The sequence below is a fragment of the Cyprinus carpio genome, chromosome B13 (genome assembly GCF_018340385.1).
Source record: "Cyprinus carpio isolate SPL01 chromosome B13, ASM1834038v1, whole genome shotgun sequence".
Classification (NCBI taxonomy): Eukaryota; Metazoa; Chordata; class Actinopteri; order Cypriniformes; family Cyprinidae; genus Cyprinus; species Cyprinus carpio.
The window spans coordinates 27,184,086-27,256,174 of record NC_056609.1 but is presented as its reverse complement, the minus strand read 5'-3'; the positions used below and the strand labels follow the sequence as shown (position 1 = coordinate 27,256,174).

General features: G+C 34.8%; 2 protein-coding genes across 4 annotated transcripts; one reads left to right on the top strand and one right to left on the bottom strand.

The window, feature by feature from the left end:
• The first annotated feature begins 17,266 nt into the window (after window positions 1-17,266).
• LOC109065468 (fibronectin type III domain-containing protein 5-like) lies at window positions 17,267-24,316 on the top strand. Of its 3 annotated transcripts, none has more exons than XM_042737514.1 (6): window positions 17,267-17,580; window positions 21,777-21,892; window positions 22,085-22,250; window positions 22,319-22,408; window positions 22,545-22,716; window positions 23,753-24,316. In XM_042737514.1, exons 1-5 carry the CDS (start codon window positions 17,511-17,513, stop codon window positions 22,682-22,684), a joined length of 582 nt encoding a protein of 193 aa, XP_042593448.1. In that variant the 5' UTR covers window positions 17,267-17,510; the 3' UTR covers window positions 22,685-22,716; window positions 23,753-24,316. The 3 variants fall into 3 exon arrangements, with proteins under 3 accessions (XP_042593448.1, XP_042593446.1, XP_042593447.1); XM_042737512.1 differs by having other exon boundaries at window positions 22,052-22,250; XM_042737513.1 differs by having other exon boundaries at window positions 22,052-22,250; window positions 22,545-22,720.
• Window positions 24,317-27,847: 3,531 nt separating this feature from the next.
• LOC109065467 (collagen alpha-3(VI) chain-like) lies at window positions 27,848-66,904 on the bottom strand. The gene is made up of 42 exons (XM_042737510.1): window positions 66,541-66,904; window positions 66,271-66,363; window positions 65,571-66,179; window positions 63,811-64,383; window positions 63,060-63,626; window positions 61,285-61,902; window positions 60,611-61,183; window positions 59,834-60,385; window positions 57,537-58,112; window positions 56,236-56,829; window positions 55,175-55,503; window positions 54,605-54,683; window positions 53,318-53,454; window positions 51,212-51,304; window positions 50,869-50,922; window positions 50,198-50,269; window positions 47,428-47,454; window positions 45,786-45,830; window positions 45,154-45,207; window positions 44,948-45,010; window positions 44,768-44,833; window positions 44,246-44,299; window positions 40,042-40,077; window positions 39,618-39,683; window positions 38,810-38,872; window positions 38,622-38,684; window positions 38,074-38,136; window positions 37,790-37,840; window positions 36,495-36,530; window positions 36,296-36,358; window positions 36,053-36,115; window positions 35,386-35,421; window positions 35,249-35,285; window positions 35,053-35,064; window positions 34,455-34,951; window positions 33,612-33,687; window positions 31,884-32,525; window positions 30,628-30,712; window positions 29,964-30,136; window positions 29,593-29,763; window positions 28,887-28,925; window positions 27,848-28,592 (listed from the first exon to the last, which is right to left on the bottom strand). The coding sequence occupies exons 2-42, from the start codon at window positions 66,344-66,346 to the stop codon at window positions 28,402-28,404; spliced, it is 8,274 nt and encodes a 2,757-aa protein (XP_042593444.1). The 5' UTR covers window positions 66,347-66,363; window positions 66,541-66,904; the 3' UTR covers window positions 27,848-28,401.
• Window positions 66,905-72,089: the final 5,185 nt, after the last annotated feature.

The following is a 72,089-nucleotide window of genomic DNA, read 5'->3' as shown; positions in this document are numbered from 1 at the left end:
TTCATGATATTGCTAATTTTTTGAGATAGGAATTTTGGCCTTTCATGAGCTGTATGCCAAATCATCAGTATTACAACAATAAAAGACCTGAAATATTTCATTTGGTGTGCAATGATGATCTAAAAATATGAAAGTTTAATTTTTTATCATTACATTATGGAAAATAATGGACTTTTATCACAATATGCTAATTTTTTGAGAAGGACCTGTATGTTTACATGAATTTACAGCAAATGTTAACTTATAATGTAGATAACTTGAAATATCATTATACCGACTTATGTAGCCAAATACAATACATTGTTCTAGTGACAAACCAAGACACCACAAACCATCATATGATTCAGCAAGTCAACTGCTAATGCTCACTAAAGTTTTGTATCTTGTTTTCCCTCCAATAAGATGTCACTTCCTGGAGGATGGCATCATTGTGTAAGTTTTTGGAATAACAAGTTTAGTGATATAGAATGGGAAGATTTCTGGCTTCTCTCCTACAACAATCATATTTCAAATAAAATAAATAAATTAAATTATCAAAATAAAATCATAAATAACCACCAAACAAAAAATAAAGTGTTTCTTGCTAAATTTTATAATAGTATTTCCCCCAAGTGGCTGAAACAAGCCAAATTGTGTTTTTGGTGACCTGAAATTAGACCCTTCTCAAGTTTATAATTTATTCATTATTATTTCTTTTCAACTTTATGCCTTATTTATTGGGGCGCATATGTGATGGGGACATTGTACAGTATTAGAAATGACCCATATATTATAAAAAGTGATACACAAACAAATTGAGACATACAGAGCCTTTAGAATTACAGGAAGTCAGAAGGACAGGAGGAGACTCTTCAGAATCACACAGCGATGCCTGCATGTATTATTGAAGCATGTGCAACACTCAGAGACACAGTTACATAAGAGCCGTGGCCAGCAGACTCAGCGCTGTTTCCAGGGATCTTCTGAAGCTGCACTTTGGTATTTAGATGACAAAGAAATAATGAAGTGGAAAGAGCCACGCAGTTCTCGCTCCTCACGCTCTCCTGCAGTTTGATTATTAAATATCCTATCATTAATCTCGCTGGATGTTTGTCTGCATGTATTTGTGTAGCATTATGTAAATCCATTGACTTAATCCATTGCTTCTGTTGCTGTAATTAATATTTTCTCTTTTCCACAATTTCCATAGCTTATTAATATGAATATCCTTCTTTCTATGCCCTATGCAATAAAAACAAAATACACATTATATTAATTATAACAACTTAATCAACAAATTTAAAAACTTTAAACAAATTAAATAAATAATTTAACCAACATAACAATCAAAATAATTTAATTTAATTTTATTTTGTTATGAATATTTTATTTTATTTTGTTATGAATGAATATTCCTTTATTTATTTATTTACTCTATTTGCATTATTTTATTTTTATTTTACTATTTGCACTTCATTGGCAAATGATAGTATATTTCATGCACAGTATATTGAAAATATACACAGTCCCTCATTAAGATATTTAAATAAATGCAAATCTTAATTATGGGTTTTCTAATATTATTTTTCATTATGAACTGTGCCTGACCTTAGAACCTTGATATATAATCAATCCTCATTCATCCAAAATTCAAAAATCATAAAACATAAAACAAAAATCTAAACATCATATACTAATTAATTATTCATCCTGCTGCCTGGACAATCCTAGAGATAAAAAAAAAAAGTAGATAAAGAGAGAGAGAGAGTTGATAAGAAGTTGCTAGAGAATTCTGGATGGTTGCTAGGTTGCTTGTGGTCTCCAGATATGGCTTGGGTTCCTCTATGACTCTGTGATGAAGTTAAAATTATAGTGATGCTCGCCTTCACAAACAGCACTGCTAAACAGAATAACAGTCAGGAAACTCTTCAAAGCTCCGGAACACAAAACATCTGAATCTTCAGCACATTTCTGTATGGACTCTTTTCATGCTGAAGACTGATCAGAGTGAAAACATGAAATCGGTCTTAAAAACAAAACTGTCCAGGCTTGTTTGAAGGAGGGAAGTCGTCAAAAGCTCCTGTAAGGGCAAACAAGACACATCAAAACTGTTTACTGACAGATGAAGATCATTATTTCACAGATGCTGTTATGACTGTACAGTATGAACGATGATCAAACCAGGAGATCAAAGTCTGTTTGTCATCAAACAACAGAAGGAGGCCATAAGAAGGAAAAAGCAAAAAAGCTGAAAGTGGAGAAGTTGAGAATTCCTAGAAAATTAGTGGCCTTTTCTATATCGGAGCACAACAAATAACACAACAGCATAAAATATGAAATAGAGGCAAGTTGGCATATATATATTTTTATTATCGGGGTGGGGGGTGGACTTAAAAGCTGTTGAACATTTCCACCATTGTTCCCAGAAAAAAAAAAAAAAAAAAAAAGATACAGTCAATTTAACACAGGTTGACCTGTGGGGCAAGTTGTCACAAACTGTTTAATGATTCTCATTTAAGAAGAATATTTTTGTTTGTTTGTTTGTTTGTTTGTTTTGTAAATAACAATTTTTATGGTTATGCTTCTGTAATACTGTTATTAATGTTTTCTCATCTCCTGTATGAGAAAGCATTATGGTCATTATTATTGTCTTATGCCGCATGTTTACTTTACATTTATATTCAATACCTTCTTTAAATAATGCAATTAATTTTATTATTTTTTATAATTTGTTTTTTAATAATTCATTTATTTTTAAAATTTCATCATTTATTATTGTAAACACGGTTTATTTGCATTATTTTACTTTTATTTTACTTTTGCGCTTTGTTGGCAATAAAAATTTACAGTTTATTTCATGCCAAAAATGCACAGAACACTGAAAACATAAGTAGGCCCTCATTAAAAGCTCAAATATTGAAATTAAATGCAATTATAATGACTTCATTATAAACTCTAAAGACTCCACCATCATACCCAAGGAAATAAAGATACAGTCGCAGGTCGACTCATGGGGCAAGTTGTCACAGTGAGAACCTGCTGTTTAACGATACTGATTTAAGAATAGATAGAATAATATCTCTTTGTTTATTTGTTTGTTTTAAATACTATTTAAAGTGCAGGGTTATCTATTTTTAAAATGCAATAGAGACCATTAATGACTTTTAAGATGAATGTAATCAGTAAAAACAATTATGAGAAACACAACAGTTCAGGAAACACATTATATAGAAATGGCAATATTGAAAAACATCAAATGCTTTAAAACCTTAGTGAGGTTAGTGAGATATAGCCATTGTGACAACTTGCCCCGGTCTCCCCTGCTTTGTCATGCATAAGTGTTTAATTTTGAATTCCTCTTTAATTATTAAATATATATGGGAAAGATCTGAGGCAGCGATCGATCCTCTTCCCAGAGTATGAAGGGAGTAAGTCAGCAGGGACTCTGTGCTGAAGAACTATGATTTATCACAGTCAGACGGCCCGCAGGGTCTCCGTGGAGACGGTTGCCGGTTATTGTACAAGACTGCGGGTGGCCCGGGCTCCCAGGGGATGCACGGATGTTCAGGAAAACACTGTAACTCATTATGATTCACCTACTAACAGAAACTAGGACACACAGAATAAAAAGCACACCTGGAAACAGCACATGCTCCTTTACAGAACTACCAAACCGATGCACTATATTTAAACATTACTTTTTGTGTTCAAAGCCTTGGACCTTAAAGTGCATGTATTACTAAATTAGTCTTCAGTTTGATCCTTCAGAAATCATTCTAATATACGGATTTGCTGCTCAAGAAATGTTTGCAAAAATCATTCTAATATACGGATTTGCTGCTCAAGAAATGTTTGTTATTATTATCAGTGCTGAAAACTGCTTAATATTTTTGTGGAAACCATTATAAAGTTTTTTTCAGGATTCTTTAATCAACAGAAAGTTAAAAAGAGCAGCATTTAATTGAAATTGATTTTTTTTTTAAATAACATTTTAAATGTATTTACTGTCACTTTTGATCAATTTAATGCACCCTTGCAGATTTTTAACAAAGGACCCCAAACTTTTTAGCAACAGATGTATCACAAACACTACAAAATATTACTTTTCTTTAGCCAAACACATGGTTTGAAATGGTGTAGGGTTGTATTTTTGTACTCCTTTTTCTACTGTTTTTTTATTTAGCTTAGCTAGATATATATATATATATATATATATATATATATATATTGCATTAGTGTGTTTAAATAGTCAAATGGTAACTGTGCTTCCTACAGTAAATGACAGATTTAATTCACTCTTTGATTATTTGTTTAATCAGATCAACCTGCATGACTGTCAAATACAGAGTCCTCATAATGACCTGTGAAACAGCTCGATGAAAGTCAGGACATTAGGAACACTGTGGTCAAGTGCTTTTTTTTTGTGAAACTAATTATACTAATGTTTCTTATACTATTCTTTCAGTACAGACAATTGCACTACAAACATAAGGAACTTATGGAAAATGCAATGCAACATTGCCTGAAATATGCATTAAATTTACCCTCTTTATGTTTTTTCGTTATTTAAATATAAGTCTTAACATTACATTGTTTAAGCAGCAATGCTAATGTGTAAAATAGAGGCAGTTGAACACCAAACATCAATGAGCTCAAATCTTTTCAATACAGACAACCAAATGCAATATTAATATGGAGCAAAACAGCAAAATTATTTGGAGCATTATACATTTATAAAGCACAATTCATATTCCAGAAGTAAAAAACCTGATTTAATAAAGTTTTGTTAGATAATGAGTTCACTCTGCAATGTTCTTCTGATGCTTATAAGTGCACATCAGTTTGTATTCTGTTTGTGGAAAGCGTCTCTAGCTTTTTCTCTCTGTTTCTTTATGCATGTCTTTCTTTTTCATTGTCTCTTTCACACTCTTTCTATCTGTCTCTCACACAGCCCTCCCGGGATGCAAAAAATGCTAATAAGTGTCAGATAAACAAACAATGAGAAATGGTCTTCCCATGGCCTCTCTGTCCCTCAGCTTTGATCTCGGTGTGCTGTATTGTTCACTTAGGCCTGTTGTTCTCCTGAAAGCCTCTATGAAGCCTCAGCCACAGGCTTTTCACATCCAGTTTGTCGTGTATCAAAAGCATGACAATCAACTACAGGAACAGACAATGGAGAGGGGGCAGCTGTGGCCTAATGGTTAGAGAGTTGGACTTGTAACCCGAAGGTCGCTGGTTTGAGTCTCGGTGCTGGCAGGAGTTGTAGGTGGGAGGGAGTGAATGAACAGTGCTCTCCTTCCACACTCAATACCCCGGCTGAAGTGCCCTTGAGCAAGGCACTAAACCCCCAGTTGCTCCCCGGGCACTGGATATAGCTGCCCACTGCTCCGGGTGTGTGTTCACGGTGTGTTCACTTCTCACTGCTGTGTGTGTGCACTTGGATGGGTTAAATGCAGAGCACCAATTCCGAGTATGGGTTACCACACTTGGCAAATGTCACGACTTTCACTTTCAGATGGATTCACGATCAGCAGTGTAAACATGTTTCTTCAACCCCAGTTAGTTATTTTATATTTGATTTAATAATTATTTAATTTATACGATAATAATTAAATTGTTATCCCATGTAAATTTATTTAATAATTAATATAATAAGTAATTAAATTATACAATAATAATTTAGTTCTCATCCCTGGTAGATTATTTAATATTTTATATAATAATTAACTTTACAATAATATTTCATTATTTTATATATTTTGTTTTATTTATTTATAAAATAATCATTTAAAATGTCAACCCTGGGCCATTTTTTAAAATATTTTATATAACAACTATTCAATTTTACAATAATGATTTAATTTTTTATAATAATAATAATAATAATAATAATAATAATATAGAATAATAATTTAATTGTCAACCCTGGGCAATTTATATATATATAATTCTTCAATTAAGACAATAATGATGTAATTGTTGGCTCAGCTAAAATATATATATATATATATATATATATATTATATAAATATATATATATATATATATATATATATATATATATATTATATAATTATTTAATTTACAATAATGATTTAATATTTTGTATATGAATTAATTAAATCAATAATCATTTAATTGTTGGCTAATTTAACATTATTTCATTACTTTTTATTTTAAAGTTATTTAATTTATATAATAATTATATAGATTTTAAAAAAAAAAATCTATATATTTTAAATTGCCCCACATAATCTGATCACTAACAGAATTTTTTCAGTGACAGTGACCATGTCTAACAGTTAAAAAATAATTAAAAAATCCACTTTTATTCTTCTAAACCTCCTTGTAGTGAAAAAACAGCTGCTCTATCAACAAAGAAAAAAATCTATAACACTGTGTTTATGATAATTCACTCAATTAATTTTAATTGCACTAGCTTTGGATGCTTTTGGTAACCATGACATCCCAACAAGGAGAGAAAAAAAAAGTTTATGCAAATTTCAAATGTATCTTAATGGTTTACCTACATTTAAATGGTTAGTTTCAATGGCATTGTACAGAGCTGTAAAGAGCAACAGACAGACACAAACTTTCTCCATCTATACAACCTCCGAAACAACAAAACAACTACAGTACATCAGCAGCTTTTGCTGTTGACCCCGAGAGCTAATGAGATGGTCCAATCCATCTAAACCTGCTTCTCCTACAAAACATACCAAGTGTAAAGAAGCTGCTTCAGTCCTGCTACATTAATTAGCTCCAGCCTGAAAGCAGCCCCTTCTTTGAACATTCATTCTTCAGACGTCTCCTGAATCACCCACACAAGCTTTTAGGCCATCTGTAAATAAATGCAGCCTTTCTACACAAGATTAATCTGCAACATTCCCTCCTTCACAAAAGTAAAACAAGATCACTAAGCAAAATGTGGAACTAAACAAGTCTCACTCGCTGTGTCTTCCTGCCCATTTGTGTCTCAAATCACATTTCAGCTGAGTAGGTTTTTGTTTTGTTTTTTTAACTATATATAAAAATGTGCAATGATACAGTCTTGTTTTAGTGCAAAATTCATAATGCATTGAAACTGATTTGCGTTTTCAATACAAATGCAATCATATAATCAGATCAGTAAACACTGGATCCAATTTATACCTGTTATTAGTTTCATCAAATCACCCAAGAGAAATTTAGCAAAATCTACTTTTCTAGAAAATTGGAAAAAAAAAAAAAAAAAAACACATTAACAAACTCAAAAATGCACAAGGAGAAGGCAACAAACACACAACAGGCAACAAAACACATATGCTGAACAAAACACTACTACTGAAAATTGGAAGATTACTAAAACAACAAAAAAAAAAAAAAAAACAACAAAAAAAAAAAAAAACATGAAATTTGCTGAAAATGTACTCACAATCATCCAAGATGTAGATGAGTTTGCTTCTTCATCTGAACAGATTTGGAGAAATGTAGCATTCCATCACTTGCTCACCAGTGGATCCTCTGCAGTGAATGGGTGCCGTCAGAATGAGAGTCCAAACAGCCGATAACACCATCACAGTAATCCACAAGTAATCCACACCACTCCACCCGGGCTAAGATCTAAGGTCTTCTATCCATAATACTGCTTTCTCCAATGAAAAAGTGGTCTCGTCTGAATCCAGAGGGAAATGCACAGATCAAGCACTGTTAAGCAAAAACAGTCACAAACAGTACTAAACCAATATGTTGGTGGATTTTAATGTGAGACAACAACAGGGAATGGACTTTATCACTGTGACTGTAACTTTATCATTGTGAACTCAGATTTTGGCAAGAAGTTTTAAATTTTTGAAAAAAAGGGGTGGGGGGGTGTTTTGTTTTGTTTTGTTTTGTTTTTTAACATGCAGCATTTCACTTCACAAGACTAACTGATGGACTGGAGTGGTGTGGATTATTGTGATGTTTTTATCAGCTGTTTGGACTCTCATTCTGACGGCACCCATTCACTGCAGAGGATCCATTGCTGAGCAGGTGATGTAATGATACATTTCTTTAAATCTGTTTTGATGACAAAACAAACTCTTCTACATTTTGTATGGCCTGAGGGTTAGTAAATTGTTAGTAATAGTAACACTGAAATCTCCTTGTCTCCCTTCAATAAGACCAATTTAAATATTATATTTCAGTTATCTTTCACAAAAGTAATACACTTAGATTTAAGAGTGTGGGTTCATATTTCTACTTTGACCCATTGCCAAACAAAACAAGTGTCGGGCAAAATTACTTCTTCATGGTGGTACATTGCACAAAAGCCCTGTGCAAGTGAAAAGAGAAGCATTCCAGAAAAGCAAAGCAATTTTTCTCTTCTCATTGTAAAATCTCTCCTTGGTATCTATTTATTTTTATTTTTTTTACCTTTTATAGCAATTCACTGCAGATAACTCTCATGCAACTTTCTGCTGAACAACATGATTATTTTACATTTATGAATTGCAAATACTTTTATCTAAAACAATTTACATTGCTATGTATTCAAAACATACATATAATTCATTCATGGACACCACGGAAATCAATCCCATGATTTTGGTGCTGCAGATTTTTATGTTCAGTTTTAACACTGTCTTAGAGATGGTGCAGACGGTGCAAGGTTAAACTAGACTGCAGGTAATAAGGCACTGGTTTTTGGTGCAGTATTTGTGTATTTCAGCCGTCTGACTGCTGGAGGATGAATTCATTTGCAACAGTAATATGCCACAATGAAGGTAAAATCTAAAGTACCTATTAAATTTGAGGTGTTTTGCATGTCTTCAACACAGTAACTGTCTTAAAATGTTGCTATTTATATGTGTTCTGTTTTTCTTTCTTTCCTCTTCTTGCTAGTTTCAGTCTAAAGAACAAAAGGTTTAAGGCAAATTTGCATAATTAGTTCCTGGGCACCAAACCAGAGGTCTGCCAGCATCATGGGGGATTGTAATTTTGCTAATATTTTAAGGCCATGTTAACAGTTTGGGGGTGGTGGGGGAAAGTACATGGTAGGATATTTGAATAATATGAAAAATTTAAGGGTCTGACAGAACCTATTCATATTCAAAATTTCTAGTACTTTTTCTTAAAAGTCTCAAACATTTAAAAATAAACACTGAAAAAAAAAAATTATGTAAAAACAACTTTCAGTAAATTTGACAAAGAATCAATAAATTTTTGAACCTGAACTTCTAAAGTAGAAAAACTGTAAAATTGAAAAACATACTTTTTCATTTTTACTGTGTGCAAACAAGAACCTAAAATCTCCACAAAGATCCACAACAGTATATTGAGACAGTATATTTAGTATCATTGAGATAATATTATATTTTTTGTTAATATTTAGAATTAGATTTTATTTGTATATTTTCTGTTTTTATTTTACATTTTAAAGTTTTAGTAATTTTGTTGTGTGTGTTTTTTTGTTTTTGTTTTTGGTGGGGAGGCATTTTTTTTAAAATATGTTATATAGTTTTATTAAGTATTTAGTTTTAGTTTGTTTAGTTTAAGTTATTGTAATACTTTAAATGAAAATGAGAACAATGGCAACCAGCTGAAATAAAATGTTAACTTTTTTGTATCTAATTTTACATAAAGTTTATTTCAAGTAATGAAAACAACATATTTTTATTGTTTTGGTTTTAGTTAACAACAGTAATAACCCTTATCCACAAAAAAACAAAAAAGAAGATAAAAAAAAAAAAAAAGAATATTATCATCATAATAAAAAAAAATCATTATACACGATCCAAATATAGAAACAGCAACTGTATCCACCTGACATTAAATGATTAATATGCTGAATGATTAATAAGGTCAGTTCTGCATCACAGGTACAGTGTTGAGCAGAAACTCTCCTCTTACTGTTCACGACTGTTTGGCACATGATGACACTTTTAATGTTTCCTCCCACTGCAAGAGTTTAGCAGAAGCTTATGTAATTGTTTCTGTAAGATTTGAGAGCAGGATGGGAACCCCTGTGGGCTGAACATTCCCCATCCAACTTCACCAGATCTTTGCATCTCTTTCATCTCTTTTTAATAGCAGCAGGAGAGCCGGGATGAACGCTAACAGGACACACGGGTCTGGAGTGTTCGCACTGCGGGATAAGAAGTTGAGAAAGTAAAAATGAGTTGAGAAAGAGCCGAGCCATGGCTTGAGACATAAACTGGGTGTATAAACATTAATGGAACTAAAAGCATTACAGTCTAATGATAAATAATGCTTTGATAGTTGTAAATAAACAAAAAGCAAATTCCTTAAATCAAAATCAACCCCAAAACCATAATTGTTTTATTTTACATACATCTCCACAGGGATTTCTGTGGTATAGACTTACAAACCAAACGAACCAGCTCAGAGATAAATCCCATAACAAACTTTGTTGTGAAGCAAAATATATTTGAACATTATTTGGAGGAAACAACTAAGGAACTGAGCTGTTGATATATTTTACATAAGGAATAATTGACGACGGGCCATTGAATTATTAGAAAAATAATGCACACCCGAGGTCAATTATTCCGCTTATACTACAGTTACCACACCTCAAGAAATCGATCAGATGATAGATTTAAAGGCATTCGTCCGGTTTTTGTACTTAAATCGCTATTGTGAGTAGGATTATTTCTTCCGCATCTCATCCAACGCCTCTTTTGCTGGTTCCAAAATGTCATTTTAAAGCTGGTAATGGAGGCTTGAGCCATTGATAGCACTCTAATGCAGTTATTAATGAAGTTATTAGAAAGAGAGAGAGAGAGACAGAGACACACAGAGAAAGAGAAAGAAAGAGAGAGAGGCTACCTCTGTGCGTCCCTCAACAGTGTTCTGCAGCAGTGTCTCTTAACAGCACTGTTATTACCTCGCTAGTGAGAAATGTCATGTGTACTTACTTTCAGAAAATCGTCTGTTGTGTTGTGTGTTTTTGTTAGTTCTGTAATTTCCGTTATTACAGTTATTACAGTTAACTATGCGCCGGTGATATGGAACTGTAATGCAATCAAGAGAGCTGCCTGGAACTACATTCGCCGTGCGTTTCCCAGAAAATAATTGCACACCTCAGAACGTCCGTCAGCCAATCAGATTCAACCATTCAACGGCCCCGTAATATAAAAGCCAATAAACTACAGTATGCATCCAATAAATCCATAAAGTATTGGAAATTACATTTAAAATGCTAGTAATAAAAAAGGTACAAAACAAACCTACTGACTTCTAGAAATGTAATGTATGTCTTAAATATAATACAGTTTATTGCAAAATATAAATGTTCATGCTTAATTACCAGTAACATGTATTTGGCCCATTATAAACTTACTGGTTTGATATTTATTATATGTTCAAAATACAATACATTCTGGTGAAATAAAAATATGAATGTTAATTATATATTAACATGAATTAAAAAAATATATTAGTGTGGTAGTGAGGACAAACTATTTCTTAAAAAATTATTTCAAATGTTCTCCGATATTTCATAAAAAATACAAAAAGAGCTACTAGTATAGGAAATAGCTACTATTATGCCATCAAAATAAATATATTCTATATATAATTTATTTAAAATAGTACATTTATATTAGTAAATGTTTACTAATTTTCTTTTTTCATAAATATTTTATTTTATTTTTAACAAATATTTCCATATAGACAATCTTTGGATTTAATTAATGTATATCCACTTTGCATAAAACTGACATCACTATTACAAACATGGAACTCAAGAAAAACAAATACTTTTTTTCCTGAGGTTTTGAAACAGATAGTCAGTGTATACATTGTATATTTTTTATAAATGATGTCTAATCGCTGATGGCTTGTGGTTGTTAAACATAATGGCCACCAAAATATCTACCGGAATGTAGAACCTCATGAAAGGGAAAGAGAACCAGAGCTATAAAGTAAAAACGTGACATGAATGCACCATAATGATGATCCATTACAGACTCACTGACAGAAGATGAATAGAGGACACTTGACCCTTCAGAAACCAGCAGGATCCAAGTGTATCAGTACGCAAATGGACCATCACAGTGGAGAGAAACAGAGCAAAAGAAGTACTTTAGTTTCTGTATTGCTTGCCTCAATTGGCTAGAAACTTCATGGTGATTTATTACAAAAACAGTGCTTTGTTTTCAATGCAACTTTAACTTTTTCATTCTGTTCCTCACTTGGTTCATTAACAGTGTGCTATAATGAAGCAGCCCATGAGAACCGCTGAGTGGCAGTGACCTTCTCGTAGAACGTTCTGGAATGCTCCAGCAATCACATTAAGCTCTTTTTTAATAGGCCTGTCTACATGCAATCCCTGATTCATTTAGAGAGGTGGACCAGATGTTGAACGTTTCAAATGAGTACAGGAGGGACTCTGAAGGTGACTTAAGTGCAAACACTTGAGCAATTATAAAGTATTTTCTTGGTTTGTCAGCAAATTCTTTTCCCTGAACATGATTATGCTGCACAATAAAGTACCTTGTTTTGGCAGCATTGCATGTATCCTTCATGGTAAAGAAATTAATGCACTGAAACAAGCTCTGAGTTTTTTTCACAGCTTGTTGCAATACATAAACGTCAAGCAAAATTGCAGATGAAGCAAGAAAAATGTTGATTTATAAATATAATTTATTCTATACCTATTTTATCCAATAAAAAGTCAAATAAAGTATCAACAAAATGTGTAAAAATTTGTAGAACTACAGTATATATATATATATATATATATATATATATATATATATATATATATATATATAGATATATAATATATATATATATATATATATATATACTTACCCAAAAATGAAAAATTGCTCAGCCTCAGCTCATCCAAGATGTAGATAAGTTTGCTTCTTCAGCAGAAAAGATTTGGAGAAATATAGCATTCCATCACTTGATCACCAATGGATCCTCTGCAGTGAATGGGTGCCGTCAGAATTTGTAAGAAACAAATCCATCAAGACATTTTTCACTTAAAACTGTTGCTTTCGGCTTAAACAAACATCCAATCATCTTGTCTGAATCAGGAAAGAAATCTACACGGATCAATCACTGTTTACAAATGAAAACTGTCCAAAACATTTCTAAACAAATATGTCTGTGTGATTTTGTGAGATTACAACAGGGAATGGGCTTTTTCAAGTGTTATTATGGACTCGTATTTTGGCCAGAAGCAACAGTTTGAAATTAAAATACCTTGATGATGGACTTGTTTTTTTACAAACACGCAGCTTTTCAATGCACATGATTTTAACTGATGGACTGGAGTGGTTTACTTGAGGATTATTGTGATGTTTTTATCAGCTGTTTGGACTCTCATTCTGACGGCACCCATTCACAGCAGAGCATCCATTGTTGAGCAAGTAATGTAATGCTTAATTTCTCCAAATCTGTTCTGATGAAGAAACAAGCTCTTCTACATATTGGATGGCCTGTGGGTCAGTAAATGTCATTTTTAGATAAACTATTCCTTTAAGGGGATCTACCTCAAGCAGTCAGTGTAAAAGTGTAGAAATGACTCTCACACTGCTGCCAGGCAGCTTCTTTTCTGTGAAACTGATTATTCTGTGATGCTCTGTTTGATTTTCACAGATTTTTGAGGTCTAATGGGTTTTGAAGTCTCATGTGTGCTGTGTTTGGGTTGCATAATAAAATGACACAAACTCACACTCATTCTTTTATATCTCTCAGTGACCTGAATTTAGCCTCAGCACACATTTGCATCTTTCTGCTCATCAGAATATTTCAATTCCAAATCATGAAAAACCAGCGATATGCAACATGAATGAATAAATAAATAAAAACAAGGAATAAATAAAATAGTACAAACTACGCTAAAATTACACTACCGTTCAAACGTTTGGGATCAGTAAGATTTTTTATAGTTTTTTACCAAAGTTTCTTGTGCTCATCAAGGCTGTATTTATTTGCTCAGTTATTTTGTGAAATATTATAGCAATTTAAAATAACAGTTTCTATTTTAATATACTTTAAATTATTATTTATTTCTGTGATGCAAAGCTGAATTTTCAGCATCATTACTCCAGTCTTCAGTGTCACATGATTCTTCAGAAATCATTCTAATATGCTGATTTATTATCAGTGTTGGAAACAGTTGTGCTGCTTCATGTTTTTTGGAAACTGTGATACTTTTTTCAGGATTCTTTTATGAATATATTAAAAAAAACAGCATTTATTCAAAATGGAAATCTTGTGTTACAATATACACAACCATTCAAAAGTTTGGAGTCAGTAATTTGTTTTCTTTCTTTTTTTGAAAGTAATGAATACTTTTTTTCAGCAAGGATGTGTTAAATGGATAAAAAGTGATTGTAAAGACTCATATTGTTAGAAAAAAAATAATTTTTAATAAATGCTGTTCTTTTTAACCTTTTATTCAAAGAAAAGGAATCCAGAAAAAACTATCACAGTTTTCAAAAAAACAAAAATAAAAAAAATAAAAAGTATGAAGCACCACAACTGTTTCCAGCACTGGTAATATCGGCATCATATCTGATAATATCTAATATCAGCATATTAGAATGAGGTTCATGTGACACTGAAGACTGGAGTAATGATGCTAAAAATTCAGCTTTGATCACAGAATTAAATTATATTTTAAAATATATTAAAACACAAAACCAATATTAGAAATTGAAATAATATCTCACAATATTTTTTTTTCTGTATTTTTGATCAAATAAATACAGCCTTGATGAGCACAAGAGGCTCGTTTAAAAAAAACATTAAAAATCTTACTGATCCCAAACTTTTGAATGGCAGTGTACAGTATATGCACACTCACTTACGCCAATACATAAAACTTTGCATCACATAAATCAATAAGCTATTGGACTCCCTTATTCCAGAATCTCATTTGGATTCATTTACATAAGAAATGCATGAGGAATACATATGAGATATTGATAGCAGGGAGCAGTTATGCCAAGAAAAAATATAAGTGGCACAAACATAGGCACGTCCAAGGAGTTCACTGTTATTGAAACAGTAAAAATCTTTAAACATTTCATGTAAGGATCACATTAAAACTGTCTTACCACAAAATATTTAACATCCCTTTGTTTATTTTCGATACTTTTTTCAAATATATTTTATGCATTTGTTTTATTCTTGATCCTGACTTTCAGTAATAAACTATGAACATCTATGAAAAAATTATAACAGTAAATACACACATGACAAGCAGTGATGCCAGTTCATAAATATTAAAAAGATAAAGGAAGTTTGATGTCAGCACTTCTGTGGACTTCCTGTTACCTCTGCACAGCAAAGTGTGACACTTCAACTCTGGCTCAAGCATCCTGCCCTCACAGATACACGGACGACGCTCACACTAGTCTGTTCATGCAAACACACACACACTCGCACATACACAGACACACACTGTTTTTGAAGCATGGAATAAGAGACTTACTGTTCCTGCTGTTGTGAGCGATGAAGTCATGAGTTCAGGTGCCCAGAATCACACTAGGGACAGTTATAGAAAACCTAATCAAACATAATCAAAATACAACAACACAAAAAACTGATATAATGGAGATTGATAATAATGCAAAAAATCCTTCTTTGTTTCTGAATCCTGCAGAAGCCAGAAAAAAATCTTGTTAAACTTTATTCAATTAATTTGACCTGAACTTGATGCATTTGCAATGTGTTTATTGAATAGTACAAATAAATATTATAATGTATAAAAAGTGGTTTAAATAATCTGAATATGTTGCGTGACAAATTATTCTGAGGTTTGACAAATCAATGTTTAAAAAGTAACATAAAACATTAAATATTACTTTAAATGTGTTTTTTTTCCATTTGTATTATATAAAACTTCTTTTATTTTGAAGTGTTAGTAATTTTGTTGTCCACATTTGTGATTTTTTTCCCTTCTTTTTTTAATATCATACTTTTTTGATGTTATATTTTATTTCAATTATTATATTTCAAGTACCTAATTTTTATAGTTTTAATATAATAACCCTGATAAGAGCAGAATACAAAATAATAATTATGTATAAATGAATTAGTAAAATTTGGTGTACAATATTTCATGCCATCTACTACAAAAGGATCTCATTTAATAAATAAAAACAAAATAATGTGATACTGAATATTTAGAATGTTCAGTAAAGGTAAGCAAGCTGTGAAGAAAAGCTGCCCACTTGTGCAGTCTATCACTGGGAGGCAAATCCAGACTGATTTAAGTTCTCGAGCTCTTGTGTAAGACACTGGAAGAATCTCTCACAGGCTGACATTTCCATAGAGAAAATGTCCAAGTCTCTCATCTGTATGTGTGTTTCTACGTGTATCTATACTGGTGCTGGAGTGTCAGAGCCAACACCAGTGAATGAATTCAGTAATGAGATTATACTGCACTTGTCAATCATCATCATCAGGCCTCATGCTGAAGAATAGCTAGACTGGATATTGTCTGTGAAATAATCAGTACTTATTACTTTTGGATGGACTGAAATCACTGCAAAAGACTGCTGTTGCACCATTATTTAAATTAATTGGTTTCCATGAAAGTCAATTATCATGCTATCAGCTATTTCAGATAATCCAGCTCCAAATGTATAAAATGAGAGCTGGGCGCTTTACATGTCTGTCAGTTAGTCTCATCCCATTTAAGTGGATGATACTTGGCCAGATTAAGTGGCAACATGAAGCAGACAAAAGTCAAAATGAGTACTTAAATGCTAAGCATCAACATGAAGATAAACTGCATCAGAAAAAAGTTAGAAATCATTTCTCCTTCTGCAGAAATGCTGAAGGGCAAGTAGACACAAAAAGCACTCATTTAAACAGAGAGGAGACAATCATAAGAAAATAAAAATTTTCTGGAGTTATTTCACACCGAAGAAAAATAAATAATGCTAGATCTATTAAAGAAGGAATACAAACAATCAAACTTGAATTAATAAAAATAAAAATACATTAAATATTAAATTAAATTTAGATACAAAATAAAATAAATTGAAATTTAAAAATTAAAATTACACATATATGTGTAAAATGAAGAATAATACAATATAATAATATAATATAATCACATATCACCAGAAAAAAATGATTACCAAAAACACCTAAATCGAAAATAAAAAAAATACAAAAGAAACAGATAAAGAGCAAGAGATAATATGAAATAGACTTAGATAGAAAAAGAGAGAGAGAAAGAAAAAATATACATAGAAATTAGCTAACAGAGATGCCACAGGCTCACCGCACACTCCTTCAGTCAGGTTTTTTTTTTTTTTTTTTTTTTTTTTTCTCTGAGCTTCCTCAGTCTTGCAGGTATGAAGTCTGCCGTATAAAGAACCGCAAATACAAAAGATTCTTCGCTACATTGTCTCCATCTCAACATCCGCTGTGCAGAACGATGCAGGCGTCGCGCGGGGCTGATGTGGAGCTGTCCGCGGTGCTGAAATCGAGCGCTTCGGTCCCACAGCGACATTCATCGACGTGAATGCAAGACCAGCGGAGGACATTCGCATCTAGACTGCGAGGAAAGCATGAGGAGGGGTTTGATGCCCACACCGCTGCTCATATTGAGCTGTTTCGGAGCGTCGTGGGTCTTGGCTGGTAAGTTTACAAGATTGCATTCCATCAATGCTAATGGAGCATTTATGGGACTGTTGCACATCCTTTTAATTATGACATCCGATGAGGCATTTCGAGATAGTTGTGGTCACATGTGGCATTTGTAATGATGTAAAGCCTGAACCTTTGCGGAGAGCCTGGTAAAATATAAAGCATGAAATTCATTTGGTCAGAGCCAAAAGCCATGCTTAAAGTAAAGCAACTGAACCGAAATATTATGGCAATAATACACACCTGTTGCATCATAACAGACACACACACAGTCACTCGAATGCATTGCATCATAAATCTCTACTAGATTGTGTGAATTCAATTACATTATCAACTGCAAAACAGCAGACAATGAATATAGTTTCATAATATTTAATATTATCTATGCTATACATATTTTTACACATTTTTGATAGTTTAAATCAGATTATTTGGCACAAAAATGAAAAATGAAAATATATAATTCAACTTAACAATAAATAAATGCAAATAAAATAAAAACTTATTTAAATTAAATATTAAATTAATTCTTAAATAAACTTAAAAAATAAAATAAAACTAAATCTGGCATAAAAATATTCTCAAAATACTATTACAGAAAGACAGCTGATTCTTTAGTGACTCTGTCCTGCATAAACCTGTCACCTAATTTAAGCACAACATAAAAAAAAGAAAAAAAAAGAAGCTTCTTCTAATGCAGATTATGCCTGCGAAATAATAAATCCCAACTGCAGCCAACACATTAATGTATGGAGCTATAAATTTTACATCTTAATGCACCATATTCAAGCCCTAGTAAAGACGGAAAAGCCATGAATCAGGATTTAAACAGGCTTCTGGCAGCTGCGACCATCAGATCCTTGATGCTTTTAGAGGCTCCAGTTACAAGAGAAACTCAAAGGTTGAATTGTTAGTAGAAAAATGCAATTTATGTCTTTATTTATTCATGCCTTTTTTTTTCTTTTTTTTTTTGTAACACAAAAGGAGAATTTGTGGTGAACCTTTTCTGTGCAATAAAGAGTTCATGGCTGTCAAGCTCCATAAAAGGGAACAAAAACCACTAAAGCTATGGTCTATAAGGCTTGTGCAATATATTCTGAAGTCATATGACAGCTTTGGGTGAGATATACCGTTCTCTGAGTCAACGAGTCATTACTTATATACTTTATCTTTATATGGTGTTTTGTTTACTCAGTGTAAATCTGTCATAAATGTGGACCAGGACACTTTCATTTCAAACACATTCCCACTCACTTCCTCTTTGTTTCCATAGCAACCAACACAAGCCTATGGAGCTTTTCAGTTGTGTATTTTGTTAAGAAGCAAATACTATATCTACCTTTTTATCTTTACAAACACACACACACAACTAAAATAAATAATTTATAGAAATAGACTAAAAAATAAAAAAAATACTAAATAAAAAAAAAAATAAATATTAAATGAAATACATAAAAAAAGGCTGAAATAACATAAAAACACATACACTGCATGCATCCATTAACATGGTCTGTTTGCCCGGGCATGAAAAACAAACTAAATGTATTGTGTAAATGGTTTAGATATGTTTTTGTTTCATTAACGTATAGGTAACTAAAGTGTTGAACATTAAACATTTTTCAACAGTAAAAATTACAAACTGTGAAATAAAGGAGGTCTCAACATACCATTTTTAAATAACAACCAAAAAAACATAACTAAAAAAGTAAAATAACAACTAAAAACCAAACAAATCCAATATCAATTCTAATATCATATCAACTAACCAATAAAAATAACTAACTAAAAAAAAAAAAAGGAAAATTTATATACTTACTATTAAAAATAGTTAACTAAAAAAAAAAAAAAAAATGTTCATGTTGAAATGGAGTTTCCTGGCAGGTTTGTTTCATCAATAAAATACACATAGACCGCTTTAAAAGTAACCTTAATCTGTTGATAAACAAAAGAGAACTTAAAAAAAGAAATAGAAAATAAAAAAAAATAAAGATAAAATAAAAAAAAATAAAAAGACATACCAAAAGTGAAATAAAAATAAACTGAACTTAAATATTAAATGTAAAAAAGAGAGAGAAAATAACTAAAAATTAAACTGAAATTAAAATGATAACTAAGAATATAAAAACTGAAAGCTAATTCAAACTACTAATAAAAACTATAAGGCTAACAAAAACAAAAAATACAAAAAAAAAAACACAAAAAAAAACACTGAAACAAAAATAACAAAGACCAAACTAAAAAACTTGATCAAAAAAATCTAAGTACACATTAAAGTAATAGTCTAAAGCTAATGAAATTTTCCCCATTGCCTGGCAACTGTAAATAGTCTAAAGCTAATGAACTGTATTGTTTTGTGTCATTCATGTAGCGGCTTCATGTGGCTAATTGCTTTGTGTTAAGGCGAGATTATAGTTAAAATCTCCAGAGGAACATTCAGTCAAAGCCTTCCTTCATTTTGTTTTGTCTTTAGTACAATCATCTTAACCTGTTTTTCTTGACTGAGTCATTCTTTATTTTCAGCCTCAACTGATTTTGTCTGAGATTAAATTAAACAACCTAGAATTGATCTGAGTAAAGTATATACAGTGTATGGCCTAGCTGATCGTTCGTGCTACATCAAATCAAAGTGCTAAAAATAATGTTTTGTAATGAATTAAATATAGATATTTGAACAACAGTGTGAATGGAGTTATGTGTACAGTACGTGATTATCTGCAGTTTTTGTGCCCGTCTTCTACATCTATGTGGGATGCTTTATTTATAATTCAATAGCATGGGAATGTTATTGCTCCCAGAATGCATTTCTACAGCCTATAGAGAAGTCTGTTTACTGCCAGAATCAAGCAGGGGTTACGGTAAATGTCTACACGACTGAAACATACAGTACTCTACAGATGCTTTGCAAGCCTGATTTTATGCATCATCTACATGTGCCAGAGCACAATCCAGAAGACAAATCCATGTACTGTATGCATTCTGCAGTGGGCACTATAGCACATGCATTAGTACATTCATAGTCATTTGCCCAGCCATTTTTCATAGTTTGAAGAGAATCATGATACAAGAGAAAGTGGCACAACCGTTTAGGGAATTCTTTCTGAATGTGTCTTGAATGTTAATTTAAGTCTAAGAGCCTTAAATACACACATTAACATAAGTAACACTTCTACACAGCTTGCTGTTGCTTGAGACTGATTTGTGAGTCTTTCGTTCATAAGTCGGACTACACTGATCACGCTGTTTTATGTTATTGTGCTCAGTATAGTGAGGACTAAATAGGCATGATTTTCCACATCTAAAAATTACAAAATATCTTCAATTGTTCTCAGTTATTTTCTAAAAGGATTTTAAAAATTGTGTCTTTTTTAATTGCTTACTTCTGCCAACACTTCAGTATTAATAAATGTGTAAATGTCAAACACTTCATTTTGTGTTTTCAGAGACCCCCCCACATGAAATATGATTGAAATAAATGTTCACATACTAAGACTATCTGCTCTCACTGTAGCAATACTACAACCTGTTTGTTCATCACATGACATAAAGGCAAGGAGAAGCTTATATGCATGAAAATTTTATCTGGGGCACCTTAATTTGTACCAGACTCACTGCAGGTGGGCAAGTTTCTCACACGTCATCCCTCTACATGGCTTCATGACCACGTCCTCTTACATCTAGAAACACAGTTTACATGTAATGTTTGTGAAATAGTGAAAAACAATTCTAAACAGTAGAGAAGAGAAATAGCAGCACTCTCTGAAGCACACAGCACTCATTCAGCAAACCTTTACTGCTTACCAAGACACCAACAGTAAACACAGTAAAAACAATTAAATATTATTCTAATTTAAATAACTGTTTTCTATTTGAATATATTTTAAAATGCAATTTATTCCTGTGATGCAAAGCTGAATTTTCAGCATCATTACTCCATCACATGTTATTGTTTCTATGGGACTTTCATCTTCATGCAGCTCTTTTTCATTGATGAATCACACAATAAGACCAGGAATGCGCATAAGAAAGTAAATAAATAAAATGTTTAAATTTCAAAGATTTTCAGAGTATAAAAGTCTTGCAAAAAAAAAAAAAAAATCCCACTTTACATATTAAATCCCAAAATCTCCAGCCAAAAAAGAAAGAGATTATCTGCATAAACCAACTGGATTCCTCTTTGTTTTTCCCAGACAGTTTGGCTGCTCCAGTGAATGTGTCCATCAGAGATCTAAAGGGCAGCTCTGCTGTGGTCACATGGGACATCCCAGATGGGGAGCCAGTCATCGGCTTTGCCATCACACAGCAGGTAACCAGAACATAGAGAGAGAGAGGGAGAGAAAAGTCACATACTCAGAACTCTCTATATAGCATGCATATATTTGTATGTTCATTCGAAATCATCTGTTTATAGTGAAAAGTGAAGAGAAGGCATTTGGTTAAATACTGTTGTATCTATCCATAACAGAAAAAAGATGTCCGCATGTTGCGCTTTATCCAGGAAGTGAACACTACCACGCGGAGCTGTGCATTGTGGGATCTGGACGCAGATACGGCCTATATAGTGCATGTTCAGTCCATCAGTATAAGCGGGCAGAGTCCCCTCAGTGAACCTCTGCAGTTCAAAACCCCCAAAGAAGCTGAAAAACAGGCATCTAAGAGCAAAGGTACTAATGAATCTTCTTTCATTTTTCAGTATGAATTAAATAAGTAATAATCAATGTATTTTTCACAGACGAAGTGACCATGGAAGAAGTGGGTCAGAACGCTCAGCTCCGGGCAGGAGAGCTCCTCATCATCGTGGTGGTTCTGATCATGTGGGCAGGTGAGTGAGGAGCACAAAGCCTGCTGCTGTCCACATTCAGAATGTTCAGATTAACTGCAGATATCACTTTATTAGATAGTTCATTGAACAGCATATTGCGCATCTGCAGTGTTCATGTAATTTTTGTCTCTTTCAGGTGTGATCGCGCTCTTCTGCCGTCAGTACGACATTATCAAAGACAACGAGCCCAACAATAACAAGGATAAAGCCAAGAACTCGTCTGAGTGCAGCACCCCTGAGCATCCGTCAGGAGGTCTGCTTCGCAGTAAGGTATAACCGCTGCCCTGCGAGAGGCTTGACCACACTAGGCAGGTACAATCGTCCCAAACTCCACTGACATTTCAGTTCATGTCACAAGACAGTCATCATGTGATCACTGGTAATACATAAATTAAGTCTTGATTTTCTTGGACTATAAACATTTACCTCCAATAATGCATGTGACATTTGATATCAACTGATATAGTGTCATTGAGGTACTATTTTAGATTAGTTTATTTAGTTGTAGTAATTATGTTTTTGTTGTTGTTTTTCTTAAAAAAATTGTCTATTGTTTTTACTCGGTTATAGCTATAGTTATTTTAACTAAATACACTTTAAGTAAAATATGAAATAACTTAAAAATAAGTAAAATATACAATAATTTATTAACATTAGTTAATTGTACAAGTTAATATGATTTTTTTCACTAATTCACTAACATTATTAAAACCAAAAGCTATATCTAGTAATATTAACTAGTAACTTCCATTATTAATAAAAATGTTGTTTAGGTTACCAGTAATTTAGGTTACTATAATTTTAGTTAACTATAACAACCCTAATGCAATGATATTCTAGTAAACATAAAAGCGCAGAAAAATTGCAGGTAATAAGATAATAAGATGGTATAATACAATATAATATAATATAATATAATATAATATAATATAATATAATATAATATAATATAATATAATATAATATAATATAATATAATATAATATAATATAATATAAATACACTGAACTACTGTATATTTTGTATGTACTGAATATTTTTGTATGTTGAATATATATATATTTATTAACACTGTTAGATTTATTAATTAATTATACTTTTTTTATTAACTGTCAGGGCTTTACTATACATTATGGGATTACATTCTCTGGGAGCAATACATGTGATGCTGCTCAAAACAGTAAACAAAGAAGCTGGTTTAATTATGTTGGCTACCTTTTGAAACAGCCTTCGCATTCTTCATTTTTCATTACTCCACTTATTGCACCATGTTCTCCACTGATCACTCCAGGCCACCCTCCAATCCTCTCACTAACATTAGACGTCTGCTTCCACTCTCCGCAGTTCCCCAAGAACAACAACAATAACCGAACGCCATCTGTGAACATTACCAGAGTGTGACAGAATGGTTTCTGCCTCACTGGATTCTGTTTTTACCACACGGATACAACGGCCGTATGTGCTCATCCTCCAAACAGGAAGCAGTAATATTGGAAGTTTCCTGAAAACAGCTGGAATAATCCATAGCGAGCATCTGAAAGAGAAGCCAGAAGGGTGAACTTTCATACAGACCCGCTCTGGCTCCAGCAGTCTGGAGATAAGACCAAATCTGTGGCTGACAGGAGAAAGAAAGAAATGCAGGGAAAAAGACCCTTCTAACTGTTCTTTCTCACTTTACAAACAACTGGTGTCAGCAAGAAGATCTGCGCCCATTTAAAATCCTCTCTTTTAAACCAGAAAACTCTTGAGCTCTGCTCCTTTATCTGGTTTTCTCTTTTACCCTTTTCAAACGGCATGATCCACATTCCTCTCAATGGTGGTGAAGGTTTTTATAATAAATCTTTAGTAAGCCACTAAAGGACATACATTTCTAGCTGTAAAAAATGCTCTAGGAAAAAAAACTTTTTTTTTTTTTTTGGGGGGGGGGGGGGGGGGGGGGGGGGGTGTATGCAAGCATTAAGGGAACATTCCATTTTAGAATTTTGCAAACATGGATACATTAACATTATCAGGAATAAAACACTCTTTTCTCTTGGGTAACATTAAAAAAAAAAACAAAAAAAAAAAAAAAGAAATTGTTAGATGAATGTTCCACTAAAACTATTTTTAGAAGAATATTTAAGACCACTATGTTCGAATTACCAAAAACAAACATTCTAATAATCTTCCAGCATTCTTACAACACTGACAGTTGAAGTCAAAAGTTTACACACACCTTGCAGAATCTGCAAAATTTAATTATTTTACCAAAATAAGAGGGATCATAAAAAAAAAATACATGTTATTTAGTACCGACCCGAATAAGACATTTCACATAAACGATGTTTACATATAGTCCACAAGAGAAAATAATAGTTGAATTTATAAAAATGACCTCGTTTAAAAGTTTACATACACTTGATTCTTAATACTGTGTTGCTGTGACAACTTTAGCACAGAATGAAGATGTGCACATTTTTCCATTTTAGTACTGCCCTTCAGAAGCTACAGAAGATACTTACATGTTTCCAAGAAGACAAAATAAGTTAAATTTACCCTGATGAAAAGTTTTCACTTTTGACTTCAACTGTATAATTAAAATTGGAATTGCAATTGCTCTTTGGAACTCGAAATTGAAAACAAACAAATTAAAAAAAAATTAAGTGGTTTTAAACTTTTTGGACCCCACTGTATAATATGGGATTTTGCAGTGGTTAGAAAACTGACTAATAAACCTGAATATGGATATTTGACATCACCAGGATCTTCCAAGACTTCATCAAGCTTTCCCTTTCATAAACTCTAAAGCATTCAAATGGCTTGTTCCCTCTCAGGGAGAGAAGCATTCATCCAGAGAATACAGTAGGTGGCTTATTTTAGACTGGTTGAAATGATTTGATAGAGAGATGAAAGAATGTTGTGGAATGATTTTACTGACAGCTCTCGTTCCAGCATAAAGAGAAGACTTTTATTTCTATTTCTGATTGTGGTGTTGTTGTTTACACCTGCAGAGATACTTGACAAAAAAAAAAAAAGTATTAAAATGGTATAATAAACCAGCAGTGCTGGGGGAGAAACTCCTAATTTAAAATAGGCAGAATTTAGAAAAATACAGTTACACTTTTTAATTAAAAGTGTAATCAGGTCTGTACTTGTTCCGGCAAAAAAAAAAAAAAACAATTAGGAATTTGAATAACTAAAAGAATGCTCTCAATCAGAGCGACTGGATTAAATATAAACAGATGAATTTACATTAAATATGTCAACAAACCAGAATACACTAATTTGTATAACCAAGCAACATTTAACAAAATATTTCGCTGTTTGGAAAAAGCACTTAAAATGCCATACATGGGCTCAAACCAGTCAATATTTTTATTATTATTATTAATTTTTTTTCTAATCTTTACTAATTTACTCAAATAAATCAGACGCTGTAATGTTAGGAGAGCATGTTTTCTTATTACTGTATCTCAGTGGGTGATAATGTGAAAAAAACAACAATGTTGGGTTTTTCATACTGCCTTGCTACTACTAAAGTACCTTGTTTTTGGATAAGCTATTAAAGCCAGCTCAGCTACACACAGAAAAAAAAAAAAAAAAAAAAATGTTTTAAATGTTTTTGAATTGCATAGAAAATTTCTGTTCATTTGGATTACATAGTTTTCACATCAACAAACTAATAAACTTGCATATTGGTCAGTCATACATAAATGAAACAGGTCAGTTTCCTTTAATAGTACTAACAGACTGACTGCATTTTAAATACACAATAACCAGATTATGTATCATCAATAAATCCAATTTAAGTCATGAATTTTGCAACTACTATAACTGCCTGTTCCACAGCTAGACATATTTTAATGATATTTATATATTTTTTTCTAATTATATTTTCACAATGAAATAATTTAAGCTGATTCTAAGCAAACTGAATAAATATGTTTTGAAAATGAGTATTTGAATAAAAAAATCGATGCAAATAGTTAACAATAAATGATTTTTTGAGTGCAGAAATTGTACCTGTTTCATTTATGTATGACTGACAAATATTAAGTTTGTTTATGTTAAAACTTTGTAATCCAAATAGATGGCAATTATATTCAATTCAAAAACATAAATATGAAATTCGGGCCTTTTTGTCAATGGATAAAAAGCATCTATAACCCCCCAACACTGTTAGATACTACAATACTATTGTACTTACTGTATGAGTGGTTGTGTATATTGCATTATTTAGTAAATAGTGCTTATTCTTTAACAAATGGAATTGTAGTAGAACGAAGTAATTTAAACATTCTAATAGTGCTTCTGTTAGTTCTACATGTTCTCATTATGATGTCAAGCCTGGTTTCAGTTATTTTAAATGGTGTGAGAGAATTTTGTGGTTGTCTATAAGACAAGATGAATGATGAAGGACATTTTCAGTATTCACTGGACTGCCGATCAGGACATTCCCCTGTGCTTTCTCAATATCATCTCTGAGGAAGACTATCCTCCTCTCCAAACAAGGGCTGAACATGCTTCACATCAGCAATAATAACCACGGGGGATTCTGACCGGCCTCCAGGATTGCACTTAAACCGGCAGGACCGTCAACGGTGGTCGATAACAATATAGGAATTGCAGGACTGAAGTCACTGTAATGTAATGTTCTCAATTTTACTGTGTGCTTTTACCACACTATCCTGAATGCATTAACTGTCATTAAATCTGATGAATGGAATTGAAAAATATTTTGTGCAGTTACTGCCACACTTCCTAAAGCTGAATACAGAATAGCTAAACTAATAAATTAATATTCCCATCCTAAACTCACACTAATGGGTTAATCAACCTTTTAATGTTTTGCTTATAGTGGAAAAATTACTGACCCTCAGGACATCAGATGCAGACTTAATTTTAAAATTAGCATTGCATTACTTGCTCACCAATGGATCCTCTGCAGTGAATGGGATCCATTGGTGAGCAAGTGATTTAGTGCTACATTTCTCCTATATACTTCAATGGACTGAGGGCAAGTACATTTTAAGTACATTTTTACTTTTTGGGTGAACTATTTCTTTAAACTGAGGATGAGAGAATGCATTTTGAATGTTGAAAAAACACATTTTAGCACACTTTATGACACAGCGCCCTCTTCTGGCATGCATCCTAACCATCAGACTATCAAATGTGCATAATTTTTCAGGATACCTTACCTACAGTATGTTTTATATATATATATATATATATATATATATATATATATATATATTTATTTATATATATATATTTTTTTTTTTTTTTTTTTTTTTAATCAATAAATGTTTAGTGGTTTAAAAAAGGCTAACATCCCCTAAAAATGTTAACAGTAGACTGTTTTTTTTATTTTACTGTATATCCAGGGGCTTTCCAGAAACACTTATTTAAAAAAAAGTGAGGCTCCTTAAATAGAATTCTTATTTTCATAGTGTTTTTATTCCTCTTAACAGTCGTTTTGATAACAATGTGCATTAAAAAAAAAATAATAATAATAAAACCTTGGACAATTCACTCAAGGAATTCAGTGAAAATTAGTTTTTATAAAGGTGATTAAAACAAACATCTAAAATTAAATTTTATTTTAAAGGTGAAGAATGTTTTTCTGCACTACTAATGGCACCAAACAGAACTGTAATATGTGCGTTTAAGATGTCAAAAACATTGTCTAAACCAATGGCGTGAGTTTCAGGTGGGTCTACTCATTTAATAAAGCAATGGCTGAAATTATTGAAACTGAACCATTATTTTTGTAGTTCTTTCTGGTGCTGCCAAAGATGCATCATTATAAACTTCATCTTTAAACAAATTCTGCTCTTGTAATCAAATCTTTCCTACACTCAAATTTAGCAAAATATACATTTACATTTAGCTAAAACCGCTTCTATCTCTGCCGTTTGACAGTCGTGATGAGAATGTGATCATGTAAGCAGAAGCTGCCAAAAGTACCTAAATGGATGATAAATTCTTTGTAAATTCATTAGGTACACAGTTTAGATGTTTGGAGATACTTTTCTGGTCCTGAAACAGCGAATCTCACAGTCCCTCTGAGTGTTGAATCTGTTGTTGTTCCCGTCACAGCCTCCGTACCAGAACCGGACACATTGGCCAGTGCTGACGTTGTAGTGCCATTTCACTGAAAAGTTTGAGCAAGCTCCTGCATCGACTTTGAGCTGGCAAATGTCTATGAGCAGAAAAAAAAAAAAAAAAAGATATAAAGGGTGTAAGTTACACAGAGTGACGATGAGGCTGATCAGTTTGAGGCCATTTAAAAAGGTCACACTTTTAATGTAAAAACCATGCATATTGAGTTCAGCAATAATGTTATACTTGATTTGCATGATTGTTTTAGTGAATCAGGGATGCTCTTCATATGTATCCGCATTTTGGTTTAGGTTATAGAAAACATAATTGGCTTTATATATAAACAGTAGTAGTCTATGACACATCATTTCTGTCAAGTAAATGTATCTTTTACCCTTGAAAATGGAATCATCCTCTGGAAGATTTTCAGATTCTGTGGGAGAAATTTGAACAATATCAAACCTCTGTACATGTAGGTAAATAGTCTACATAAAGCAACCAATATATACATTAAAAATATATGGTATGTATTAAGTAAATTACTATAAATGGTTGAATTCCTATATTATAATGCATTATATATTTTATAAGATGATTACCACACGATGGATGGCTGGATAATAATAATAATAATAATAATTATTATTATTATTATTATTATTATTATTATTATTATTATTATTATAAATTAACCCTCTTGTTATCAAATATTGGAATAATACTTTCTACTAACTTTATTTTAATTAGCACAGGTTATGTGAAAAATGACCCATAATGTTTTGTTTTTGTTTTTCATTCAGAAATTGAGGTGCATAAGCTCAGATCAATGAGGCCTATGACAAAACTGGTGCTAATTTAAAAAAAAAAAAAAAAAAAAAAAAAAAAAGTTGACCAAAAAACTGAACCCAAGATCTTTTAGCATAATAAGAGATTTACAACCAATTTTTTAAAGGCTGTTCATTTTTGACTGCATAGGAACACCAAATTAGATAAAGGATTTTCTGCACAGCACAGGGATTAAATAAAAAAGAATTGATCACGGGAAAAAAGTAAGGATTAGGAACAGCCTAAATAATGCTAAGCAAGTTTGGTAAATTTACCTGTAGACACACATTCCATAAAGCACTCGTCCTCTGTCAAGAATCGGTTTTCATTTCCGCCACAACCACCGTACCAGAAGCGCATGCATTTCTTAGTCTGCTGGCTGTAGTACCATCTGGACATATACGATCCACACACATGGCCAGAATCTTTCTCAAGGAAGCATCGTGCTGTTGGAAACGAACAGTACACTCCAGTAATTCCCTACAGCACTGAATACTGAACTCTGTCAGAGAAACAGCATAAAAACAGCTTGTGCATTTTTAATGTGAGTGAGGATACAGTGCTGCGTCAGAGATATGTGCAACTTCCAAAAAGGTAGAGGAGGTAAATCAAGGGTAAATTGGCCAGTAAAATCTGGATTCACCACCTTTAGTCTTCGGGGGCTCGGTTTTGTCTTCTTTGTTCTCTTCCGTAAATCGTTCAGTGCCATCAAGTTGACTGGTTTCAGTGACTTGTTCTGTGTGTTGCTCATCATAAACATCTTCATATTCCTCCAGAGGTTCCTCTGTTGCGATATTCCCTTCAATGGGCAGAATATATCTGAAACACAGTTAGACTGATTCAGATCACTGTCTAACTAAAAATCACAGAATGTGTCCTGTAAAGCTAATTAGTGTTCTATTGACCACCAGTCTGTGTGTCAATGTGCCAATAAAAACAAAATAAGGCTCATGAAGCCCAGTGTAGCGAAGGTTTATTGAATAGACAACACTTTTTATTTTTTGTTTAATCAATTTTGCAAGAAACAACAGTAAATACAGACGCAAGTGGCCATAGATGGGGCCAAGAATGACTTACACTTTTGGGACAGTGCAAAGAATCAGAAGTCAATAAGGTAAAGTTTTTAGACCCTAAAACCTTTGAATTATTAAGCCCACAGCTTAATCAACTGTCACACAACCAACAGCATACACAGAAAAACATGCAAAGAAAATGCTTCTGCTGCTACAGCCAGATGGTTTGGAAAATACACAACCCATGCGCTAACCTTGATTTTATGTCTAACAATTGTGGATGGTAAATTACTTTACCTCTCTATGGTCTGTAGTCCAGATACAAGCCTTGGCACAAAACTATGATCATGAGGTTGTACTGATGACCAAGGTAAGATTCCTCCTGTAAAACAACAGCAGACCTGAAACTAAAACTGGAATAAAAATTAATAAAACTATGTGGACTTTAAAAAAAAATACACAACAAAATTACAAAAACTCAATTTGAATGAAGTAGTGACATAAGTATAACTAATACTTATTAGATTTATTTAAAATACATGACAAAAAAGACATTAAAATGACAAAAACAGAACAAAATTACTTATCTGAATCGTAAACGATTAAAGACAATGTTCGCATCTGTTAATTTTCAGAAGAAGAGGAAAGCAGATGATATACTGTAGAGCTTTTGGGCTATTGTTCACAGAAAACGTTAAAAATGACAAAAAAAAAACACAAAATGACTAAAACTTTAAAGCAAATTGAAAATAAAACTAAAAACTACAATAAAAAAAATAATAAGATAGTTGCTTAAATACTACTTAAATAGTGACAAAATACTACAGCATGTTTTTTGAGATATTAAAATGTAGTAAGGACATCGATAAAATAGTCCATGAGACATCATTGGTTCAACTGTAATTTAACAAAGTTATGAGAATACTTTATCTGTGCAAAGAAAACAAAAACAACTTTATTTGACAATTCTTCTCCTCCAAATCACATATTCCGCCATTATGAAGAGTACCTCTGCATGTAAACAGCATGCACGACTGCGCGTCATGCTGCTGACATAGAACATGCATGCGCTGAGCCTTGTTTACATGCAGAGGAATGCAATGCGCATACATCATCGTACTCTCCATAATGGTGATTTGGAGGAGGATGAATTGTTGTTGTTTTTTTCTTTGCACACAAAAAGTATTCTTGTAGCTTTGTAAAATTACGGTTGAACCAATGATGTCACATGGACTATTTTATGGATGTCCTTACTATGTTTCTGAGCCTGGGAACATTTCAGTTACATTGCTCTCTATGGGGGATTTAATCAAAAATATCTTAATTTGTGTTCTGAAGATAAATGAAGGTCTTACGGGTTTGAAACAACATGAGGGTGAGTAATTAATGACAGAATTTTCCTTTTTGGGTTAGCTATCCCTTTAACAAACATTTCTGTTGCAAATAATGAAAGAGGATGTTAACATCTGTTAATTTTCAGAGGAAAAAGTCTGCAAGTTTATACAATTCTATCGCAGCGGTCTTATGCAAACACAATCATGAATATTTCTTACTGTGGAGCATATGCAGGAAGGCGTAAGCGAAGCGTGTGCTGTAATCTCTGTTATCCAGGAATACCAGGTGCTGCTCCAGACGAGAGCTGGTGAGCTCCTCCATCCGGGTCCAGTTGAATCTCTGTCCCGCCATGAGGATAAACAAAACAACATTCTGGCACTTACACAATCCAGATAAATAATCAAGATGAGCTTTGCTGCCCTCAGAGTCTTCACCAAAAACAGCCATGACCAGTCGTTTGCTTCGTGGCCTTTCTGCTTTAAGGATAACGTTAGTAATCAGCCACTCTAAAGCAAACTCAGGATGGGATGTCCCACCCACTTGCTTCACTGTATTAGTAATATGCCTCTTCATGATATTTCGATCTTTAAATTTAGTGAAGCTGAACTCCTCGTTGATGTAAGAGGAGCCGTAAATAGAGCTCTGCTGGTAGACAGACACTCTGGTTTTCCCATCGGCTCTGCTCGGCTCGCTGCTCACATCGATCCGGTCCAACAGAGACAGCAGAAGCTCCTTCGCATTTACATACTGTTGAGTCTTCAGGTTATCAGACCCATCCAGCAGCACAGACAGGTCCAAATCCATCTGCAGGGGTGGAGGCCGCAGAATTACACCACACACTGGGTCTGGGTTACAACGATCTGGGAAGAGAGAATAAAAACGCAATTTGTAATTAAAGACACCCATGATCCAAAACCTGCCTACATTAGGCCACACCCTAACAGAAATGAAACCTCATAAATGACTGGTTTGGGACACTCTAGATAGACAGCAACCCTGTGTGTCATACAAAAAGAGCTCCTCACTGGGACTTCACTAAGATAACTAGGGTTGCAAAAAGGTGGAAAATTATTATTTTATTTTTTTTCTCATAAGGATTTTTGGAAAATTTCCGGAAACTTCCCCGAACTTTTCCACCCCTTTGTAACCCTAAAAATATCACTAATTAAAATATAATATTAATGCACACAAACATTGGTCAAGACATGCTTTTTTTTTACAATCCAGATAGAAGTTAAGATTCTGTAACTTCACCACTATAAATGAAATTTTATTGAGCTTGCTGCAATGCATAATTTACTTTTCATTAGGAAGTTGGCATGCTGAGTTGCTAATATAATGACATGAACTGTAAGAAGTATAAATAAAAATAATACACATGAATACTGGTCAAAACATGCTTTTTCGAGGATTTAGAATCAACATTTCTGTAACTTCATCCACCATCATATATGGACTTAATGAGCTTGTTGCTGTGCATTATGGGATTGACTTTTCATTGGGAAGTTGGTTTGCTGAATAATACTCTAATAAGCATAAAATTAATAATGCACACAAATATTGGTCAAAATAGGCCTTTTATTTAGGTTTTACAATAAAGATATCTAAGTTTGTCCATTATAGATGGATTTTTACTGCCTTGTTGGGAAGTTGGCATGCTGCACTCTAACAAGGAAAACAATAAGTAGTGCACACAAATATATGTTACAACATGCATTTTTTTTATTTTTATTTTTTTTTATAATCAACATTTCTCTAACTTTGTCCACGATCAAAGATTACAGAACTTGTTGTTGGAATGCATTATAGCTGGGATTTACTTGCTGCCTTAAGGGCCATTCACTTAGAAAGCATTTCTCACAGAGCCTTCACTACTTCAGTAATAAATGAATTGATGCTCATAGAGGTGAAAAGGATCAAATGTGAATGTCTGCACTGGAGCTTACCAAAACAAATGATGCACCGTTTAATGCGATTTACTCCTCTGCCATCAACAATGATGTAGCTTCCTGTGTCATCAACCTGAGACAGACATTTGAGACAGACATTCAAAGCTAAGAGTGTAAGCAAATTATCAAAAAACAGTTTGTAAATGGATGTGTAGAACTTGATGGCGTTCCAGTTCTATGGAAATCTGAGGGCACAGAAATCTGCAGAAAGTTCCATAGACAAACAAATTTTACCTAAAAGAGGATCGTTCTCATTCTGTCATCACAAATCACTAATGATGATTCAAATTGTTTCAAATTGTTTCATAATTGATGAACTGATCTAAAGTGAACTGAATCAACACTGAACTGACTGGAGCTGAAAAAAGAGACTACTGACTTTTTTAGAGCTTCTATATAGCTGGATTAAGCTTGTTTTATAATTGATGAAATCTGCATGATTACTGAGCTGAACTGAATCATCAAATGAACTGACATGAGCTGAATAATGATACTATTATCCACTATAGAGCTTGGGTGTGTTTCCCAAAACCATAGTTGCTAACCTGTTTTTGGGAAACACACCCCTGCTTTGTGGTTGAACTGAGTTTTTCTTAACTGATAAACTTTGCAGCACTGACACTGTTATTAAACCTAACTAAATCCACATTAAACCAAACTGAGCTGAATAATGACACTAATGTCTGTTTTGTGCTTCTTTACAGCTGGAATTGTATTTTAAGAACTTTGTAAAATTAACGCTGTTATTTTCCTGCCTGTTTATTACTGTGGAGTAATCTAAATAAATATACAGGTAGGTGCATTTTTTGCATATGCAAATCTGATTGTTTTCTTAACTACCTGCATTGCTCGGCTCACATCATCAGCAGGATTTAAGGCGATCACTCCGAGGCCAATGTCTGCAGCCTTGAACTCCAGCATGGCTGTTGCAAGGCTTGATTCATCCCTCGATGGCCCGTTTGTGAAGAACACGGCCACTTTCCTCATAAGCCTGCCCTTTCGGACACGTTTGAAGATGTTCCGGGCCACAAAGCTCATGGCTTGTCCGATGTCTCTGGTTTTTGTGGTTCTTTCTAGAGGGACTGCTTTTACAGCTTCCAGAAGAGTCTTCTTCTTAAGGTGGTCTGTGAAACGGATTAGGTTCCTGGTCTTGCTGTTGTAGGAGATCACAGACACTCGTGCTCCCCATGGACAATTTGTTTCAGCAAAGGAGATGTCTTCCAGTAAGGACAGAGCAGCAGAATGCATTCGCTCGAACACCTGAGGACTCACACCCGCAGACATGTCCAATGCTATCATCAGGTCTGTGGGGTAAACTGGACACCGGCTACCATTATCTAAAAGCATTAAAAAAAAATAATAATAATAAAATTTACTATTCGCAAAAAGTGACTAATAAATGAAGCACTGCAATGTTAAAATATAAGGCAAAGCATACCGGAGTAGCAAGCTGTGGAAACAAAATAAAAGATAAAATTTATATGCATTCCAAATAATTTCAAGGTTTAAAAAGGAAAATACACATATAAGGGATCATGAAGAGAAAAATTAAAAAATGTAATAAGATAATGACTAGAAATCACTAGCAGTCATTCTGGCTGGCATTCTTTGGATATTAGGCGCTCTGAACTTACGACAGTTTTTGCGAATGTATTCAACCAGGTCACAGTCCTTGACATTCAAAAGCAAAAAAAGAATGATAGAGGGAAAATAATCAAACTTTTGGAACTGATGAGTAATGTAAAGATAACACATAGTAATATCAACCTACAGGCATTGGACTGATTCCAGGAGGTCCGTTTTCACCCTAAAAATAAAATAAAATGAAATAAACCATTTCATAAATACATAAACAATTAAAGAAAGAAAGAAAGAAAGAAAGAAAGAAACAAAGAAACAAAGAAACAAAGAATCAAACAAAGATCTTTGTACCTTATTTACATTTGCTTAAACTGACCAGGTTTTGTGATGTATAAACATTAAAATTAAATAAAAGCAAATCACAAATTTTAATCAAATGAATTACATGATGTGCCAATTAAACAATTGCATTAGTCACACATCAATTTTGGCTGAGAAATTACCCCACAATAGATCATTTAAAGTCATTATTGTGTTAGATGAGAAAAGCATTGAACAGACTTTACAAAAGAGTAGCTTCAGAAATAAATATTTTGATTCAATATTGCTTAAATAATGATAAAAATGGGTTTTAAAGGTTTTTTACTTCATTTAACTGCATTCTCATAGGCTACATCACACAGTCAGTCTTCATCCTGCATCATACTCACAAGCAACTGCATGCAGTGTAAGATGACATAGAGGTCTGGGTGTGAGGGGTGCACTAAATGCATCCATTTTAATGCATTCCAGTTTTTTCAACAACCTTAATATAATTATTTACTTAAATTTGTAAGAACGTTTTGCAAATGACTGACCCTGTGTCCGTCCATCCCATTCTCTCCCGGAGCACCTGGAGGACCCGGACGACCAGTGTTTCCCTGATGACATCAATACATAATACAACATAACTGCATACATTTCCTCAAAACAAATAGAACTGTCTCTATGTATAATGTTAAGTAAATTAAAGTCATTTAAAAACATGATTGTTCTGTTGGACGTTAACTTTTCAGAAGGTTAATAAATTAAGGCAAAATGTAAATTAGATTAAAGCATACCGGTTTTCCTCGATAACCTGTATGTCCTTTATTTCCACTGGATCCTTTGGTACCATCCTCACCCTATTATTATGATCAATGATATTAATAATGTTAAATAATGTTATACCAATTTAAAATTACTATTATTAACATTTACACAATTACATAAAACACATAATGATGAGCTGCAACAGATGTTTAACTAGCTTTAACACACCTGCAAACCAGGAAGGCCAAAGTTTCCAATGTTTCCCTAAAAGCAATTTTATTCTGTTAGTTGAATAACCATAAATGTACTCAAAGGAGAGAAAACAAGTCACTGTATTTTCCAGAAAAGTATGTTTTGTGTGCTTGATGTTAATTGCACTCATTTTGGAATATAAGTCATAGCATGTTTCAGATGATTTAAAAAACACAACTTATATCCCATGAAAATACAATAAATAGACAAATTAAAACCTTTTATAATATATGATTTGTGAAACAGAAATAGCAGATGTTCAGATGCAATTTCTCTTAGAATTTCTCAGATTTTTCATTAAATTCGTGTATGGCAAAGGTATGACTCATACGTCAGAATGCTGTTCATAGACTTCAGTTCAGCATTCAACACAATTCTCCCTGAGCGACTGTGGAGAGGGTGAGCAGCACCAAGTTCCTGGGTGTGCACATCACAGAGGAGCTCTCCTGGACCGACAACACCGCAGCACTGGCCAAGAAAGCACAGCAGCATCTCTACTTCCTCCGCAAACTGAGAAGAGCCAGAGCCCCAGCCCCCATCATGTGCACCTTCTACAGAGGCACCATCGAGAGCATTCTGACGAGCTGCATCACTGTGTGGTATGGCGCCTGCAACGCGTCTTGCCGGAAGACCCATAAACGCATAGAGAGAGCAGCTGAGAAGATCGTTGGTGTCTCGCTCCCCTCCCTCCAGGACATTTATGGAACCTGTCTCACCCGTAAAGCCCTCTGCATTGCAGGTGACCCCACCCACCCGTCACACAGCTTCTTCAGTCTTCTGCCATCAGGGAGAAGACTGTGGAGTCTCGTAGGCCAGAACCAGCAGACTGGGGTGCACCACTGAACTTTGAACCCCCAGCACCCCCCCCCCCCCCCCCAGCTCCCACTAACACACTGGGACCTGCACCAGACACTTTGTGCAGCATTGGTCTGCTCACTACCTCATTCAGCATTTAACGGACCTCATTCAAATACCTCTTCTGTCAGTTTAAATAAAGAACTGCTCTCTGAGATTTTTGACACTTGTTTGTTTAGTTGACTGGTTTGCACTCTATCTCCCATGTGCCTTGTGCTGCTCTACTTATCTTTCTTTTTACATGACCTATATTTGTATAGTTGTAATTTATATTTTATTTGTATTTAATGTTCTACTGTTAGTGTTATCCGTATGCACCAAGGGTCTGAGAGTAACGCAATTTCAATTCTCTGTGTGTATGTACTGTACATGTGGAAGAATTGACAATAAAGCAGACTTGACTTGACTTGAGGTACCTTGTGTCCTTTGGGCCCAGAAGGTCCATACCCGTCTCTTCCATCTTGTCCCTGTGAGCATAAAGTCATGCATTAAACTGAAAGTCACACTAAACTATAGTAGTCAACATTTGAAATGGGTCAAAAAAGTTCATCAAAGTTGTCCTAAGACAAGACTGCATTTTGGTTTTAGGACAACTTTGATGAAAGGTTTTGATCCACTTCAAATTTTGACTAGTGTATTTATTATGGTTTAAATGATTTAAACATTTTGAAGTAAACAATGCATAAATGCAACATCTGACTGGAGGCCCTTTGAATCCCTCTGGTCCCAGCGTTCCCTTGGGTCCTGAGTCACCAGGTGGACCCTAAACACAAGCAGGCACAGTGTGAAAAGAGGAGCATAGAATTGATGTACAACATCCAGCTGCCACACTATAACATAACATACAGTACTGAAGACCAACCAGGTATTAAAGGAATAGTTAACTAAAAAAATTTAATTTGCTGCAAAATTTACTCTCTCTCCATCCAAGATATGGATGAGTTTGTTTTTTTCAGATCCTCTGCAGTGAATGGGTGCCGTCAGAATGAGAGTCCAAACAGATGATAAAAGCATCACAGTAATCCATAAGTTTGGACTCTCATTCTTACGGCACCCATTCACCCCAGAGGTCTGATGAGCTTGAGTAAATTTTCAGCAAATTTTCATTTTTGAGTTAATTTTTCCTTTAATTTGACTAAATAAAAGCCAGTCAGACCTGTAATGGTTTTGGAAATTGTTTTTTCACAGAGTCAGGAAAAGTGACAGAAGTATGGAAGAAGAAAACTTTAACGCATCAGTCTTACATACCCTTGGCCCTCTGGGTCCTCGACCTCCCTTTGAACCTTCAGGTCCAGGTGAGCCAAAGGTACCCTATGAAAACACTCATGGTTCTCTCAACAGTCACTGTATTGTTCTCTCTGAGCTCTTTATCATATGTTTTGTACTCTACGGCTAAAACATGAACATGCAGCTAGCTTAAACAAGTGAATACACACCTGAATCCCAGGTACACCTGGAGGACCACTGTCTCCCTGAAACCCTTTTGGGCCTGGTTGTCCCTGAACAGAAAAAAATTTAATAAATAAAAAATCAGGGAGGTATAACAGTTCATACGACTTTTAAAATCATTTAAAAAACTGATTTTAAAATGCTAGACATCATACACCTACTGTCACAAAGGAAAAACTGGGCATCATAAACTAAATGACTGAGGATCACACACTACCAGACTTTAAATTTGTTCCGATCACTACAAACTCATACAGAAACATATGCCTTGTTGCTAAGAGACATGTGACAAATGAAAACAATGTGCGTTCTAAAACTGACAGAAAATATTAAACAAGTTTAATATCCTCAAATGGATAGAATCATTGATCTTTTTTTACATGACCTTATTTGTATATTTGAATAGTTGTATTTTATATTTTATCTGTATTTAATGTTCTACTGTTAGTGTTATCTGTATGCACCAAGGGTCTGAGAGTAACACAATTTCAATTCTCTGCATGTATGTACTGTACATGTGGAAGAATTGATAATAAAGCAGACTTGACTTGATTGTCTGTAGCTAAACAATAGAAGTCTGTGACCATCATACACTACATGATTTTCTATGGAATCTGTCAACTCAAATCTGCAGTCTGGCTCTGACTGCTTGCAACTACTGTAGCATCAACTTCTCCAGACTGTAAATCTGGGGAAAATCAGGGCAAAAGTCATGTAGTATATTCCAGCCTTGACATTAGAAAACTCTTATCTGCGTGTTTCTTTTTAAATAAAGGTGAAATTTCCAGTTCTCACCACTTGTCCCAGGTAACCAGATGGCCCTTGCTGTCCAGTATCTCCTTTTTCATTTGAAGATGCACCCTATACAGATATACACATTTACCATTACCATATTACTACAGCAGAACAGAATAGATTACACATTATAATAAATGACACTTACAACAACAACAACAATCCTACTAGAATTCATATTTGAATAGTATATTAGAATTGAAATGAATGAATTAGAAAAGAACAGAACAGATTTAATATAATAAACAACACAATAATAATAATTATTTTTATTTTTATTAATTAGAATATGTTAGAATTAAGAGTAGATTAGAACAGACAATATTAGAAAAGAATGAATCAGATTAAATTAAAATAGAACAAAGTAGCCTAGAGCAGAAATTAAAAGAACAGATTTTTATTTATATATTGCATGCTACATTACCGGCAATCCTGGTCGGCCTTTTCTTCCTGGAGCACCCTACCAAAATACACTGAGAATTTATCTGAAGTATAAAACTTTTTAACCCTTATTTAATTAATATTTTCTCTGCTGATAAAGGATATACAAGATATCCATTTGTCACACCAAATTTCAGATACAAATCACGACCATTATGGTACAACACACTAAAACAAGAACCATTCAAAAGTTGGGATCAGTGAGATTTTAATGTTTTTGAAGTCTCTTATGCTCACAACAGCTGCATTCATTTGATCAAAAGTACTGTACAGTGAAAAACAGTAATACTAGCCTGGATGGGGTCAATTTGTTGTGCAGCGCTCGCTTGAGGTGGCTTATCAATGGATTTTACCTGTGCCCCAGGATATAAGTTTTTAATCCCTTCTCGCTGTCAGACGCCACAGAATGGATTCTCGACAGAAAGGATTCTACCTGTGACCCAGGACAAGTTTTTAATCCCTTCTCGCTGTCGGACACCAACGTCTTCGGCATGGAGGTGTGAATCCTTGCAATCCAGTGTGTGTCAGGATGGCTCTGATAAATTCTAAATCTCTCGTGAATAAGACTTTTTTTTACATCACCTCAAGCAAACTGGATTTTTTTTTTTTTTTTTTTTTTTTTTTTTTTTTAGTGACTGAGACTTGGTTGAGTAAGGGGAATACAAACCCCTTTTCTGAGCTTGTGCCTTCAGATTGTTCTTTTCTGAAACACCTTAGATTCTATGGGAGGGGTGGTGGGCTTGCATCTGTTTTTAAAAGCAGTTTTTGTTGCCGATCTTTAAAGACTGAATTGTTTTTGAGTTTTGAAGTTCTTTCGGATCAGATAGGGATCAGTTAGCCATCACTGTGGTCTATCGCCCTCCAAATCCAAAGGATTTTTTTTTTTTTTATGAGTTTGCAAACTTCTTAGAAGACACTGTTCTTTGTATGATTGGCTTTTGATTGTGGGGGACTTTAATATTCACATATGTTTTGAGTTTAACTCTTTGCCAAGGATTTTACTAATCTGATTAACTCTGTTGGTTTTGTGCTGGTGTTTTATATATATATATATATATATTATATAATATATATATTATTTTTTTTTTTTTTTTTTTTTTTTTTTTTTTTTTACTCTAAAGCCTTGATTTGAGTTTTTCTGATCATATGCCTGTTACATTTAGCTGCTCTCTGCCACATCAAGTTTCAAAAACTAAGAGGGTTTCACAGCAGATTCAGAGACTTTTAGTCCATCTTCTAGTGATGATTTCTCTGCTCTTTTCAAGGAGGCTTGTCCCTGTCAATTTTTTTATGTCGATGAACATCTTATGTTGTTCATTTCCATCAGTAATGACATAATGAGTCCTGTGGCTCCGCTAAGAGAAAAAGAGAAAAATTCTAAAGTTGAACTTTGGTTAACCGACACCACATTTATACTTAGGTTGTCTGTAGCATATCAGACCCGAACCAGACAAATTAAAGATTTGATCAGGACCATGGTTGAAACATGAGGAGCCGAATTCCTCAGAAAGGCAACAGGATGTTGTAAATCTCCTAGTGCAACAAGTCAGAAGCAAGTCCACTAACCAACCAACTCTTTCACAGAACAGCTTTCAACATTAACACCATTAGAACAATTATTGACAATTTCAATTCGGAGAAGAGATTTGGGGCAAGTAATCAAGATTGATGGTCAAAGAGATGCACAGCCTGACCATCACATGTAAACCCATGAGAGTAAACAAGATCGTTGGATTGACTTTCCCCCACCTAGCAGAACCAGACTCAATTCCTAAGGGGACCTTTTAACCTCTGGTCTCCACAGAACATCCTTATGTCAAAGAAAAGCAGAGAAACTGTCTTTTACAGATGAAAACAAAAAGACTTCTAAAGGAATATCAGTCCATTGCTTAACTCCATATCATTTATGAAACCCACTGTGACTATCATGTTTCTAATCACTTATTGTGAATGTCTTTTTAATAACTATTGAATAGCTTAAGTATTCATACTCATGTTTAGTATGTGTGTGTTCGAATCTTCTTGCATGAAACGTTTCTGACCATTAGTTATTTGTCAAATGTATCATATTCTTATCATAGGAATCATGTCCAAAATTATACCCTGCAAGAGCGGGAAAATTCGGACCACTTGATTGATAAGATAACTTATGATTCATGAATGGGGAGGACAAAAATCGCAACACCCCAAACAAAGACAATATCTAATTGGTCAAGACAACATTTGAGGTGTGGCCAAAAGGCCAGTTTGAATACTCAGGACACCATCAAATTTTTTTAGCTTTTGCTTTTTAGCTTTTGTTTTTAGTCATGCTGTTAGTAATCACTTTTAGCATTTTTCGAGTGCAGTTCCAGTGTGCTTCGGCCTGCACCCCTGCTGTTACTTAGCCACGATGAGAGGAAACACCACCTATTCTCGTCAAACTTTACTTCTGTTCTTTTACTTTAGTTTATTTTCTTTTCCATTTGAGAGTTTCGTGTTCTGAGTTAAGTTTTGTCTCCGAGTCTGACCTCGCGTGCCCGTCTAAAACTACAACCAGACCACAACTCCGCATCATCAGCCAAAGCCCAACCAGGGCTTCCCAAGACGTCACTTCAACGACTACTGAACTTCCAGCCAATCAGCAACCTCGGGAAACCCCCTTTTCAACGACAACAAAGGGAACCCCCTTTACCCAGGCAATGCATGTAACTTACCTCCAGACTCTGATCTGTACTGGTGTATCTAATATAATTTTAACCTCATTGAGGAACTCAGTGCGAGGGTTAATTAAGTTACTGATGGTTGTTCATGTCTATGCAATTTCACATATTGCTGTTAAACCCATTCTTTCCTTACATTCTATCCTCCTGCAACTTGTGTGAATGTGCGAGTGCAACTTCTATTGTCTTAAAAATGTGCCAGTCCTTTTACCAAATGTTTAAACCCCAAAACATGCAACCTTGCTAATTAATAGTGTTTTCACTATACTTTGGATTAATATCCTTACAGTCTTAGATGTTATACAGCATTCAGTGAATCGCTGGCCGTCTCAGTGATAAGCCGTGAAACAGTGATTCTGTTCAAATTCCCTTTAAAATCTTAAATGATTCCCTTTCACACAAACTTACATGCTTAATCAAACAGTATAAGAGAAAAATTACAATTGCCTTTTGAAAAAATACTAGAACCACTAAATAAATACCAAAAATAACACACAAAAATACAAAATCAAGCATCTTAAACCTATCACATGTCTGCATAACAAAAAACTAAGTCCCTTCTCACAGGTGTTCATCTTAAACCTATCACATGTCTGCATAACATTATTCCGACACATTTTTTGCTGCAGGTCTTTGATGTTGTTGGACCTAGCATTTCAGCTATAATAAGTAAGTCCCTTCTCACAGGTGTTGTTCCTAAAACATGCAACCGTTAAACCCTTGCTTAAAAAAAAAAAAAAAATGTTGACCCAACCATCTACTCCAGTTATAGACCTACTGTATAACTTTTATTTCTAAAATCTTAGAGAAAGTTGTTTTGGAACAATTGCAGAGTTTTCTGGAGTTAAATAGTGTTTTTGAAGAATTCCAATCCGGGTTTAGAAAATATCCCAGTACTCAGTGTGCTTTATTTAAAGATTTTAATTATATTTTGTTGACTGTTGATTTAGGGGATTCTGTGCTACTCTTACTCTTAGACTTAAATGTGTGGGCACTGAAGGTTGTGCTCTTAATTGGTTTAAGTCCTATCTGAATGATAGCATTTTTCTGTTTGTCTTGATCTGTTTTCATCTTCTGTTTTGGATTATAAAGTCCTTCAGGGCTCTATTCTGGCCCCTGTTTTGTTCTCGCTGTATAAGTTGCAGAATTACTGCATTTTAATCAGTATCCAAACAAAGATGCTATAGGAGTAGTTTTAGATTTAAATTAGATTGTACAGTATAATTTCACAATTCAAAGCAAAAACATTATGGACTGACTTTAGCTTTGGCTGAATGAGAATACAAATTCACTCACTGACAGCAGGTGGCGCTCATGGAACAATAGCAAATAGTTTTACTTTGGTTACCACTGTAGACAACCTAACAAACCTACCCCTTAACCCATGTATACCTTATATTACCAAGTACATTCCGTGGTAAGTAAAATATATGTATATGTAAGTGCACGCACTATTACAAATAAAGTACAACCGGTAATACTCACAAGATCACTGTTATCTCCAGGTCTGCCTGGGGGTCCAGTAGGGCCCTGGTCACCCTGACAACAAAACACAGTCATAAACTTTTTACTAATATTGGTCACATATCGAATAATTTTGTTAACACACAGAAAAATAGGGTTCTAAATCTGATATGTTTCTCATATTTGGTCACTTGATTCTCTTTCTTTAAAGTTCTTAATCAGGTATTTTTCATTAAAACAGTGAGAATAATTGGTGACATCAGCCAAGGAGAAAGTCTTTTCAGAGGGGAAACAGTTAACATTAAACAACATTAAACATACAGTATATCATTAATCACAACTGTAAATGTGTTAGCTTTGAGAGAAAAAACCCAAAGTTGCATGAAGTCGCATGAGAGGATTTTACCACAGTTTGTACACATAATAACCAAGGACAAATGTAATTTACAACATCTTATTTACGACACATCGCTACTGAAACAAAAACACTCTGTCACTCAAACAGAGTTAACATTTTTCAGAAGTCTAAACAAGGAGGCTTACCGGGAGGCCAGTATCTCCTCTCTTGCCTTTTGGACCTAGAATTGTGTTGTCTATTCCTGGTGCACCCTGTTAATGCAAACAGAGAATCATATACAGACAAATCAAGTCAGGCTGTTAAGACTGCAATAAAAACAACAACAACATTTTTTAGAAAAAAATAAAACACAGAGGAAGACTTACAGGATCTCCTCTCACTCCGCTGTGTCCCTTAGGTCCAGGGCTGCCTTTGAAACCCTTCACACCCTAAAAGACAGAAATAGTACTGTGAGGAAGCCACTGGGTTGTTTTTACATTTTTTCCTGCTTATATTAACAGTGATACAGTAAGTAAACTGATTTGATCGAACAAAACAGGCATCTATAATGCTTGTGTGATAACGTAGTTACAGCACTGCCCAGGTCTCCTTTGGGTCCTGGAAGCCCATTTAGGCCAGCATCACCCTGCACACAACAGAAGCATAGTACAGTGAATCAATTAAATGACTCAATAATGACTCAATAACTCATTTAATTGCAATGTGGTGCTCAACTGAGCAGTTTCATGGGTCACTTATAATGGGTTTAATTTATTGCAGTATTTGGAAGGCATCACATTAATGATTTTCCTAAATTTTATACTACATGGAGTGAAAGGTATAACTTCATATTCAATGAAATTTAGGATTTAAATTCTACGATTTTCAAAATCAGACACGATATTTGCATTTTCACACATATTTGAATTGTGTGTATGTGTATTATAAACTTTCTTGCATCCAAATAAGTATCTATTACCAAAGGTGACTTTGCTTATGTGTTGAGTTACATGAACAAATACAGAAAACAAGACTTAAACTGATTTACACAGAAGGAATGCCTGATTTCAATCTAGATTTAAATCCTATTTTTCTGTACATTTTATATTTCTCTGGTTTTAATATATTTATTTTATATTTCAATATAGTACAATCATTTTTTTTTTTATGATACTGTGACTGTAAATGTAGAAAAGAGGCAGAGGATAGAAATAAAGATGTGACCTGTTCTCCATACACTCCATCCATCCCATCCTCCCCATCTTCTCCCTGTCAGACAGATGTTTATAGAAGTAATCAAAACCACTGAACAAATAAAACTTGTATTACCCTAAAATAACTTCTGCAGCTTGGAAAAAAGCAGGTCAAAACCTGCCCAATGAAACTTAGGTGCAATATGAATGTGTTAGCTCATCTTTTAAGTACATTTTTTCACATTTTTAACCTGTTGATGTGTAAAGCAAGTAATATATACAGTATGTATATATATATATATATATAATATATATATATATATATATATATATATATATATATATATATATATATTTATATTAATAAAAAAAAAAAAAAAAAAAAAAAAAAAAGATCTTAATATCTCACTCAATTTTGCATCTAATGCAAATTGTAAAGAAAACTGTAAAGAAAACAGGGGGACAAACAATCATTATAGCACTTCTTAGTGTATGGGTCATTCCACGAAATCGGTGCCTGTTGCGTCCCTTAGAAATAATAAAACTTTTTTATTTTCATTGTCAATAATGCATCCATGTAAATTCATTTACAAAGAGCAGTAAGGTGACTGCAGACCCTCACCATCTTGCAACGTTCAAGAAAGTGAAACCAAACTTCAGAATCAAGATCTTAGTCTGGTTTCAGATGATCACAGAAAGACCAAGATCTGCTCAGCTTCCTTTCCTAATAATTGAACCAGATTAGTATATTTTAGGTTCTGTGAGGGGACACAGACAAACAAATGAAACGCATTATCTAATTACAATAACCTTAAAACATTAGATATCTTAGAAATGTAATGTGCTAAATCAACAATGAACTGACTGTAACTGAAAAAAATTACTGTTTTCTATCGAATAGTAAGTAAGTGCAAAACAATATAATGCCATTTAAAATGGTAAAACTTTACAGTATCATGTAAACAAATATCTGCAGTGTGCTGAAATATGTGTGTACTGTCATCACAGTTACTCTGGTCAGTCCTGTGACTATGAAGCCAATCCTGTTGCTGTCATTAATTTCATAAAAATTTTAGAAAAATTATATTTGATACAGCTTCCCAGGTTTTTCCATTGTAACTATATTTTATTTTGGACAAAGCTCTTGTAAAAAATATGTTTTTCTTAATTGACGTGGTCACCCTCCAAAATTAGAATGTTCTTGGTCATCTGAATGATAAATATACAAAATGTTAAAAAAAAAAAAATTACAAATCTGAAACAATCCCAGTGAAAAGAGGGACTAAAATGCTGCTCGTATATGTGAGAACTATCACATAGTTCTAATTAAACTATAGTATATAGTAACGCTTGTGTAGGTAACAGGGTTGACAAAAATACCAAAACATGAGGTATAAAAATAGTCATAAAATAATAAATTGCATAGTCTGAGATATCTTCATTTTGTGGATATTTAATAATAATAATAATAATATAATAATAATAATAATAATAATAATAATAATAATAATATAACGTTGATTAAACGTTTTTATTTTTATTTTTTTTCCAAGTGGAAAAGGCACCAATTTCATGGAATGACCCATATATTTCTGTCCGAACAGTAACTGTTTAAGTGGGAGCAATAATAGCACTAACAGCCAGTAAATAGTATAATAACTCTTGTTACTCACTTTATTTCCAGTGTAGCCTCTCTGGCCCTATTAAAATAAGATTTAAAATCATTTATTTTATTCAGAACAGCTGTAAAACAATATCATTTGGTTTAACTGTCTTCATATACAGAAACATTAAACACTGACATAAATATATCCTAGTCATGCAGTTAGTAATAATTATGCAGGTAGCATACACTGTACAGCAGGGGTCCCCAAACTTTTTTCTTTGAGGGCCACATCATTTTTCCAGGTCAGTCTGAACAGAAAATTACATGGACCGGAGTGACTACTAGTATTACTGCGGAAAATGTATTATGATTTTAAATGCATTTATTATGCCTCCTAATGCTAGAATAGTTTATTATTTTGTTATGCACCGTACAGAAACATGATAATTACTTTTCAAGAGATATATAGTCTATTAAAAGAGCATTATTACTATCATGACTTTTTTTTCATATTTAGTGCAACTGAAATCAAAACATTTACTTATGCATATTAATTAGTGTGAACTGTGGGCTTGCGTGTTCCTGTGGCTCAGTGGTAGAGCATTGTGTTAGCAGCTCAAAAGGTTCTGGGTTTGATTCCCAGGGAACACATGTTAGGTAAAAAAAATAAATAAAATGTTAGCCTGAATGCACTGTAAGTCGCTTTGGATAAAAGCGTCTGCTAAATGCATAAATGTAAATGTTGCTTCTGGCTGGTGAGAAGTCCAATGTCAGGTTCCATCCCTGTCACAACCAGTCTCGAAGACTGATGCAAATGTTCATCAGTGAGTTTTCATAAATTTCATGCATAAAAAGGTTTGCTCACAGATATACGTGCTGCCAAAAAGTGTGGGACCTCTTTATTGCATTCCTTTTGATGGTTGGGTATGTCTCGTTAGGGATGGCAGCATAGAATTCAATGAGACCAAGGGACTTAAATGAGCCTTTCAGAACATCACAGTTCTGTACTGTAACTCACCTAACTCAAACTGATAAGAAAGCAGGGCTTCATCAATGTCGTCAGCAAAGGGGTTCTGGAAAAGGCAGATTTCTTTAGCGTGGACATGTAGCTCACTGTATCAGATGTCAAACTCCGCCTTGAGCATTTCCAGCACTTCCACAGACTATTCAGCTGGGAATGGAGCCACTGGGTTCTCAGCTGAGAGGCTCTGGGTAATGGGGAGATGAGTGAAGTCTTGCTTTTGCACTTGTCCCTCAAGCAGTGCTAGTTTCACCTCAGATGCTTTTATTTGGAAATACATGTCACATGTTAGGTTCCCCTTGCCTTGGAGCTGCAAGTTGAGGCCGTTCAACATTTCTGTCAAATCTGTTAAAAAGGCAAGGTCTCATTTCCATTCTGCATCGTTCAGTTCTGGGACAGTTTTGCCCCTTGTCAGAAGAAAGGCACTGATTTCGGGTAGCAGCTTGTAAAAACGCCTCAAAACTCTGCCCTGGCTTAACCATTGGGCTTCAGTGTGGTAAAGCACATCTCCATGACTCTAGCTCGGAGAGAAAGGCTTGGAACTGCTGGTGTTTAAGTCCGTTTGCTCTCATGAAGTTTATACATGACACCACCACCTTCACAACTGATTCCCTCTTCAGAACTTTGCAGCAGAGTGCTTGCTGGTGAATCAAGCAGTGGACTTGTAATGAGGATGAGATCTCTTTTCTCCATTTTTTTATTCGTGCATCCTATAAGCCCCCTTGATGCACCAACCATACTAGGAAGCCCAGGTGGTAGTAATGCTGACCAGCCTAGACCAGTCTAGACCCAGCTCTTCCATTCTTTGTCACACTTTACCAAAAATATCCTCCCTTGTTGTAGTGCCTTTTAGTCTTTGTAGGGCTACCAGCTCCTTAGACACTTCAAAGTATGAATTAACTCAGCAAAGAAAAATTTGCAGCTGTGCTGTATCCTTCACGTCATTGCTCTCATCCAGTGCTAATGCAAAAAATTAAAATTCTTTCACTATTTCCTGCAGCTGGGCCTATTATCCCCAATTTCTTCAATTCGTCTGGTGATTGTACTTGCGAACAGACTCAGCGCATTTAAGACGTCTTTCTTATCGGGGCACACCTCCTCCGCAACAGCATTCATACATTTCTTTGCAAACTTGCTGTCACTGAATGGCCTACAGCTGGTTGCAATTAGTTTAGGTACCTAAAAACTAGCTAGAACGGATAACTGGTTCAACTAGGTTTGGTGTACAAATGTATTCTTTGAACAAGTTTCTTAACAGATGAGACAAACAGTCAACAAAAAAAATAATCACTTGTCCACTTTTGGTTAAATACCCTGCATTCTGAAACAATCTTTCTCTTTCCAAACCATTTGGCCATTTTGTTATCTCTTTGAATATTCTCGCTGGCTCGTGCATCACCTGTTTGATTGTGATGGTACATTATGTTGAACTTACAATTCTGTTGGTAGGTGAATTTAAAAAAAGAATTAGGCTACGTTAATAAATAAGGGAAATTTTAGTTTGAAAGCCAACCTTTATTATTAACTTCAGACATGATTTAAGTAAAACATATATTTAAAATAAATTTTTTAAATATGACTCTGGCATTGTCCAGAGGGCCGGTCCAAATGTGGGAGTGGTCCGCGGGCCGTAGTTTGGGGACCCCTGATATACAGTATCTATCCCTATAAAAATTACTCCAGTCACAGTTAATATATGAATGTGTTCGCTATCTTGCCATACTAAAATACATCCAGAAATTCCAAGCAGAACATTGCACTGATACAAACAACATCAAGAGATGCATCTCCAATCAATAATCAAATGTTACATTACCTTGATTCCTCTGTTTCCAGGGCAACCTTTATGTCCCGTAGTTCCATTCAGCCCTGGTGATCCTTGCTCTCCCTGTCAGAAACAAGAGGGGAGATAGATTATTTATCCTTGGCATATACAGCATACATCCTCTATAAAATATGTGTATCCTGTCCTATCCGGAATCAGTCTTATTTACGTTCAGCATGCATGTACTGAATGTAAACCACACTGATTATGTTCAGCGAAAGCATGCGCATGCTCAATGTAAACAACGCTGATTACGTTGATAACGTTCTGAGGTATTCTCCAAAATGGCAGAAGACAGTAACTCAGGGAGAATAATTGTTGAATAAATTATGTTATGATTGTTTTCTTTGCACACAAAAAGTATTCTTGTAATTTCGTAAAATTACGGTTGAACCACTGATGTCACATGGACTATTTTATCGATGTCCTTGCTACGTTTCTGAACCTGGGAACATTACAGTTGCACTGCTGTCTACAGAGGGTCAGAGAGCTCTCAGATTTGATCAAAAATATATTAATTTGTGATCTGAAGATGAACGATCTGAAGATGAACAAAGGTCTTATGGGTTTGGAACTATATGAGGGTGAGTAATTAATGACAGAATTTTCTTTGTTGGGTGAACTAACCCTTTAAGTACATGTAAGCTGACAGTTTCACTTACCATACTACCTTCATCTCCTGGAAATCCAGGATGACCGTTCTGACCAGTAAGGCCCTAAATAAAAGAAAAACAGGGGTGCTGACATATAAAACCTGAATTTCTAAAATCCATAATACACAATATCCATGATCCTAATACCAATAAAAAAATAAAAAATCATACTGCCTTTTAAGATACCTCATTTTAGTTAAATTCTAAAGTAGCAATGCATTTATTATTGGCATAATGACAAATTGTGTCAAGCTTAGTGAGAAAAAAAATCCATCCAAGAGAAACAAAGTGAGAAATAATAGTAAATCCACAATATTTATTTTCTACATTATCAGAATTGAGGGGCTTTGACCTTTTGCCCTGCACTTCTAGGGGGTCCTCGTGGTCCAGGAACACCGGTGCATGAACAATGTACATCACAGCATTTCCTCAGTGCCACTGTTTCCTGAGGGGAGAGAAAGGCACACAATGAGTGAAACAGTTTGTTTTTTGTTGCTGAAGTCACAGGCCATTCATCCAGGCAAATTTTGGGATATTTTACTACAAAGGTATCCGTCACTTGGTAGTATCTTGAAAAATTAAGCAGGTGACATTCCTGAAAACTATAAACACATCACTACACAGACTACTTTAAATATTAGTCCAGTTGCAATGGTTTTGTGTGGTGATTTATAATCTGCAGAGAGCATCTGGAAAAAATTAAATAAAAAAGATGTTCATAATATTAATGTTAATAAACATAAATATTTGATGATTGTACGATAAACAATTTTGTGTGCAATTTAAATGTGGTTTAAAGAACACAAGAAAAATAATTTATTTATTTAATGAGAAAATAAAAAATAAAGCTTACAACACTATTTTATAATGGGAAATAGCAATGAAAACCACAAAATGAAATGTAAGTTTCAATAAAAGATTTCTTTCAGAACAGCTGCTGTTGGGTGATTCTATAATTGGAGATACATTTGGCTTTTTTATAAAGTTAAGAAAAAAAAAAAAAAAAAAAAAAACTAGTGTTCACTAACAGAAAATCTTTCCAGTATCTTATTGAAAACATATTCAATTTTAATAATTCAGTGCTTGCCAAACACAAGTTACTTCCTTTTTTAACTTTTAATAAAAAAGAAAGAAAAAAAACAGATGTCTTTATGGTATTGTTTGTCAACTCTGTTACGGACAAATTAGGCAATGTGTAGAAATAACAATAAATCATAAAAGGAAAGATCCTTCTTGTATCATTAGACAAACAGTCCTTACATTCCAACATTTGGAACTGAGATAATATTTAACCTATGCATACCTTAAAGAAATAAAAAATAAAAATACCTATGTCTTCACAGAATTGTCCACTTGGAGCAAATATTTTTCATTTGAAAATGTATTATACTGTATACAATATCCAGTAAAAAAGAGAAATGTTGTTTAAATATCATAAGGGTGCATCATACATCAGTAATGTTTATGAGATTTTAATCAACAATTGTACAGAGTTGACCCTTTAAGTAACAGAATTGTAAAGTAACAGAATTGACAGAATTGTCCGGTGGACATTCAATTCTGTTACCCTATTGTCAGCATTGTTATTCTACCTTGGTAACAGAGTTTGACGGTAACAGAATTGACAATTTTATTTAATATTTGCCAAAAACTCCACTTGCTAGCATAAATGCTAAGAGCATGTGGCACTTATGAAATCATGATTAAAAATACCTACAAATAACCCAGTTTGTGATCAGTAATAAATTTTGTTTTCCTTTTGATATCGTGGTAACAGCGTTGACGTTCTTTGAAATAACTCTTGGTATGAGAACTTTTTAGATTAAAATATTTTCTCAAAGAGAGCACACATACTTTCAGTGCTTCAGGTCTTATCTGTGAGGGAAAGTGTCATCATTTCCTGTATCTTACATAGTTGCGGGAGATAATTTCACCAACTTAAAGGCAAAATATTGTATGGTAACAGAGTTGACGCAAGATTTATGGACACACATTTTTATAAGACAAAAGTTATTTTTAAACAATTTAATGTAGTAGAATTAAGTAAATTAGTATTTAAAAAGTACATTTAGTAAAAATAAAATGAATGAAATATTACAAAAAGAAAAATACAATAAAATATTTTGATTACACAAAGATAAATGATGGAAAAAATGCACTGACTAATTTGGACAACAAGAAATCATGATTTTGAGCTATTTAAGACACTTTTTACACAAATTATTATATTTTTATTGACTGTAACATATTGTAATTCATAACAATAAGTAACAAATTAAAAAAGCTGAAAAAAATATTGGCTTCGAACACCAAATGTACCTTCAATTATAGAATCCCCCTGTTGTATCTGTTGTGCAATTTGTGCAGATGGTGTTTAAAAAAAAAAAAAAAAAACTGCAAACTGCTGCTTTGTTTATTTTGTGTAAACAGCACCTTTAAGCATTGTTTTGATACTTACAACCTGTTTCATAAGATCGTTGCCAAAATTTAGCATGTTGACGGTCAGTGGCTGCATGTAGCCGAAACCCCTGCCAAATTCCAGCTGGTGAACGTCCATTATTCCCCCCAAAGACACAATCAACAGTGCACTGACTCCTAGTTTACACAGAAATAAGCACACATGGGTTTAGTACAGAGTAACTATAAAGGAAATAGATCAGGGTCACAGTCTTTGACATTTTGTGGAAGAAAAGTCCACAAAAAAGGCAGGGAAAACATGGAACACACACATTGGAGTTACTTATACAAGACTGCTAATAAAGATAAAACCTAGTGTTTCCAAATCAAACAAAACAAGTCGGTTTCACTTTATTTTGATGGTTTGTTGCCTAAAAGTAATGTTGCACCAACATGTCTACTAACTCTCAGAGTATTAGTAGAGTATTAGTAGACTGGTAGGGTTAGGGTTAGAATAAGTTGACGTAATTGCAAAGTTACTGCAAGTTGCTGTGCATGTTTTGCTTGCTTGATTTCATTATATGAGTAGCTTTGGAATAAAAATAAATAAAAAATGTGAATTAAATTTCAGAAAATATATTAATTGCTGTTACAAGATTTATGTATAACGAGTGGATCTCTGCATTATTACAGGAAAATATCTTATTACAGTACTGAGCCGCTGCAATGGAACTAAAGATGAAATACGAGAAAGCAATAAAATGAACAGTGGAAGTAACAAAAGCTTGTACAATACATTTGAATGGAATTAATTAAGTGTGAAAATAACTAAAGGAAATATCTATTTGCCAAATGAACTGATTAATATTCTTTTGGTTTCTATACCCAGTATTTTTATCAAATGTAATGAAAATACAGGTATTAGTACTCAGTAGCGGAAAGTACTAAAAATAAAAGTATCAGTATCTGCCTCGTTCTAGAAAAAGTGATATCAGTACAACCCTATCTATGGTTGTACCAGCATTGTTGTGCGTGCTATTTATTTTCAGAGTGTTGTTAAAGATAAATGTTACTTTGTACTTAATATCACATTATTCTTAATATTACATTCCTGCAAATATGACAGAAAAGTGGTGGGATATTTTACTAATAAAGTTTTAACTTTATTATGTCTAATCTCCTGGTATACCTCAGAGAGCTTACATTTTACACATATGCAGCTGATTTAAGCGTTTTCAGATTTCAATGTGAGCAAACAACTTTTTGAAAGCACTAGCGTGGACAAAACAAAAACACCGTTTTCAAATACATCCAGATTAATGTGGACGTAGCCAAAGACATCACTTACCACTTTCCTTAAGTCTCTCTGAACTCGCCACTAAACGCTGAAGGTCATCATCTAGCCCATCTGTGAAGATTATCAAAACCTAGATACAAACATATGATTAAATGCCAGGGAATTTTGAATACTGTTTTCTGAGTACCATGAAGTACACCAAAAAAAAAAAAGTACACCACTGAGCTGAATTTGATTTCCCAATCACGTTTGCCTGGCCATTTCCATCTATTTACAGCCTGTTGTAAATCCTGCCGCATAATAGGAAATTAACATTTTTAAAATTCATATTTTTTTCCAATTGTGCTCTTACTGATGCAATTTCATCTTAAAGCATCATGTTGGGTGAAATATCATGGCAAACAGACAAGTGTATAGTATTTAATTGTTTGCGAAAATGATAGTTTAACTCAAATTTAAAAAGTAAAACCTCATAAAATCATTAAAAATAATGCAAAATCATTTGAAAATAACATCAACAGAGGTGCTCTTGTTTAACTAAGGGAGCATTAACAAAAAGAATATAATATATAGTTGACAATCATTTTGATGGTTAATTTTCTATCTCAGAAACATTCCAACCTTTGCCTCAGCACTGGAGGAGGCAAACATTTCTCTGAAGGAATCTAACAGAAACTCGTTGAAAGCCAGGGGCACCGTAGGTCGCAATAACATCACTTTCTTGACCACATCCTCTTTGTACTCCTCAAATCCAAAATTTTCCAGAAAACTCCCATCTCGTCCAGACACAAGCCTATAGCCAAATCTAGTTGTAATATTTTCCTTTTCAATGCAGCATAGATCACCTATCACAGAGATACGGTGAATGGCTGCAGCAACCAACTGTTCCACCTTAGGTGTCATTGTTCGTCTGGACACATCAAACCCAAAGGCAACGTCAATATCGCAACCTGTTTGAACAAAACAATGGATCACAATCTTCAAAAAAGGGTATAAACAAAATATCATAGATTTATGAAAGGATATTCCAGACTTCTTTCAAAAGGAATTGCAAGTTTTATTTTCAATTGTGTTTTCTCTTAATTGTGAACACGTTAATTATGAGATAATCCAAATGCAATTAGTAGCAGCATTTTCTGTATGGTCACATGCATAAATCGGCGTGTCTACAGTGAGAGATCTTGAGACAGATGAAAGTGTTTGGTTAATGGTGAATATTGACATACAGTATTGTGCGTACCGTTGTTGCTCCCGCTGTTAGCAGGAGATAATCGCTGCATTTGGGGACAAACAATGAAATCGTTTATTGTATAAGGTGCTAAAGAATAAAAGGAGACCAGGGTTGTACTGTCTGTTCATTTACATGCATCTATCAGACTGGCAGCTGCCTTCAGCGATGCCTTATTACCTCCATTGTTTTAAGCATTCAGCACACTCGTCTGTGAGTGAGGTCACTTCCCAATACACACACGCACATATATTCCCACCCCTGGCACTGACTTACAGGTTTTCATGTAAGGGATCGGAAATTCAACTTAACAGAGTGAAAAAGCAGATGCAAGCCCGATTCTACAGTGGTGTTAGAGGGTGCCAACAAGCACCCTCAAACAAAATCAATAGCACCCTCGGTTAAAGCTGTAATAATGGCATTTCATTGTAGATCTGGCAAACCAGTTACTTACCCTGTGGGTCTGATGGTTCTCGTCTTGTGTCTCTACAGAGTAAATGTAACACTTTCCTTATGGTAGTATTCAGTTTAAGTCCTTCAAAAGTCTCAATAAGGACCCGATCAGGTGATCCAGCTATTTCAAGCAGCTCAGATTTCTTTATCAGATTTCCAACCCCAATAACAGTTATTGATATGTTCTTGTTTTTGAAATAACTTAATGCATTCATGTCCTTTGCATCATTAGCATATCCATCTGTGATCAGCAGGAGATTCTGAGCAATTCCTTCATCTATTCTGGAACCATTCTCTTTTGTGAAATAGTATCTAATATTTCTCAGGGCGTCCCAAGTATTTGTGCCCTGCTTTTGTTGTACAATGTCATTTATAGCTTTCTCCACTTCTACAAAACTAGTGTAGTCTTTCAGGTAAAATTCCTTCTGGAATTCACGGCTGAACTGGGCAACACCCACTTGCCATTTGTCTCGAGCAATATCCAGCTCTTTCACAATGCCAATCATGGTTTTTTTGAGAGTATTCCAACTTGCATCCATAATAGTCTCAGATCCATCAATTAAAAAAACTACGTCTGATACCTCCATCTCACAAACTAAAAAGAGAAAAAAACATTAGGACTACATTAATGGACAGTTCTGGAAAGCAACATCAAAACTATAAATTGGCTGGCCACAACCTTCTCGTTACTTAGGGGCTATTTAAGATACATACAAGATGCCACCTAACCACATACTGTAAGCAGTCAACATATGGATGAACAATCATGGATGAAGCAACCATGAGACACAAACACTAAGCATCATATGAGGACAAAGACTTTTTGAATTTTATTATATTGCCATACATCATGAAGTGTTGATCTGTATTTATGTGAAGTATAACTGGACATCAATCTGATCAATCAAGATGCATGAAGTGACAGAAACAGGCCCTTAAAGTCAATTTACTGTATTGAAAAAGTAGTTACTTACTGACTTAATGCAGTGGTCAGCATATTTCTAAATAATGTATGGCATAGTCAGAAAAAAATGTATGGCATGAAGATCTGGTTTCACAGAGAGGGCTTAGATTAAGCCAGGATTAGGCCATTGTTCAGTTAGGACATAGTTTGTATTAACGTGCCTTAGATAAAAACTCTACTGATGAGCATCTTGAGCCAAACCAATGGAACTGACAGATTTTAAGATCAGTCAGAGCAAGTTTCTTTCAGTTAAAACAGCACGGCATGCATTTTAGTCTGGGAATAGGCTTAAATCTGTGAAACGGGGGGAAGTGTTTAGTGACAAGAATTCGATTTACTTGGTTTGGTAAGATTGCAGAGCTCTTGGGTGATCCGTTTTTGCAGTCCACGCAGATCCTGGTAGGTGTTTGCATAGTGCACTCTTCCTTTATTTCCCACCATCTCCTTTAGCTGTTGTTCATCGGCATCTTCGGTACCAATAGCAAAAAAGTTGACCTCTGAATTTGTCAGTGATTCAGGCCATGTTGCCAGAACACTTAAGTCATTAACCTTGCCGTCTGTTATCAGGAATAACACTTGGGGAACATTCTTTGCTCGTCGTCCACCATGTGTTATGTCAAAGTAGGAGAGTGCATAGTTCAGGGCTCGGGCTGTGTTTCTGCTTCCTCCTGAAGCTTTGAGGTTTGAGATAACCCTCAGAATATCAGTTTGACTGTAGTACTTATTTAGTGTGAACTCCGAAAGAGGGTTATTAGAGTAGGTGACGGCGCCAAATCGTACCCGTTTTTCTCCAACCACAGATTTGCTTACCATATATTTCATTAAGTTTATCATTTCCTGAAAACCATCTTTATTGGGACTTCCAGAGGCGTCAACAAGGAAGATTATGTCTATCAGTTCAGGTGTCTTGCATGCTGGAAGGATACATGATCATAATGTAAGAAGTCATTTGGCAAACCCACCTTTGCTTTTTTTTTGAAGTGGTTATTACTATAATACAAATGAATTCTGACAAGCATTTAGCAGACATACAAGTGTAGGACAGGGCTATTCAATTGGTGGCCCGCCAATCATCTTCATCGGCCTGGGGGAAGAGTACGTGTGCCTCAAGTTGTTTTTGCACTAATTAGTTTCTCCTTAAGTTGGCCACACTGGCCCCGGCATTGTTTCACAGCCGAAAAAGAAAAGGAAGACACTCAACAACAATAATCTACCGGAGAATGCAATATCAATAGACGGCAGCGTTGACAAGCGCTCAAGTGAGGGGGGTTAAGAGAAATCCGCAACTTGTTTAAATGAGTATAAATGAGTGTTACCTGTCATAACTTCTGGCAAGAAATAGCACAGACTGGATGAAGATGATTATCAAATGGAGTATAGTTTGAAATGCTGCATGTTCAGCTGTCTGCATATACTAAGCCGTTTCACCCAGCAAACACCGAACGTTCCCCTAATGTTAGTTATTGGTTGCATTTTTTTTTGGGGGGGGGGGGGATACTAACATTAGGGGAATGTTCTTTTTAGTTTTAGTTTTTTTTTTTTTTTTTTTTTTTTGTAACCATGAAATAACATTCCCAGATCGTTGCATGGTGATTATTATTTAATAACCGAAAGACAACTTACAGAGAACATTTCCTAATTGTTATTTTTAGGTTATTTTTGCAACCATAAAATAACATCCCCAGAACGTTGCAGGGTTGTTATATTTAAAGTAACCTAAAAATAACTTACAGAGAACGTTACCTATTGGTTAGTGTTAGGTTATTTTAAAATAACCTAAAAATAACTTCTAGAGAACGTTCCCTAATGGTTAATTTTAGTTTTTTTTTTTTTTTTTTTTTTTTTGCAACCATAAAATAACATTTCCAGAACGTTGCAGGGTGCTTATTTTTAAAATAACCTTAAAATAACTCATACAGAATGTTCCCTAATGGTTATTCACAGGTTATTATTATAATATCTTTCCAATGAAAACATTGCAGATGTTTTTGTGTAATGACCTATACAGAGCACTGAAATTCGTTTAATGCAGCATTTATTGAAATAAATGTAAAAATGTACTTTTTAAAAATGTAATTAAAATTAGTCATTTCATTTTACTGGCTGACTGACTCACTCATTTATCGATCTATTTATTGAATAAATACTTACAATTAATATATTTATGAGAGTAAATATGATTTTGGGGGGATTTGACATGCCTTACTGAAGAGAACATGATGTTAAACAAGAAGTTTTTTTTACAGGTCAAAAGTCCCGCTGTACAAACTGTTCACTTCAGAGGTAAGAAATGAATGTACTGATATCCTACTTAAAGTCAAGTAATTTTTTATTCTTTTTTAATATCTGTGAATAATGAGCCATAAATGTCTACATGCTATTGCTGGTCAAATTCAGATGGTCTTAGGAGATTTTGGAAATGGAGTGGACATGGAGCATGAGATGAGCCATCAATACTTTGTGTGTATTTTCATGGAGTAGAAAGACTGTTATAAATGTGTGCACTTTAAGGAGTACATGTAGATGCCCTCAAAGGTAACTAAAAGACAAAAAAACCTTTTTTTTTTCAAGGGATTTTAACATCAACTGACATGATGTGATCTCTCCTAAAAATCTCAGATTTGGTTTTACATACCTGTGTTGCAGATCTTGAGAAGGACGTCATTGCTTAATTCTTTTAGGGATGCAACGGCATCTTCAAAGAACACTCCATCATGGGATCCAGCAATGGCAAGAATCTGAGATCTGTTTGCATGTCTCATACCAATGGCATTAATGTTGATGGAATTGTCTCTCAAGACTTTAGCAGGCTCGGCCACATCATCCCTACTCTCTCCATCTGTAAGAACTATCAAGAACTTTAAAGCATTGGATCGTCCTCCTTTAGAAATGTCAAAAGACTGTAATACTTCTGTAAGTGCTTTTCCAGTATATGTTTTTCCATTCATCTGTTTGATATTTCGAATTTTCTGTAATAATACAGCTTTATCATCAATTTTATTTAAGGAAACCTCCTCATTTAGGTCTGTGCCGTACTGAACAACCACAACACGCTCCTTGTCCGGTCCAATTGCAAATTTATCTATTACAAGCTCCATTATGTCCTTCATATCTTCAAAGTCCTTAGCACTAACACTTTCTGATCCATCAAGCAGGAAGACAACATCTGCAAAAAGACCTTCACAATCTAAAAATAAGAAATTCATTAAGTGAACACTCCTTCTGTGAAAGGAACCTTGAAACAAATTCTATTTAGGCCAAAATATCAAGAAGAATCAACTGGATACCAACAGTCATTTATCTGCATGCACTGTATTATTTCATCACCCATTCAATTAAAAAAAAAAATTGTGCAAATCAGGTAAGAGTGCAAACATACAAGAAAAAAATGCTAATTAGCTGAATATCTCACCTTCAAAGAAACATATTTCTGTAATGACATCTTTCTTGATTTCATCAAGGAAATCATAGTTTTTCACATAAAATATTCTTTGTGGGCTGCCAGATATTAATTCAAGCTCTGGCACAGATGCATCTTTCACACCAATAGCATAAATATTGACATTCTGTTCTGTTCTTAGAAGTTTAGCAGGGACTTCTACTGACTCTTCTGTCCCTCTTGACTCGCCATCTGTGATGACAATCAGGAGCTTACGAACCTTTTCCCCACGTGTTTGTACTGCTTCTTCAAATAGCGGGACCATTTCTCTCAAGCCCAGATCAGTCCTGGTGCCCCCTCCCTTGATTTTGAGGGCATTCACTGCCTTTACGATATTAGCTTTTGTGTTATAGTCATGTAATCGGAAAACTGTGGTTGCAAAGCTTGCAAACTTCACCAACCCAAAGCGCACATGGTTATTTCCAACCTCGAATACTTCAAGCAATTTCTCAATAAAGTTCTTCATATCATCAAATTCTTTATAGGAAATACTTTCTGATTCATCCAGAAGAAAATAAATGTCAGCTTTTATTGTTTTCTTGCAATCTGCAGTGGAGTGAAGGAAGATTTAGAGTATTTAGATATGAAATTAGATTTTTTTGTTGTTGTTATCTTTAAAAGAAAATGAGTAAAAACATCTTACCAACCTTGTAACACATAGCTCTGTAAGGCTGCAGGTATGATGGAAGCTGTGATTTCATTACAAAGTGTTTTGGTTAAAATATTTGAAAGTGAATTTAGTTTATCAAAGCCTTCAACACTGAATACAAACTTCTTATGTGGATAGGATGCAATCTCTCTCAAGTCATCCTCCTCGGTGTCTTTGATACCAAGCGCAAATACAGTGACGCCAGATCGCCGCAATGCTGCTGCAGCCCTGGCCACATTATCTGTTGACTTTCCATCAGTGACGACAACAGCAACCTGCTGAACATTATGATCTCTCCTGCTGCCTCTTGCTTTGGTGAACACATGCTCTTCGGCAAACTTGAGAGCAGCTCCAGTGTATGTTTTACCACGACCATATGGCATGCTGCTGATGTAGCGCAGGATGTCAGTCTTATCATTGAAGGTGTTAAAGTACACATCAGCTCGAGGGAAGTCACTATAGAGGACCACAGCTATTTGAATTTTTCCCTCACCTACATTGAGACCTCTGATGGTGTTCTTGAGAAAGTAGCGTAAAAGTTGGAAGTTTTTGGATCTGATATTGCTGGACTGATCAACAATAAAAGCGATATCTGCCACCACGTCAAATATGCACTCTGTCAAAAAGACATGAGAACTTTAAAAACCAGAGTCTATTGGATTATGTACTACTAGGGATGTAACGATATCAAAATCTCAGGATATGATAATATGGTGATATAATTATATTGCAATATTTTTTTAAAAAAGACAAATGAAGAACTGAAAAAAAAATGACATTTTTGTACATTTTAAAATTAAATTATTCTATCTAATGCACTTTGAGAGTTAAAAATTCCAAAAGTCAGTGAATTGACTTGTACCTGAACTTTAAAGGGGACTCAACCCTCTCTTTATTTGTGATATATGCCTACTGTCTCAGTCTAAATTACATTCACTCTTGTGTTTTAGGAAGCCAATCAAAACAAACAAAAATACATGGAAATTAATATTTCATAGGTATATTATTTTTGCTTTACACTACAGTATGGAGATTACAATACTTCTTTCCTAATTTCTACACTTGAGAGAGATATTTTGAATTTGGACTCCATTTAAACTGCTAGCTGTCAGCAATTCATACTATACTTTTAAGCTTTTATTTTGATGGAAACGGCAGTAGAACTTTTATTTTGAAGGAAAACTCCAGCTTCAGTGAAAACATACTTACAAAAACGTGTCTCACTACGAATTTAGTGAAATGCTGTAATCATCTGCCGCGAAAATAAAACCTAATGCTAGTTCACACTGCATGATTTTCAAAATCATGAGATCATCGTTGTTTTCACACTGCACTACTATCTAGGGTAGCATTCAGTTGCTGCTGTGTTCACATTGCACAATAGATCAGCGGCAGGAGGTTATGCACTGCATGAACAATCACCAACAACTCTCTCAAACACCGGATCACGAGCTGATCGTCTGAACAATATGTATGTGCTTCGCTTTTAAATGCACAGCATTAACAGATATGATGAAGGGATTAAGCTATATTGTGCTTTCCATTTTAGTTCGTTTGACATATACAGTAATGTGCCAAACCATAATGGCCCAAAAGACCTATCGTCATGTGACTACGATAATATCGAGATAGTTTTGCTATCGCAATGTCATGATATAGCTAATATCATTACATCCCTATACAAAGTAGTATTTCAAGTTCTCTAAACAAAGAAGAAAATTAGAACAGTTTATAGGTTTTATAGAAAGATTAAAAGATTATGCATGCACTCACCCCTTGCAACTGCAGCATCTTCCCATGTGTCAATGGCAGACTTAATTTTCTGTTGCACTTGTGGGATGTTACCTAACTTGTAGCTGTGTGGTTGACTAGAGATGTACTTCATCTCATCTGCATCAGCTCTGTTCACGCCAACAGCAAAAACTGTCACTGCATCTTTTTTGATTGAGCGGGATGCTTGGACAACACCATCAGCGGACTCTCCAGCTGCAATGACTAACAGAAACTGCTTAAACCCTTCAGAGACACGGCTTCCGGTGGCACTAGTGAAGAAATTTTTATGAGCATATTCAATTGCATTGCCAATTCTGCGCTCCCCAGTAGGCCTCAGTGTCAGGCTGCGAATAGATGACACTATCTCATTCTTGGTCTTATCAGTATTTAGCAGGAACTCCTCTTTGACATTTTCACTGAACTGAGCCAGGCCGACACGATTAAAATCCTTTCCCATGTTGAGCTGTGTGACCAGTCTTGAGAGAAAACTCTTTATTGTTTGCTGCTCTTGTCTAGATGCTGAACTATCAACCAATATGAAGAGATCAGCAAATTTTGGTACAAACGCTGAAGAGAATGGAAACAAAGGAATAGAATTACTTCTAAGAATTGCATCTAAATAATAATTAGTATGATTAGACTCAAAGTTTGTACATTTAAGGTAAATTTTGGTTAGTATTTATTTTAAGGTTTACATTCAACAATCCCATAAAGACTAAAAAAGGAAAGCATAGTAAATAAAATCGGTTACCTTCTGACTGAAGCAACACAGTAAAGCACACTTTGTTGCGTAGACTCTCTTTTAGACCTTGCAATTCTTGATAACTGTCGATACTGAATAAGAACTCTTCTTGTGGGATATTAGCAATGGCACGCAGTTTTTCCATGTTGCCCATTCCCAGTCGGATGACAAAGATGAAAACTCCCAGGTTTCGTAGTCTCCGGGAAGGTTCCTCCATATCATCATTTGATTCTCCATCTGTGATGACTATGGCAATGCCAGGAACACTCTTTCTGGCCAGGCTAAAGTAATTCTCACGGATAAAAGTCAGGGCCTGACCAGTGTTGGTGCCTCCTCTACGGTAGATGAGACCATTCAACTTTTGGTGCAGGTCTGTCTTATCTAAATAGTCACCAATCAGGAACTCTTGGTACGGTCTATCACTGAACTGGGCAAGTCCCACTCTCACCTTATCGGGTTTAAGATTAAAACTGTCCACAAAAGCATGGAGGAACTTCCTCACTTCTTCAAAATCACTCGCTCCAATGCTACCAGAAGAGTCCACAAGGAGCACAATGTCTGCCTGAGCAGTTTCGTTGCAGCCTAGAGCAAATGGAAGAATTTTATTAGAACTGTGACCACTTGATTTTAATTCTTATTTTTGTACAAATAGAATAATACAGATCATTTTAAGGGTGTGCTGCAAATGTGCCACTGTCATTATGATGCCTTAACCTGAGACTCCACACTATTTTTTTGTCAACCTGTTCTGACTCGACTTCCCGTCTTTTCTACCTAATGAGACAAAATTTTCTATAGAAAAATCTCTTACAATTGACCCTTCGCAAAAATTCACCCTCCTTAGGTACTGTTACTATATCTGACAAGCCATGCCACTCTCACACTACACATGTTCTCACGCAGTGCAAAATACATAGCGGAGCAAAAAGGGAATTGACAACTCGCCAAAAGACAAGACAGAGCAGGTTGCTTCTGGTATGAAACAAGGTCTGAGATTTCAAATGTTGTAATTTTTTAAGAAATTCAAACAATAAATACTATTTTGTGGCCCTTTGATATGTTGTGACAGATCACAGTAGCGCCTCAGTTCAACTGGCACGTGAACTGATTATCTTTTCATATTTACTTAAAATATGGAATAAACATGAATGAACATCAGAACTTATTTTATTTCAACCATGGAAAGACATCAATATATATATTTTTCAAGTTGAAGTCCACCAAAGTTAATCTACTCTCCTGTGTGAATTGGTTTTTGGACAAAATGGCAGATTCTGCATTATGACTGGTCAGATCACCTGCGAAAGGTCAATTCCATGAAAAACTTTCAAGTTATGTGCATCAAAATCAGCATAGACTTTCAGGCTGCTCTCACATAGTATGTACGCTGTGTTTCTAAAAATGATTGCACATGATTGAAATGATTGAAATGTGCACATGGAAGATTATCAAAAATTCCCCCAAAAAACAATGTCCATTGATAGAATGTTCTGAATCTTGCTTGGAATGTTTTTGATTTGATACAAATATGTAAACTAAATAACCTCTGAACTTAACTTTGTTTTAAACACCCAAGCAAGGCTTTATCAAACTAATATTCAAAGCATCAAAAATACAGATGTTTTAAGAGTTCCAGGGCTTTGTTGCAACTAGCTATTGATTTCGTATCAAGTTCTCTCACTCAAAAAATTCTGGTAAAGCTGTAACCCCGAGAAGCACGGCACTACTAGAGTTCATGTACATAATTCATAGTTTATGTAATATGTTACCTCTTGACATCTGGATGATTTCTTTGAGTGTTTCTTCTACAGTGGTACACACCTTCCGGATTACACTCTGAGAGATTCCCTGCAGAGCTGCAAAGTCTGATACGCTGTAGATATGCTGATCGTACGGCTCGCTCGCAATTTGTCTCAGTAAAGTCTCTTTTGCATCTTTGATCCCTATGGTGAATATTTTGATTCCCCTTTGCCTCAGCTCCTGAGCCTGTGACCCAACCTCATCTTGAGATTCACCACCTGTGATGATAATGGCAATCTGAGGAACACTCTGCTGTGCTCGACTTCCGGCTGTTTCAACAAAGTGTTGTTTCAGCATGAACTCCAAACCCTGGCCGGTAAATGTCCCACCAGTTTTATAACGTAGATTTTGGATGTACCTGAGAATGTCCTCTTTGTTCTGGTAAGTGTTGAGTGAAAATTCAGTATGCGGTGTGTCACTGTACTGGACCAGACCAATCCTGATCCTGTCAGCGGCAACTTCTAAGTTCCCTATAAGCAAGGAAACAAATTCACGGATTTGTTGGAAGTTTTCCAGCCCGATACTGGCAGAGCCATCCACCAGGAATACAATGTCAGCCATGGTCTCCTGTGTACACACTGAGATAAGTTAAAACAGAGACTTTTAATTTCATCAACAAAAAGACCAAACTGAATATACTGTATTGTACTGAATCATCTCTGTCCTTACCAATGTTTTGGCCATCGCTGACAAGAAAACATAATGACAGAACAAGGAAACCATGTATTCCCCACTCCTTGCCCATGCTTAAGTTCCCTGTTGCTGAAAAAAAAAAATGCAACCAATGAGGTTGAAAGTTTCTGCACAGCTTGTATTATCAAACAGAACTGCAAACGCAATATGCATGTAAAAAATAAAGAGACTGAAATCTTCCCATTTTCCCACTAATCTTTCCTGTTTTGTATGAAAAAGTGGTGCATGGATGGCCAAACGACAAACCGTTGTCTAGCCGTGTGTCATCTGCAGCTCATTGATGAGCATCGCACATTGTTCACAGCAACTGGAGGGCCACGGTGCGATAAGTCATCCCCAGCTACAACAGTGGTGACCGGGGTTATCACAGCACACAGTTCATTGCAGCCTTCTGCATATGGGCCTGCATAGCAGACCTCCTAGCCGGATCCCCATGCTAACTGCACACTATAGCCAACACATGAAATAAGCTCGAGATCATCAAGATCGTCTCGTGGATCAAGATTCAGGCTACATTACGTCAACGGCTCAGCGCAGGTACGCCAAATACCGACAGAGGCTATGGCACCTGGATGCACTGCTGGGCAGCAAAGGCCGGTTATGTTGTGGGCAATGTTTTCTTGGGACACTTTAAGTCCCATTATCCCAAAACCACAATCCCTGACAGCTGTCAGGTATCTGAACATTATTGTGGACCAAGTCCACTCATTCATGGCAGCTGTGATGGCAATTACCAACAGGATAATGCAAAATGCCAAACTTTCGGAATTGTCAAGTTCAAGGAAGGAGTGGTTATAGTAAATATACAGTATATAGTAAAAATATATTTGTGCTGCCAATAAATTAAAATTTATCTGACTCTTATCATGAAGTTATTTGCACACGTATCATGAAATTAAGTATATACCATTTATCTTGTTTGACAAGTTCATTTAGTCATTATTTGCCATATATATCCAGCAAAGTAAACCAACAGATTGAAGACTGATTCTTACAAAACTATTTTCTGCAAGTGCAAAGATACATTTAGACATCTTTTCAAAAAAGGACCAAAGAACCAAGTGATATAAGAAGTTTATATACATTTATGCACACCAAAGCACACACTACAAAAAAAATTCAGTGTACAGTAGACAAGTCAAGTTGCCAAAAAATTCCCTCAACCAACCACCTTGAGCTGATTGCTTCATACTACTACAGTACACAGATCCATTCAGAATGACTAATCACAGCAGCATACACATAACAAATCAAAACATTATCCTGAAGGTGTAGAAACAATGTGAATGTACAGAAATGTGTCTGTGCGTCAATACAATGTATGATCTGTGCAGGGGCATAGCCATCATTTGACAGAAATGTTGACTATAATAATATCTTTTTTCCTTTTGTCTAATTGACAGGTTTTATTTTTCTCATATCTTAGTTAATTGGCTAAGAAATCAAATACACTGATAGGCAACTACCAAAAATTTGTCTCAAGGTCTGCATTTAAAGCATAGACTGTTAAAAACATGGACGTAGTGTCTGTGACGTCACCCGTAGGTTTCTGAAGAGCATTTTTGAAGCATAAAGTGGGCGGAGCAGGCCGTCGCCATCTTGGCAGCGCATCACTCTCAAATAACCAAAAATGGGCAAAGAGGCGGGACGTGGGTGGAGCTCATTGCTGAAACCACACCCGCCTAACTCGGCGGTGGTGACAGCAGCGGCAAAGTGGACAAGCCCTTAATTATGCAGAAATTTAAGGCTTGATATAATTGAAACGAATGAATTATAGAAAAATCCCCCTCACAGTTGCCATGAAGGGCAAAATTAGCTATATAGACCACTTTTTGTACCAGGCTGTAAACATATTTTTTCTGCTGTAAAGTTGGGCATTTTAACATGGGGGGGGGTCTATGGGATTGACTCCCTTTTGGAGCCAGTCTCTAGCGGCCAGTCGATGAATTGCAGTTTAAGTCACTTCCGTGTTGGTTTCAAGAGAGAGACTGGAAGGTTGCCGCTTGATTTAAAGTCACTGCAGAGGTGTTCAGCTGGGATTAGGACTTTGCTTTCTGCAGACCAGTCAAGTTCTTCCACACTGATTGAATCAATAATTTCTTCTTGAACCTTGCCTCATACACAGAGGCATTGTCATGTTAAAATAGAAAAGGGTCCTGTCCAAACTACTGGGGCAGTAAATTACCACAACCTGGAATTTTAAAGGAGCTGTTACGGTAATCGCATGAGATTCAAATGAGTTATAATTCCATAGGGGAGAGTGGGTTTAGTATTTCCAATTGTTTGAAATGAGCAGACCAGTACCCCCACCCCGGTCAACCTGACAGGGTGTGTGAGAGAAAGAGAAATTGTTAGATTTGTTAGAGAGTCTTCTGGACGAATCCAGGCCGCAGTCAAGCCTAAGATGCTGAGTGTGGATTGTAAAGAATAAGCAGAAATATAGTCTGCTTTCTTGACAGCTGACTGACAATTCCAGGGACACACAGAGAAAGAAAGAGGTGCAGTAGAAGATGTAGAGATAAAATGCAGGTTAGCAAGATTGCATTGCCGTTAACTGAGAGACAACTGGAATGTTTTGGAAACACACGATAGAGGTGGAAAAGAGAGGACAGAAAAGGAGAGTGTGTAAAAGGAAGAGAAAAATAATATTTATGTGCATTGATGGTTTCGTTACTTTGTGAAGTCACGCAGGTAAAGTCGCGGGTCTTTACACTCGTTGGTCTTCACACGAGGAGGCTGAACAAGAGGGCTGAACACTTCCGCATCAGTGCACAGACATCAAAGATGTACACAGTCTAAGAGACTAAAGTGAAAAAAGCTGTGGCCGCCTTCTAATTAACACAGCCAATAGCCTAGCAGGGCAATTGCTCAAATCGAAACTCCAGTTCGCACTTAAGTGGAGGAAGAGAGCAATGCAAATAACACAGGTTCATTCTTAGCTGACGGCAATTATAATAATTACCAGTAAGTGCAATCAGTAGAAATAGGTAGACAACAATATATACCTTCCTAGCAGCAAATAATAATTTAAACAACAGATCTCCAAACAAAGTATTAAAGGGTGGTTGATTGCGATTTCACTTTTTTAATGTTAGTTAATGTGTAATGTTGCTGTTTGAACATAAACAATATCTGAAAAGTTACGAAGCTGAAAGTTCAATGCAAATGGAGTCTTTTAAAATTCTGGCAGTTTAATATACAAAAACGTCTGGTAGGGAATACAACAAGTTACTTCCTGGTTTTGTGACAAACGCTAGATCGAAGTTTGCTCGCTTTCATAATTTATTCGTTGTTTGAATAACTGTAGAATTTAAAAGGTTGCAATGTTCAACATATTTTTTTTTTTAAATTGTGATTATGTTAAATACAAATTCAGTCCTATTAAAATATGTTATTAGCCTCTGTAACTCAGTACTTTGCTAAAAAGACATGTTTATGATGTTTGTAGTTAATAAATTACACATTGGCTACTTTTACACTTAACCTGGAGTTCACCCTCCGCATATGAGCAAGCCAATAACAATAACGGAAGCAGAGCTCATACAGACTTGAAATGCAGCTTTAAACTTGTTAAGGATTGTCAGCCAGCTTTATGCTTCTCTCCTAATGTTTAAAATCAGACCAGAGTCTATGAAAATACTGGCTAGTGAACATGACACTCATGATAGATCTGAATCCAGAAAAAAAGAGACTTGAATAGAACACATAAATAAAATATATGCTTAAGATTGCTTTAATAGTTTATAAAACACACCTAAAAAAGCCAGTCATCTTTTCTGTGAACTATTACTTCAAATTCACATAGCACATAACACTTTAAGCATCTCTATGAACTAATGGCAAATAAAACTTCTAGAATTTTTAAATTAAAAAAACACTATAAATCAAAGTATTATCATGCTTCTGCATGGATTATACTGTAATTACCTCAGTGCTAACAGCTCTAAATATAATATAAATATAATAAAGGAAGAGAGTAAAGAGGTGAACTTACATACAGCCCAGGCACTGATGGGAAGTGTCCAACCCGAAAACTCTGAATGAGAAACTAAAAACCTGAAGCAGTTCACAGAAATTTTTCAAGCCACTCCTCAACACCACAATTTCCATTTTAGCATGTAAGAAACATGCAGACCCACACATGCATGACAGATTTATCATTTGTTTAGCTTTGCCAATAAAGAGCTGGAATATAAGGTTCACATTCCACTTTTGGATTATTACATATGTTTACAGCTTTGTGTTTGTTACGTCCTTAATTTCTTAGTTAATTTAATTTAGTTCACCAAAAATGAAAATTCTGTCATAATTTCGTACCCTCGTTCAACAACATTCCACACATAACTGGTTGTTTCTATGGAATAAGCTCTAAAATGCACAAAAAAGTAGTAGTCCACAGGCTTATGTGGAAAATTTTTAAATCATCTGAACTCTTTAAAACTTTAAAACACAGACTGACTTCAAGTCGCTAATCACTGAAAACATAATGTCAGGGAAGAGGGCGAGCTTGTGCTTTGGATATTCCAGTACCAAAACACAATGCGTGTCATGCAGCGATTAGAATTCTCATAAGATGGATCAATACCAACTGATCATGATTTAGCTTCATATTCAGACCACGGAAGTACCACACTTTGTATTTTGTGGATGTTTGCAGATCACCTTTCTGAATGTGCTTGTTAGCATGCAGCACAGCTAATGTGGCTAAACTGACTGTATTCACAGAGACTATGTCGTTATTTATTATTAAGAAGCAATAAATGTGCATTTTTGAATTATCCAGATGGTAAGCATTTTCGGGTCAAATTAAAAACATAGCTCTGTGGCCTGTTTTAATAAGAGGATTAACCAACTCTGAGTTAAAACTTCTGAGTTGATTTACCCTGGGATGGGAAACTTGAGTTAGTGATGACTGAGTTAAGTGCATGCACCATGATTTTAAAAAGTCATGCTCAATGGAGCTCAGAAATTACAATTCACCAAGGCAACAGCATACTCCCGAGTCTATACATAAGTTCCTGCCTCGATAAAATGCAAGTGCATACAGCACACCTGCATTAAAACACTATCTTTATGAGCAGTATGTGTCATTTCACATTAGGTGTTCTGTGAGGAATCGGACATGTGTGTTTAGACATACTGTAGGTGAGATGTCCAGATATCGGATATGTTGTGTTTACACGTGTGCAACAAATTCTGATCTGTGTCAGAAATTTTTGAGCCAGTGTAAATGCAGCCTAATTCTGCACTGTTATATTATCAGAAGTGAAAACTGGATGGACGGTAAGTTTTTAAACTAATATTAAATTTTATGGTACCCCACAGGCCAAAAAAAAGGATGCATGGAGAATAAATGAAGTATAAAAAGATAATTCAGTCAGGTTAAGCTTAAAGCATAAAAGGTTCATGGGTGTAGGCTACATGACTTAAACATTGGACATATTAAATAAATATCATTCAGTGTTTATTTCAATGTGCAGCAGCTTTTCCTAAATAGTCTAATGATCGTTTCACATAGTTAAATGTTCTCTAACTGTTACATTTCTTATTTAGAGTAATGAAATTAACATTTGACTATAACTCAGCCAAAAGCAAAATAATGAAGAGCAGATGAAGAGGAGATGGCCACAATAACAATTATTGGAAGAATATTATAATCCAACATAAAAATGAATAACTGTTGCTTTTGTATTTGTAGGTAATAAAGATTACCACATAATTTGTAAATAATTTGTATTTACTTAACAGCTGTGATGGTAGTTATGGCATATCTTTTACTTCCCTTCCATTCCATT

Excerpts from the sequence above, each read along its gene's own strand:
- LOC109065468 (XM_042737512.1), top strand. The coding sequence starts at position 17,511 with ATGAGGAGGGGTTTGATGCCCACACCGCTGCTCATATTGAGCTGTTTC. Across the intron at positions 17,581-21,776 it reads AGCGTCGTGGGTCTTGGCTG|ACAGTTTGGCTGCTCCAGTG; the intron begins GTAAGTTTACAA and ends TGTTTTTCCCAG. Across the intron at positions 22,251-22,318 it reads ACAGGCATCTAAGAGCAAAG|ACGAAGTGACCATGGAAGAA; the intron begins GTACTAATGAAT and ends TATTTTTCACAG.
- LOC109065467 (XM_042737510.1), bottom strand. The coding sequence starts at position 66,346 with ATGGGCAAGGAGTGGGGAATACATGGTTTCCTTGTTCTGTCATTATGT. Across the intron at positions 61,184-61,284 it reads ACAGAGCTATGTGTTACAAG|ATTGCAAGAAAACAATAAAA; the intron begins GTTGGTAAGATG and ends ACTCCACTGCAG. Across the intron at positions 36,359-36,494 it reads TTGGCCTTCCTGGTTTGCAG|GGTGAGGATGGTACCAAAGG; the intron begins GTGTGTTAAAGC and ends TCATAATAATAG.